The 72089-nt window shown below is 43.4% G+C and overlaps 1 protein-coding gene across 1 annotated transcript; it reads right to left on the bottom strand.

The window, feature by feature from the left end:
* Nucleotides 1-15048: 15048 nt before the first annotated feature.
* Nucleotides 15049-61241, bottom strand: LOC141099178 (transcription factor ETV7-like). The gene is made up of 8 exons (XM_073587320.1): nucleotides 61007-61241; nucleotides 57170-57299; nucleotides 54900-55064; nucleotides 48124-48249; nucleotides 45292-45408; nucleotides 44596-44738; nucleotides 38036-38136; nucleotides 15049-15455 (listed from the first exon to the last, which is right to left on the bottom strand). Exons 1-8 carry the CDS (start codon nucleotides 61046-61048, stop codon nucleotides 15356-15358), a joined length of 924 nt encoding a protein of 307 aa, XP_073443421.1. The 5' UTR covers nucleotides 61049-61241; the 3' UTR covers nucleotides 15049-15355.
* Between the last annotated feature and the right edge of the window lie 10848 nt (nucleotides 61242-72089).

The raw sequence follows: 72089 nt of genomic DNA, 5'->3' as shown, positions 1-72089 counted from the left end.
CCGACTGAAAAGCCACTGGTGAATGAGGAGATTCTGCCAGTGCAGCTTCAGTGACTAGCGGTGATGTCACTGAGTCTGCGCTCCCTCACAGCCTGACCCGCGCTAAACTCTGGAGTGTGGGAAAATGCCAGTTCAGAGCATGCTGATACAGTAGAACATTGTGGAAGAACAGGGATCCATGGTTTAACAGTCCTATCACTCTTTGTATTGTAGTCTGAAGGTCACTTTAGTAACAATGTATCATAAAATATGTATCTACCAATGGTACAGCAGGGTAGAGGTATCACTGGACTAATGGAGAGTTATCTTTGTATTTAAAATTTTAAATGTCTGTGACACTATCAGGGCTGTGGAGTCGGTAAGCCAAACCTGCAACTCCGACTCCGACTCCGACTCCTCAATTTCTCTTACACCGACTCCAACTCCGACTCCACGACTCCGACTCCGACTCCCACACATATTGCTTATATTTAAGTGAAAAATTTATTGTAGTACAATGTGAACCTCAGACATTTAATCATTTCTATGATCCCATAATCAAGATATTTAGATAGAACAGAATATATATTGGTGTACTACCCGGTTTTCATTCTTTTTGGTACAGATACGATATGGATAGACAGATATGGATAAATGGATAGATAGAGCAGATTTCTAATCTGCTTTTGCTATTGAAAACATTATCTATGAGCTCAAAAACCTTTCAGGTGATGCGGTTTTTTAAAAAGATGATCAGCTTTTGCAGCTGAAAAACGTATCCTCAAAAAACACAGGAAAAACGCTGTGTGTGAATGTAGCCTTAGATCAGGAATAGAACAGCCATTTATAGGACATTTCATAACTTTCCCAAATTCCTATGAAAAAATATTCAGCACATCCTGCATTGAATTACTGTACCCAATTTATTATATATTTTAGGAGTCGGAGTCGGTCCATTTTATACCGACTCCAACTCCGACTCCGACTCCACCAAAATGAGCACCGACTCCGACTCCACGACTCCGACTCCGACTCCACAGCCCTGGACACTATGATGAAATATAAATTTATCCTGGACAACCATTTTTGCCTACATTATGGAAAAAAAAAATGTTTTCCCACTTTAAGGGCTTGCTCACATGAGTGTATTATGTAGCCTAGTGGTTGCCCTAGCAACTTACGTCACTTCCGGGTCTCTGCCGATTGGTTCCGGTTTCCTTTTTAAACCTGTCACAATTACTTACGTCATGCCCCCTGACGAAGGCTCGCTGAAACGCCCGTCGGGGAGACGCCGGTGTGCTGCTGCTTTCATTCCCTCTTTGTTACTATCTCCCTCGTGGCTTGGTGATTCGAACCTGGTATGTACTGTGCTCTACATGTCTATATTTTTGGAGGTATTATATAGCCACTATGTTCAAGTGAATGCTACTTGGGTGATATAATAATTTAATATATTAAAAATTATTATAATATTTGAGGGAATTTCCAATGTGAACTATTTACATTTAAGTGGTGATTTGCCACTATTTGATGATAAAGAAGAACTCCTTTGTTATTTGAGGCAGCAAACCTGTGTCCCGTTTGTTTGTTTTTTGTTTGTAACTGCACATAGCACTTTGGCGTATATCACCTTGTACCTGCTGTTATATTTGTAATTAATAAAATATTTATACATTTTGACTACCTTCGACTTGATGATCGTTTTTTTCTGTTTAGTTGTTGTTCTTATGTATTTTAGCGATCAGTCCTATATTTTGTCTATTATTTGGGGTATCAGTATGTGATTCTGTGTTACATAATATCTTTATTAATGTGAATAATGATACCCTTTTGTCTGTGGAGTCATTCTCTCATCTAATCAATACTGTAGCGAGGTGAAGGGGCGTCATGTTACTGTGTGTGGAGGGTACTGTCAAGGGAATGACTGTAGGAGCATGGAAGTATCACTGTCATGGTGGGGCACTTTTGTTGGTATCATACTCTTTGGGGGCCATGAAAGGGGTATCTTAGTTCATAGAAACACTGAGGAGCTTCAATAGGAGCAAAATTACTTTGCAAGTGGTGCATAGTTATGAGTAGAGTTGAGCGAAACGGGTCGAAAAAATTCAAAAGTCGCTGACTTTTGGCAAAGTCGGGTTTCATGAAACGAAACCCGACCCTAGGATGAGGTCGGCCACGAGGTAGGCGACTTACGCGCCAAAGTCGCGTTTCAAAAGTTTGTTTTGCGCTCTTTTTCAGCCAATCAGGATCCACGGACACTGTGGGCAACGTGATGACCTAGGCACGGGTCACCACCATCTTTCAGAAGGGCATGCAAGTGATTGGCTTGCTTTGGTGGGCGTCACAGGGGGTATAAAAGGGCGTGCACGCCGACCGCCATCTTACTTCTGCCGATCTTAGTATAGGGAGAGGTTGCTGCTGATTCTGTAGGGAGAGCGTTAGGCAGGGAAGAAGACAAAAAAACTGCTTCTGCTGCTAGCGATTTGGCCTGCACAACACACAAGTCACTGTGTGTGCAGTGCAAGGGGAGGCTATATTGTGGTGTATCAGTGGTGTTGGTTGTTGGGCTGCCTTTTAAGGCTTCCTGACATGCTGGCATTGCTGTTTACCCACTGCTCCGCAAACTGCTTTTTTAAAAGCAATCCAATCTCCCTTATCCTCTAGTCACTTTTGTCACAGCTGTGCCATCGAGCGTGTCACATAGCGCTCAGATATCAGTGGGCCTCACACAATCCACAAGTGTCCAGTGTCCAAAAGTGTACGCAGAGATTCAAAATCTCCATTATCCTCTCGTCACTTTGGTCACAGGCAGCTGTGCCATCGAGCGTGTCACATAGCGCTCAGATATCAGTGGGCCTCACACAATCCACAAGTGTCCAGTGTCCAAAAGTGTACGCAGAGATTCAAAATCTCCATTATCCTCTCGTCACTTTGGTCACAGGCAGCTGTGCCATCGAGCGTGTCACATAGCGCTCAGATATCAGTGGGCCTCACACAATCCACAAGTGTCCAGTGTCCAAAAGTGTACGCAGAGATTCAAAATCTCCATTATCCTCTCGTCACTTTGGTCACAGGCAGCTGTGCCATCGAGCGTGTCACATAGCGCTCAGATATCAGTGGGCCTCACACAATCCACAAGTGTCCAGTGTCCAAAAGTGTACGCAGAGATTCAAAATCTCCATTATCCTCTCGTCACTTTGGTCACAGGCAGCTGTGCCATCGAGCGTGTCACATAGCGCTCAGATATCAGTGGGCCTCACACAATCCAAAAGTGTCCACTGTCCACAAGTGTGTGCAGAAATTCTAAATCTCCCCTGTCCTATAGACACCTTGTACCTTGTTTTACATTACTATATAGTTTGTTGGATTTTGTCTACATTTCTACCAAAAATGAGGAAGGCTGGTGGAAGAGGCCGTGGAATTGGGCGGGGGTTGGCAGCTGGTAATGATGGTGTTGGTGGTGGATCTGATGGTAGTGGCAAGAACAAAATAGGACCGAATGCAGGAGGTGCTGACCCTGCGTCATCGTCTGGCTACATAAGGCCTCGAACGCTTAGTTTTCTAGGAGTTGGCAAATCGCTTTTAAAGGCAGAGCATCAGGAAAAAGTTTTGTCTTACATTGCTGACTCAGCCTCCAGCTCTATCGCCTCCTCTTCTTCAGTTGTAAAAAGTAAAAGCACCGAGTCGTCATTGGAGGCTCATGTTCATGAACCACACCTTTCCTTGTGTCCTTCACCCCAACCAAGATTGAAGGATGACGCAGGCCATACTACTGATTACTCCATGGAGCTGTTTTCACATACCATGCCTGGATTATCAAGTGAAATGGTGAATTACCCAGGCCAAGATGAATCTGACATGGAGTGCACTGATGCACAGCCGCTGATGGATGATTCTGCTGGTACATTCACTCAGAGCACTACATTGTCCTCGCAGTGTACAGAGCCAGATTTTGACCCTGATGAGACTCAGGTGCCCCTTCCCGCACACTATACCACCATACACGGTGACACAGAGAAAGGTGCACATGACATAGAAGAGGAGGTGATGGATGACCCAGTTGTTGACCCAGATTGGCATCCATTGGGGGAAGAGGGTGCTGCTTCCAATAGCTCAGATGAGGAGCATCCACAGCAGACATCGACATCGCAACAGCTGTTATCTGGCAGGCCCGGAGCACTCCAAAGACAGGTTCCAAACATCAAAAGAGTTGCTGGACAGCTTGTCCAGAGGGTCAAAAGATCACAGCGTGCTAGGCCGCAAAATGTCTGCCAAAGTAGGAAGAGTGCAGTGTGGCACTTTTTTGAACAAAATCCTCACGATCAGGCCAAGGTTATCTGTAAGAAGTGCGCAAAGACCTTTAGCCGAGGGAAAAATCTGAAAAATTTGAATACCAGTTGCATGCTTAGACATTTAACCAGCATGCACTTGCAAGCGTGGACACAACACCAAACCTCAAGTGCCACATGTGCAACTGATCACAACGAAGGTAGTCAGCAACGCTACATTGTTTCCCCCACTGTAAGCCCACCGGTTAGCACAGCAGCAAATGTTGAGGTGTCGTTGCAAGGCCACAGCAGTCAGGGAATCCCACTGTTATATCAACGAAAGACTGATTCTAGGCCATCAGAAAGAACACCAACTCCATCACCATCATCAACCCTCTCTCAGTCCGCCCTGTCCACCGCTACTTCCAACATATGCAGCTCTCAAGTCCAGCTCACCCTCCCAGACACTATGAGTAGGTCAAGAAAGTACTCAGTCACTCATCCGCGTACACTGGGTTTGAACGCCCACATTGCCAAACTAATCTCGTTTGAGATGATGCCCTTTCGGTTGGTGGAAAGCACAGCTTTCCGCGAACTCATGGCCTATGCAGTACCACGCTATGACCTACCCAGTCGCCACTTCTTCTCTCGCAAAGCCATCCCAGCCCTCCACCATCATGTGAAAGACCGCATTGTCCATGCACTCAAGCAGTCAGTGAGCGGAAAGGTGCACCTCACAACTGATGCATGGTCCAGTCGGCATGGCCAGGGCCGTTACGTGTCCATCACTGCGCACTGGGTTAATGTGGTGGATGCAGGGTCCACAGGGGACAGCGGTGGTGGGACAGTGCTGCCTAGCCCACGGTATAGGAAACAGTTGGCTGTAGGCGTTCCACCCTCCTCCTCCTCCTCCTCCTCCTCCAGAAGCGAAAGCTCGTCCACAGAGCGCAGTCGTACGAGCACTGCATCTGCAGCTGCCACTGTTGCACACGATGTGTCCCCCTATCGAGCAGCTAGTGGAAAGCGTCAGCAGGCTGTGTTGCAGATGATGTGTTTGGGCGACAGACACACCGCCGAGGTGCTGGCCGAGTACTTGAAGCGACAAACTGAGTCATGGCTGGGCAGTGTACATCTTGAGGCAGGCAAGGTAGTTAGTGATAACGGCCGTAATTTTGTGGCAGCCATAGCCCTTTCAAAACTCAGCCACATACCTTGCTTGGCTCACACCTTGAACCTGGTGGTGCAGTGCTTCCTCAAAAATTATCCGGAGTTAACAGCCCTGCTCCAGAAGGTGCGAAGACTGTGCGCGCACATCCGCCGGTCGCCTGTACACTCCGTTCGTATGCAGAAGCTGCAGCGATTGCTCCACCTTCCCAACCACCGCCTCATTATCGACATTGCAACAAGGTGGAACTCCACCCTGCACATGGTGGAGCGGCTGTGCGAGCAGAGGCAGGCCATAATGCATTTGTGGGAGGATACACGGCCAGGCACTTTGAGAGCAGACATGGAGTTGACAGGCGTGCAGTGGTCGAAGCTGAAAGACCTTTGTAAAGTCCTTCAGTGTTTTGAGGAATGCACACGGCTGGTAAGCGCAGACGACGCCATCCTAAGCATGAGCATCCCACTTATGCGTCTGCTCATGCAAACTTTGACGCACCTTAAGGAGCAGGCGTCTGCAGCCAATGTTGATGAGGAGGAAGAGGAGGAGGGAATCCTTGATGACATTCAGCCATTGTCTGCTGAGGTGGAGGAAGAAGAGGAGGAGGAGGAGGAGGATGATGGGGATGATTACTTAGGGGAGGAGGATGCATCTCGTGGGGCAAGTGAAAATGTTGGCGTGGCAAGGTCTGGTACAGGGTTTGTGCGTGACTGGAGGGATGTGGATTTGCCAGAAAGTGCTCCTCCACCCAGCACTCGCAGTGCATCATTGACACCGGGAACATTGGCCCACATGTCAGATTATGCCTTGCGGATCCTAAAAAGGGACCCCCGCATTGCCAAAATGATGAACGATGACGACTACTGGTTGGCCAGCATCCTGGATCCACGCTATAAAGGCAAATTACAAAACATCATGCCACAGGAGAACCTTGACCTAATATTGGCTAATAAACAAGCAACTCTGGTAAATCGGTTGCTTGAGGCATTCCCAGCACACAGCAGCGGTGATGGTTCTCACACGAGCCGTACGGGCCGGGGGCAGCTTGGCAGAGGTGTTCGTGGTGCACACAGCAGAAGTGGCGTTGGAGACAGGGGTTTCATGACAATGTTGTGGACTGATTTTTCAAATACCGCTCACACAACTGGTAATACTGCATCGATGGAAAGTGACAGGAGACAGCAGTTGTCAACTATGGTTACAAACTACTTTTCCTCCCATATCGATGTTCTCCCACACAGGTCATTCCCCTTTGACTATTGGGCCACTAAACTGGACACCTGGCCTGAATTGGCCCAATATGCCTTACAGGAGCTCGCTTGCCCAGCTGCAAGTGTGCTATCGGAAAGAGTCTTCAGTGCAGCTGGATCAATCCTGACAGAAAAAAGGACCCGTCTGTCAACCCAAAATGTGGATGATCTAACCTTCATTAAAATGAACCACGCATGGGTTTCCAAGGATTTTGTCCCACCTTCCCCTGATGACACATAGGGTGACAGAAAAATGGCTTGCTTTGGTCCACCTCTTCCTGGTACTTCACCTATTTCGCCTTTTGCATCAGCTGAATGTCCAACATCAACATATGCCACTTTCTAAAACTCCCTAACTGTGCTGCCTCCCCCCCATGGCCGGGGTAACCACCTAGCGCACGACACCGTGCGAGTGCGATTGCCCTGGACAGGTGGGTAGGCCGACTCTTGGGCGCGGGCACTGGCACAGGGTCCCTCATAGTGCAATCAAGTGTCTCTGACGGTGGTGGTGCACACCCACCGTCAGACACACCGCTGTACTATGAGGGGCCCAGCGCCAGTACCGACGCCCACGAGTGGGCCCCCCTTGCTTGGGCAGGGCCCCAGTATTTGCAATCTTTACCTCTCCCTGCTCCTCCGCTGTGTAATCTGGGCCGTCAAATCCATACTGTGCCTGACACCGTCTGAGCCTGCCTCCTGAGACATATATTTTGAATGTGTACGCTATCCATACATGTTATCCAGGGATACGGTACCCTTTCTAACCTTTGTGCAATGACGTGCAATCCATACTGGGCCTAACACCGTCTGAGCCTGCCTCATGCTGTATAGACATATATTTTGAATGTGTACGCTATCCATACATGTTATCCAGGGATACGGTACCCTTTCTAACCTTTGTGCAATCACGTGCAATCCATACTGGGCCTAACACCGTCTGAGCCTGCCTCATGCTGTATAGACATATATTTTGAATGTGTACGCTATCCATACATGTTATCCAGGGATACGGTACCCTTTCTAACCTTTGTGCAATCACGTGCAATCCATACTGGGCCTAACACCGTCTGAGCCTGCCTCATGCTGTATAGACATATATTTTGAATGTGTACGCTATCCATACATGTTATCCAGGGATACGGTACCCTTTCTAACCTTTGTGCAATCACGTGCAATCCATACTGGGCCTAACACCGTCTGAGCCTGCCTCATGCTGTATAGACATATATTTTGAATGTGTACGCTATCCATACATGTTATCCTGGGATACGGTACCCTTTCTAACCTTTGTGCAATCACGTGCAATCCATACTGGGCCTAACACCGTCTGAGCCTGCCTCATGCTGTATAGACATATATTTTGAATGTGTACGCTATCCATACATGTTATCCAGGGATACGGTACCCTTTCTAACCTTTGTGCAATGACGTGCAATCCATACGGGGCCTAACACCGTCTGAGCCTGCCTCATGCTGTATAGACATATATTTTGAATGTGTACGCTATCCATACATGTTATCCAGGGATACGGTACCCTTTCTAACCTTTGTGCAATCACGTGCAATCCATACTGGGCGTGAGAACGGCTGGCGAGCTGTTAAGCAAGCTACAGCACCTGTCCAGACAAGTACAGGGATTCCCTAGCGAGGAGACTTATTTGATTGTTTTCAATGTTGGGACAGCAATTTTTGGGGAGCACTATACTCTGGAGAATGATAGATGGGGCCCACCATACACTGGAACATTCCAAAGGTGGACATCAGACACTGGAGCAGCATTTACAGGGCCCATTATACACTAGAGCATTAGAAATGGGGCCCATTATGTTTGGAGCATTATTTGGGCCCATAAGACAGTGGAGCTTCATCCATGGGGACCAACATATACTGTAGCATTATGTGGAGCTCATCATATACTGTTTCAAACATTATATGGGACCAATGATTCTGTATGGAGAAATAGATGGGCCTCGTCATGAGATGTAAAAAGTGAGGTATTTTTCATTGTACTATACCGCTATTTATCTGCCGTATCGGAGCATGATGAGTTGTGGTATGTGTTAAAGGGGCGCTCTTTCGCCCAGGGCACATGAAAACCTGCTGCCAGCCCTCCCCCCCCCACAACTTTAGCCAAATAACCCCCATTTTTCAGTGCGTAACTTATATTATGAAGTTAATTAAGGTTGACAAGCTTAAGTAAGAAGAATTGATGCTTTTGGCATTCAAATGGGCACTGTAGGTGTGTTTCCTGTCCTCCTCTCACTGCCGACTTTTATTCCCCATTGACTTACATTGGGTTTCGTGTTTCGGGACGACCCCGACTTTTCCCTATAATCGGACGATCTTGCTCGACCCGACTTTTGGAAAAGTCGGGTTTCACGAAACGAAACGCAACCCTAAAAAACCAAAAGTTGCTCAACTCTAGTTATGAGATATGCTTTTCTGTGACCCTGCTAATTTTTTTTTGGGGGGTGTGGTGGCCCAATTATGAATGGGGCAGAACCAATAAGGACTTCTGTTATTGGGTCCCATGATTTCTATGTACGCCCCTGCCTTATCCCCTGTATTTCTAACTATCATTTTTCGATTTTGTTACTGTGCACTATAAAAAATTGTGGTCATTTTAAAATTAAAGAATGCACACTAAAGACAAAGCAGCAGAGGTCCAGTTCTTTGACACTTATTATTATTATCATTATTATTATTACTATTTTATTTATTTCCTCTTTCATTCTTGGCAGATACAGTAGTATTCAATACTCTATGGCACACAACATAAGTATTCTGATTTAATATTATTATATGTGTACGTCTGGGTCTGCTTTAAGTTCAACGGCAATAAAATAATTCACATTTTGCCTCATACAATTTTATGTACATGAGCAAATTTGAAATTCGTATCACATCTCTCAGATATGAAATTACTCCTTATAAGTAGAGATGAGCAAATTTGTTCGGATTTTGTCTCCGAATCTGATTTTGACATATTCGTGCCATATTCGAACACTATTCGTGCAGAATGTATGTCTTATGATCGGTCCTGAACATATTCAGAAATTTCTACTCCCATTGACTCCAATGACGTTCGTCTGTGTTCGATGAATATTACAAAAACAATATTTGATTCCGATCGTATTCGGAACCGAATCCAAACAAATTCTCTTATCTCTACTTACAAGCTCTAAATTCAGTGCAAGAAGAAAACTAGAATTTCACTCACAAATAATTGACTATAAATCAATGTGTAATATTGTTAAACTTACTGCACCTCATTTTGAGCCACAGTGCACACATATACTTAGTAAGCCTCCAGTGCTCAGAACCTATGCAGAGGTAATTATAGCTTTAAGACCAAGTACAACAACATGATGGGAATGTGTCATCTGAAATTAACAAATTGACCTATTGTTTAGGTTTTTGGCAGATTATATATATATATATATATATATATATATATATATATATATATATATCCAACAATGTAGACCAGCTCACTCCTGTGAACCATCTGGAACCTCAGCTGACCTGGTTAACCCCGTTGTGCCCGGATCTGGATATAGGAGTCCATTGCATTTTAATGGATTTATGAATAAAAAGAAAAAAAAATTTTCACAGCATCCTGGATTGCTCACGTTATTGCTGGACTTTGCTTTGTCGTTGTTCATATATATATATATATATATATATATATATATATATATACTGTATATATATACAGTGGTGAAAAAAAGTATTTAGTCAACCACTAATTGTGCAAATTCTCCCACTTAAAAAGATGATAGAGGTCTGTAATTGACATCATAGGTAGACCACAACTATGAGAGACAAAATGAAAAAACAAGAAACCAGAAAATCACCTTGTCTGATTTGGCAAGATTTATTTTGCAAATTATGGTGGAAAATAAGTATTTAGTCACCTAAAAACATGCAACATTTCTGGCTCTCACAGACCTGTAGCATCTTCTTTGAGAGGCTCCTCTGTCCTCCACTCATTATCTGTAGTACTGTCTGAACTTGTTATCAGTATAAATGACACCTGTACACAACCTCAAACAGTCTCACTCCATACTCCACTATGGTGAAGACCAAAGACCTGTCGAAGGACACCAGAAGCAAAATTGTAGCCCTGCACCAGGCTGGGAAGACTAAATCTACAATAGGCAAGCAGCTTGGTGTGATGAAATCAACTGTGGGAGCAACAATAAGAAAATGAAAGACATACAAGTCCACTGATAATCTCCTTCGATCTGGGGCTCCATGCAAGATCTCACCCCGTGGGGTCAAAATGATCACAAAAATGGTGAGCAAAACTCCCAGAACCACAGGGGAGACCTAGTGAATGACATGCATAGAGCTGGGACCACCGTAACAAAGGCTACCATCAGTATGATCAGTAACACACTACGCCGCCAGGGACTCAGATCCTGCAGTGCCAGACGTGTGCCCTGCTTAAGCCAGTACATATCCGGGCCTGACTGAAGTTTGTAGAGAGCATTTGGATTATCTAGAAGAGTATTGGGAGAATATCATATGGTGTGATGAATCCAAAGTAGAACTGTTTGGTAGAAATGAAACTCGTAGTGTTTGGAGGAGACAGAAAGCTGAGTTGCATCCAAAGAACACCATACCTACTCTGAAGCATGAGGGTGGCAACATCATGCTTTGGGGCTGTTTCTCTGCAAAGGGACCAGGACGACTGAATCGCTTATATGAAAGAATGAATGGAGCAATGTATTTTGAGATTTTGAGTGCAAACCTCCTTCCATCAGCAAGGGCATTGAAGATGAAACGTGTATGGGTCTTTCAGCATGATCCCAAGCACACCGTCAGGGCAATGAAGGAGTAGCTTTGTAAGAAGCATTTGAAGGTCCTGGAGTGGCCTAGCCAGTCTCCAGATCTCAACCCCATAGAAAACCTTTGGAGGGGTTTGAAAGTCCATGTTGCCCAGTGACAAGCCCAAAACATCACTGCTCTAGAGATATCACCAACAGTGTGTGCCAACTTTGTGAATACTTACAGAAAACGCTTGACCTCTGTCATTGCCAACAAAGGATATATAACAAAATATTGAGATGAACTTTTGTTAATGACCAAATACTTATTTTCCGCCATAATTTGCAAAATAAATCTTGCCAAAGCAGACAAGGTGATTTTCTGGATTTGTTTTCTCATTTTGTCTCTCATAGTTGTGGTCTACCTATGATGTCAATTACAGACCTCTATCATCTTTTTAAGTGGGAGAATTTGCACAATTAGTGGTTGACTAAATACTCCCCCCCACACTGTAATAAATATATATATATAATATACAGTATTTATAATAAATTAAATATAATATATATTCATATTTTTAGTTTTTAATGCAGATTACAGTATGGAAAAAAAAACAATGCCACATTGTTTTTTTCCATATCGTGATCTGGATTAAAAACAAAAATTAGAAATTTTTCAATTTTCACGCTGGCCACTGTTGCTCTATTGAACACTGTTCTTTCAGAGAATTCACATTTATGGTGGCCACCACAAACTAAGGTTCCCATTTCACATAGCGACGCACCAGCGATCCCGACAACGATACGACCTGGTAAGGATCGCTGGTGCGTCGCTACATGATCGCTAGTAAGCTGCCAAACAGGCAGATCTACTCAACGATGCAGCAATCCGACGGCTATCCGTATAACGACCTCGGCGGTCGTTGGTACCTTGTCTCACAGCAGCTTTTCTGACAACTCACGCCTGTGTCCCTGAGTTCTGCGTCGCCAACGAGATTGCTCATCGGCATCAAACACAGAGATGCATGCTGGCCAGCAGGATGCCGACGATGAAAAAATGGCCCAGGACATTCGAGTACGATCAGCGATATCCAGCGGGGGGGGGGGGGCGGTCACCGCTATGTGTTACATGTAGCGAGATCGCTGGCAAGATCGCTGTGGCGTCACAAAATCGGTGACGCTTCAGCGATCTCGCTATGTGAGACGGGGCCTTAACTCCAAACAATCTTTTTTTATCAAAGCATCTAATGAGGTTCTGCTAAGGTGATTGTGAAGGGAGGGTGGCCCCTGTGTTATCAGCTGCATATAAAGGTGTTATCTGTCATTATAATTCTTGGAGATATGATAAGGAAAATGCTGCAAATACTTGATAAAAGAACAGGAAGTATGTGTATAAAATATTCGCAGTGGCCGGTGTGAAAATTGCAGGATTTTTTTTTTTATAAAAGACGATGATATGTAAAAAACTATTGATTTAATAAAAAAAAAATATTTAACCCAAAAACCTGATTTCATCAATAGTTATTTTCTGATAATAGATTCGCTTTACGGAGCCTGCTGTCACAACATGATGTCCATGGATTGTGTCAGTGATCTATAATACCAAGTAGTGTAATATATTAGTGTAGTCTTGACCTGGGCAAGATGCAGCCCGTGGACCACAACGGGCCCTCTGGCAGTCCCAGTCCGGACAGAGACAGCCGAAGGGCTGAAAACACTGGCCCATGGGCTGCATAATGCGGCTGCCCTCGCCCGTTCAGCTTCCCGATTTCACTTCTATCTGAATCCTCAGAAGGTATGCAGTAGTGAAGGTGGGAGCTGATGGCTCCTTCTTCCACCATTCAGCGTGTGCGACTGAGACAGCAGATGATGATGTCACTACTTCTCGTCTGCTGTGAGGAGCCTCAGTGCGCACAGCAAAGACTGTAGCAGAGCGTCGGGGGAACGGGAACAAGGTGAGTATGTATTTTTTTGTTTTGCTTAATATGTGTGAAAGTGTGTGTGCTCATACTGAATATAAAGGTGGGGGATCTGTATTTGGGCTCATACTGTATCTAGGGAAGGGGGTAATCTGTGTGGGCTCATGCTGTATATAGGGAGGCTATGTGGGGGCTCATGCTGTATATAGGGGCCTGTGTGTGAGCTCATACTGAATGTATGGGTATCAGGCTGTATATAGGGTCCTACATGTGGACTCATACTGTATATGGGTGTTCATACTGTATATAATGCCTGTGTGTGGGCTCATGATGGATATGGGGGGCTGTGTGTGGACACATACTGTATATAGGAGACTGTGGGGGCTCATACTGTATATAGTGGGTGCTGTGTGGGATCATACTGCATATAGGGGGTCTATGTGTGGGGACTCATGCTGTATATAGGCTCATACTGTATATATGAGGGCTGTGTATGATATCATACTGTATATATGGGGGGCTATGTGAGTGGGATCATTATGTATATAGGGGGGCTGTGTGGGGGCTCCTACGGTATATACAGTGGGTCAGTATACTTAATTCTACTCAACAATTGATTCAATTAATATTAGTATAAAATAGTGATTATAATATGGTAATATTAATATTGAAAACATACTGATCCCTACAGCTGTCAGGCTGCCCCAGGATCAAAAAGTGTATATGACTGAAGGAATTATTAAAAAAAACTCTGCTTTATTATAACCAACGTTAAAAAACAAATACATAAAAAAATAAGGGTACCTCAAACCCAATAATACACCAGAAGGTCAGCTATAGCAATCCAAAGATATACCGAATATATGTATATATGTATGTGATCAATTTATTAGTTACAATTTATATATACCCAACATACTATATAGTGCAATTGATTTGGTATTAAAGTGACACAGTGCATTAAATAGCCACCTTATTTCAACATTATTTTTGGCAATAAACCCAGTATCACAATGGCTTCAAACTTACACACACTTAAATATGCCACTAATTACATGCAGTTAGTTAGGCATATCTATATTGTAATGACACAGTGCATTCCCATTCTTAAATTCCCATAAACAAAACCGTGCAAACAACCATCAACCCCTACTTATCAAAAAAGCACCAAAATCCCTTGCCCCATACATATTACCTGTATCCCGGGCAGCAGTAACGCCAAGTGGCACACTGACACTTCTGGGTCCGAATTTAAGGCATTGGCCATTTACATACTTGGTTATTGGGCTATATAGCCACCGTGCTGATTGTTTTCTGTTAACATGGACATTTTTATATAGCGCCAAAATGAATGCACTGTGTCATTACAATATAGATATGCCTAACTAACTGCATGTAATTAGTGGCATATTTAAGTGTGTGTAACTTTGTAGCCATTATGATACTGGGTTTATTGCCAAAAATAATGTTGAAATAAGGTGGCTATTTAATGCACTGTGTCACTTTAATACCAAATCAATTGCACTGTATAGTATGTTGGGTATATATAAATTGTAACTAATAAATTGATTACATACATATATTCCTGTATTTCTTTGGATTGCTGTAGCTGGTGTATTATTGGGTTTGAGGTACCCTAATTTTATATGTATTTGTTTTTAACGTCGGTTATAATAAAGCAGAATTTTTTTAAATAATTTCTTCAGTCATGTACACTTCTTGATCCTGGGGCAGCCTGATAGCTGTAGGGATCAGTATGTTTACATGTTGCTTGAAGTGTTACCCATCCTGGTGGTAGGAAATGGGCTTGGGTAGTGTGCTTTCAATATTAATATTGAGCAGAAGTAATTTCAGCCTATTGGTTTGGCCCAAACAACAGTCACAGTCCCTCATGTGGCCCCTCGGGAAAATGTATTGCCCACTCCTGGCATAGTCTGATAGATTTAGAATATATTTTTTTATATACAATAAACTTCAGACATAAAGGCTCCTTTAGGACAATGTCTCAAGGTGAAATAGCAAGGACGTCCTCACAAGAGTCCTCTGTGTCTTGCAATTCCAGTATTTTCTCTGATGTAGGTCTCTCTCTGGGTGACCTCAGAAACCTAAAAAAAAGTTGTATATTTTAGAATTATTTGAGGTCTACATTTTCCTTAACATTTTTTTATACTTAAACATGTTCAAAGTTAAAATGTGGTGAAACAGCTGACCAATCCAAAGTGTAAAGTAATTAAAGGGAACCTGAAAGCTGATACATGCCGCCCATGGATCGGGCAGCATGTATCAGATGCTGGCTGCATGACTTCAGCCATATATATTTAACTCTGATACTACATTTCAGAGAAAAAGATAGTTTAATAGCCCCCTGGGAGACTAGACAGACGGGTGGGTCCCCAGCGCCTTCTCTCCTCGAGTGATAGGTCTCTCCCAATACAAGATCTTAGGGAGATACCCATTACTGTATTGGGTGGCTTGGATCAGCTGCCAGGTTTCCTTTAAGCTACAGATAATCGGATCATGATCAGGGACAGCCCTTTTAGGGGCTGGGCTATTCTCTACTATACTGATCATTTGCCGGTTTTCTATAGCTCTCTCCTGCTGGCTTTTCACTTCTTTTTAGAGCTGGCAAGGTAGCACACTGTCAGTGATGAGCCAGCAAGAGAGTGCTCAGCTGTCAACTTGCCGATGTGGGGGCGCACTGTCAGTGCGCAATGAAAGTATTGCAGTGGCTGAGAAACACATACAGTTTTTGTGGCAGTTCAAAACATGCATGTGTAATATCAATTTAAACAAAATGATACTCGCGCTGTGAATCAATGGAGAATAAATATATATATATATATATATATATATATATACAGTATATAAAAATCAAGAAAATAGGGCAGCACTACCAAAATAATATAGTAGGTGCAAAACCTATTCAGCAGTGTCCAAACAGCCAAATTAACAAAAGGAAAAAAAATAGGCAGCACTCAAATTAAATGTGAAAACAGTGGATACTTTACTGATCCTCAGGTGCCACCTGAGTATCAGTAAAGTATCCACTGTTTTCACATTTAATTTGAGTGCTGCCTATTTTTTTTCCTTTTATATATATATAGTTACCTGTAGTTACATTTATAGCACTTTATGGTTCCCCCAGTGTGTTTGTTTCTGTTTTTATTTATGTCTGCATAGTTATAAGGGTGTTTTTAATTAACTATTAGAACGCAATACCGACCATGTTCTTAGTCACTAGAGCCTAACCCGGACACTTCACTTTTTTTTTTTTTTTTAAACCTATGTTTTGTTCTGTCTTTTTTTGTAGTTTGATCCATCAATACTCAGTATCTTCTAGCAATTAATGCTCATGAGTTTATTGTCTTGATCCTACAGGTAACTATATATATATATATATATATCATAATATTAGTGTGCGCTTGGAACACTCATAAAGAAGAGGGAAATCTAAATTAGGTGGTTATAGAAAGAAAAAAAGAAAAGGTGTCTGAATTTTAAATACAACCTCTCCTTTGCTGAAAGAAAAACCATTGAATCTTTACAAAATAACAATAAAATTGTAATACGTCCAGCTGATAAGGGGGTGGTATTGTTTAATTGGATCAAGAGAATTATCTTAGAGAGGCTTTGAGATTATTGAGTGATACACAGACATATAAGAAATTGGAGAGAGATCCTACTGATAAATTCATAGGAGAACAAAAACTCCTTACAATGGTGGCATTTCAGCTGGGTATTTTAACCCCTTCCTGACATCAGAGGTACTATCCCATCCATGGGACCCGGGCCACTATGCCCATGGACGGGATAGTACGTCTACCGCGATCAGCGGCGCCCACGTGGTGAGCGCCGCTGATCGCGGCCGGGTGTCAGCTGATTATCACAGCTGACACCCGGCACAATGTGTCAGGGGCGGTCACGGACCGCCCCCGACACGTTAACCCCTTGCATACCGGGGGTTAAAGGGAAGCATCGGCAGGGAGGGGGCTCCCTCCGTGCTTCCCTGAGCCCCCCACGGCAGCGCAATGTGCAGCGCTGCTGCGGGGGGCTCCTTTCCTGCAGGCCCCCGAATCCAAGATGGCGACGGGGGCCTTCGGGGGCCTGCAGGAAGCTGGCTTCCTCAGTGCCTGCAAAGTGCAGGCATAAGGAAGCCTTCTGCACTGCCTGTGACAGATCGCTGATCTGTCACAGTGATCTGTGATGTGACAGATCAGCGATCTGTCACAGGACAGTGCTGTCCCACCTGGGACTATTTAATAAAGTTAAAAGAAAAAATAAAAAAAGTGTTAAAATAAATTTAAAAAAAAAAAATCGCCAAATAAATTAGAAAAAAAAAAAAAAATATTCCCCCAATAAATCCATTTTTTGGAAATAAAAAAACAAACAAACAATAAAAGTACACACATTAGGTATCGCCGCGTCCGTAACGACCTGCCCTATAAAACTGTCCCATTAGTTAACCCCTTTAGCGAACCCCTTAAAAAATAAAAATAAAAAACAAAGCAAAAAATAATGATTTATTATCATACCGCCAAACAAAAAGACGCATATAAATATCCATGGTACCGCTGAAAACGTCATCTTGTCCCGCAAAAAACAAGCCACTACACAGCATCATCAGCAAAAAAATAAAAAAGTTATAGCTCGCACAATAAAGCGATGCAAAAATAATTATTTTTTATATAAAATAGTTTTCATTGCATAAAACCGACAAAACATAAAAAAAACGACCTAAATGAGGTATCGCTGTAACCGTACTGACCCGAAGAATAAAACCGCTTTATCAATTTTATCGCACGCGGAACGGTGTAAACGCACCCTCCCAAAAGAAATTCATGAAACGCTGGTTTTTGTTCATTCTGCGTCCCAAAAATCGGAATAAAAAGCGAACAAAAAATGTCACGTGCCCGAAAATGGTACCAATAAAAACGTCAACTCGTCCCGCAAAAAATAAGACCTCACATGACTCGGTGGGTCAAAATACGGAAAAATTATAGCTCTCAATATGTGGTGATGCAAAAACTACTTTTACAATAATAAGCGTCTTTTAGCGTGCGACAGCTGCCAAATATAAAATCCGCCATAAATAGTAAATCAAACCCCCCGTTATCACCCCCTTAGTTAGGGAAAAATAATAAAATAAAAAAAATGTATTTATTTCCATTTTTCCATTAGGGTTAGGGTTAGGGCTAGGGTTAGGGTTAGGGCTAGGGTTAGGGCTGAGATTAGGGTTAGGGGTGTGTTGGGGTTCGGGTTGGAGTTAGAATTGGGGGTTTCCACTGTTTGGGAACATCAGGGGCTCTCCAAATGCAACATGGCGTCTGATCTCAATTCCAGCCAATTCTGAGTTGAAAAAGTCATATGGTGCTCCTTCCCTTCCAAGCTCTGCCATGTGCCCAAACAGTGTTTTACCCCCACATGTAGGGTATCAGCCTACTCAGGTCAAATTGCAAAACAATTTTTGGGGTCCAATTTCTCCTGTTACCCTTAGGAAAATAAAAAATTGGGGGCAAAAATATCATTTTTGTGGAAAAAAATGATTTTTTTTATTTTCACGTCCGAGCGTTATTAACTTCTGTGAAGCACTTGGGGGTTCAAAGTGCTCACCACACATCTAGATAAGTTTCGTGGGGGATCTAGTGTCCAAAATGGGGTCACTTGTGGGGAGTTTCAATAGTTTAGGTACATCAGGGGCTCTCCAAACGCACATGACACCCGCAGAACATTCCATCAAAGTCTGCATTCCAAAACGTCACTGCTTTCCTTCCGAACCCCGACGTGTGTCCATACAGTAGTTTTCTCCCACATATGGGATGTCAGCGTACTCATGACAAATTGGACAACAACTTTTGGGGTCCAATTTCTCCTGTTACCCTTGGGAAAATGAAAAAATTGGGGACTAATTGATCATGTTTGTGGAAAAAATATGATTTTTTTATTTTCATGCCCGGGCATTATAAACTTCTGTGAAGCCCTTGGGGGTTCAAAGTGCTCACCACACATCTAGATAAGTACCTTAGGGGGTCTCGTTTCCAAAATGGGGTCATTTGTGGGGGGTTTCCAGTGTTTAGGTAAATTAGGGGCTCTCCAAAGGCAACATGACACCCGCAGACCATTCCATCAAAGTCTGCATTCCAAAACGTCACTACTTCCCTTCCGAGCCCTGACATGTGTCCATACAGTAGTTTTTTCCCACATATGGGGTGTCAGCTTACTCAGGACAAATTGGACAACAACTTTTGGGGTTCAATTTCTCCTGTTACCCTTGGGAAAATAAAAAAATTGGGGACTAATTGATCATGTTTGTGGAAAAAATACGATTTTTTTATTTTCATGCCCTGGCATTATAAACTTCTGTGAAGCCTTTGGGGGTTCAAAGTGCTCACCTCACATCTAGATAAGTTCGTTAGGGGGTCTAGTTTTCAAAATGGGGTCATTTGTGGGGGTTTCCACTGTTTAGGTACATTAGGGGCTCTCCAAAGGCAACATGACACCCGCAGACCATTCCATCAAAGTCTGCATTCCAAAACGTCACTACTTCCCTTCCGAGCCCTGACGTGTGTCCATACAGTAGTTTTTTCCCCACATATGGGGTGTCAGCGTACTCAGGACAAATTGGACAACTTTTGGGGTTCAATTTTTCCTCTTACCCTTGGGAAAATGAAAAAATTGGGGACTAATTGATCATGTTTGTGGAAAAAATACGATTTTTTTATTTTCATGCCCTGGCATTATAAACTTCTGTGAAGCCTTTGGGGGTTCAAATTGCTCACCTCACATCTAGATAAGTTCCTTAGGGGGTCTATTTTTCAAAATGGGGTCATTTGTGGGGGGTTTCCACTGTTTAGGTACATCAGGGGTTTTCCAATCGCGACATGGTGTCCGATCTCAATTCCAGCCAAAAACGTCAAATGGCGCTGCTTCCCTTCCGAGCTCTGCCATGCGCCCAAATAGTGGTTTACCCCCACATGTGGGGTATCAGCGAACTCAGGAAAAATAGCACAATAACTTTTAGGGTCCTGATACCCTTGGAAAAATAAGAATTGAGGGTGAAAAGATCATTTTTGTGGAAAAAATATGATTTTTTAATTGTACTGCTTTATGTTATAAACTTCTGTGAAGCCCTTGGGGGTTCAAAGTTCTCACCACACATCTAGATAAGTTCCTTAGGGGGTCTAGTTTCCAAAATGGTGTCATTTGTGGGGGGTTTCCACTGTTTTGGTACATCAGGGGTTTTCCAATCGCGACATGGTGTCCGATCTCAATTCCAGCCAAAAACATCAAATGGCGCTGCTTCCCTTCCGAGCTCTGCCATGCGCACAATTAGTGGTTTACCCCCACATGTGGGGTATCAGCGTACTCAGGACAAATTGCACAATAACTTTTAGGGTCCTGTTACCCTTGGGAAAATAAAAATTGGGGTGAAAAGATCATTTTTGTGGAAAAAATATGATTTTTTAATTGTACCGCTGTACGTTATAAACTTCTGTAAAGCCCTTGTGGGTTCAAAGTTTTCACCACATATCTAGATAAGTTCCTTGGGGGGTCTAGTTTCCAAAATGGGGTCACTTGTAAGGGGTTTCCACTGTTTAGGTACATCAGGGACTCTCCAAACGTGACATGGCATCCGATCTGAATTCCAGCCAATTTTGCATTGAAAAAGTCTAACGGCGCTCCTTCCATTCTGAGCTCTGCCATGCGCCAAAACAGTCGTTTCCCCCCACATATCAGGTATCAGCGTACTCAGGACAAATTGCACAATAATTTTTGCAGTCCAATTTCTCCTGTTACCCTTGGTAAAATAAAAAAAATTGAACCTGAAGTATTTTTTTTGTGAATAAAAGTTAGATGTTCATTTTTTTTTTTAAATATTAAAAAAAATTCCTGTGATGCACCTAAAGGGTTAATAAACTTCTTGAATGTGGTTTTGAGCACCTTAAGGGGTGCAGTTTTTAGAATGGTGTCACTTTTGGGTATTTTCTATCATATAGACCCCTCAAAGCGGCTTCAAATGTGATGTGGTCCGTAAAAATAAAATGGTGTTGTAAAAATGAGAAATCGCTGGTCAACTTTTAACCCTTATAACTTCCTAACAAAAAAAAATGTTGGTTCCAAAATTGTGCTGCTGTAAAGTAAACATGTGGGAAATGTTAGTTATCAAGTTTTTTGTGTGCCGTATCTTTGTGATTTAAGGGCATAAAAATTCAAGGTTGGAAAATTGCGAAATTTTCAAAATTTTCGCCAAATTTCCGTTTTTCTCACAAATAACCGCAAGTTATTTGAATTAAATTTTACCACTATCATGAAGTACAATATGTCACGAGAAAACAGTGTCAGAATCACCGGCACCGGGATCCATGGAAGCGTTCCAGAGTTATGACCTCATAAAGGTACAGTGGTCAGAATTGTAAAAATTGGCCCGGTCATGAACGTGCAAACCACCCTTGGGGGTGAAGGGGTTAAACAAAAAAGAATTTGATTTTATCAACACCCTTTTTCCTAGGATCGCTATGTTTTATTACTTACCGAAAGTTCATAAAAGTTTGATTAATCCCCCCGGCCGCCCTATTATCTCGGGTATACAGTGCCTACCGGCTAACCTATCAAAGTATGTTGACTGCCACCTACAGAAATTAGTTCACCTACTGCCATCCTATCTTAGGGATAACACCCATGTATTGCAACTGCTGGGGGAGGTAGGATGGCAGGATCATTATATTTTAGGTTCAATAGACATCACTTCTCTGTATACGGTGATCCAACATGAAAAAGGCTGTTATGCCGCCACCTATTTTTTAAAGAAACATGGAACAGTTCCGGACATACAGGCTGAATTTTTACATGAATGTATGCAATTTATTTTAACCCACAACTATTTTAAATATTTGGCGGACTACTACATCCTGCAATGGGGGACCGTGATGGGTACCAGGTTCGCGCCAAGTTACGCCAATTTGTATGTGGGAAAATGGGAGGGCACATTTTACCCTTCCAGGGAGCTACGCGCGGGCCTGATACTTTGGAAACGTTTCATTGATGACTTTGTTTTTATTTGGTCTGGTGGCCAAGAATCATTAGAGTTGTTTTTAGCGGATATTAATAAAAATGAATATTTTTTAAACTTTACCTCTACCACCAGTACCAGCAGTATTAATTTTTTACATCTAAATATTTTTATTGAGGATAACTCCATTCAAACCCGTGTCTTCCATAAGCCTACAGATGCAAACAGCTACATCCCAATAGACAGCTGCCATTTACCTAATTGGCTATTAAATGTACCTAAGAGTCAGTACACCAGAATTCGCAGGAATTGCTCTAAATTTCAGAATTATGATTCCGAAGCATCTGCGCTAACTCATCAATTTCTGGAGAAAGGCTACAACAACTCACTTCTGGAGGAAGCAAATATAACAGCCAGAAATAAACCTAGTGCTACTCTGAGAAGGATAAACAATACTAATAAGAAAAATACTCCCTTTGAGGATTTTATCCCTATTATAACCGAATACAACTCAAACTGTCATATTTTGACTAGAATTGTCAACAAACATTGGGACATTTTGAAAGAGGATAAAATTATAGGATCCTCAATTCCACCAGGTCCAAAGTTCGTTTACAGAAAAGCCCGTAATATTGGTAGTATGATTGCCCCCACAGTGTTAAATAACCATATTAATGCACCTACTCCATCTTTTATAGGCAATTTAAAAGGTTTTTTTCCCTGCAAAAAATGCAGGGCTTGCCAACAAACTATGAGCCCTAAACAACAATGGGCTATGGGGAGCAATAATTCTAATAAATTGGAAATATCAGATTTTATTACTTGCAAAACGGAGAGTGTCATATATACCATCATATGTCCATGCCAGAAAGTATATGTAGGACGCACAAAAAGATCCCTGCAGATAAGGATTAAGGAACATATAAGAAATATAAAGAAAAAATTTCTGGGTCATCCCCTCTCTAAACATTTTGCAGAATGTCATGCAGGCTCTGTGAATAACCTTATCTTCACAGGAATTGAACATGTTAAGCCACAAGTGCGCAAAGACAACCATATAAAGCTAATGTCGCGTGCTTAGAGCTGCTGGATATTTGCATTGGACACCCTAATACCGAAGGGGTTAAATAGTGAAATTGAACTTTTTGGCTTCTATTAAGTTAATTGGGTTAAACTTGCTTAAGCGGCGGGACTGCTTAAATAATCCTCCTGTGGTGGGGGGGACCATCCCTGAGGAAGAAGACAGATATTCTTTGAAACATGTTGGAAAGTCCATTGGTCCCCGCCGCAACCACCAACAAGTGAAACCGACGTGGTCATGTTCTGACTCACATCACGAAGGTCCTGTATACCTGGAGCAGCTCACAGACGCCGGGAGCACGAGAGGTCGCTCACGTCTACTCCACAGCTGGAGGTACACTGACAGGAGGCTGCCACCGGCCCCCCTCTTTTTCCAAGAGCTTGAGCAAAAAGCGCTATTTTAACCTGCACCGCTTACTGGAGTGAGGACTTCGCATCGCATTATCTTTACAGGTACCGCTCTCTGACTTGTGCATTTAAGCCCCCGTTACACACTGCGATATCGCTAGCAATATCGCTGTAAAGTCACCGATTTTGTGACGTTGCAGCGATATTGCTAGCGATATCGCTACATGTGATACTTACCTCCGACTGGCTCCCCCGCTGGTTATCGCTGATCGCGCGTGAAGCTCCTGGACCATTCCTCGTCGGTCACTTCCTGCTGCGCTTCCTGTGGCGCTGACGAGCGACGCGCGGAGTGGGGCGGGAGGACGTAGGATCGCCGCGTCTGACAGGTAAGTAACGATCCCCGTCCCCAGCGATGTCGCTGGTGAGATCTGCCTGTGTGGCAGCTCACTAGCGACCACCTAGCGATGCACCAGCGATCCTGACCGCGTCATATCGCTGGTCGGGATCGCTGGTGAGTCGCTAGGTGTAACGGTACCCTTACTATTGTGGCTACTCTGCACAGTCGTTCACAGGCTGCAATTTGACTTTGACTTTTTTTTTAAGCTGCTATCAGGGAGAAGTACCCTGCACTATATAACCTATTCAGTGATATCAGGTTTTTACCCTCACTCATGCCATTTTAGTTTTTAATGATTGTTCAGGTTGGAACTAAGATTGCCACCAGCATCTATATACTCGTATATATATTTTTTCCCTTAAGCGCTTCTTCTGAGGTCTTACAATTGTCTATTTCTAATTGCTATTTTCTCGCTATTATCCAGCTACATAAAGAGCACTTATAAGAGGTTTTTTTTCTCTATAACCACCTAATTTAGATTTCCCTCTTTTTTATGAGTGTTCCAAGCGCACACTAATATTATGAGTTATTTTACCTTATTTCTATGACACCCTTGTGACAGGTGTCTTAGTGTTTGCTGCTGGAATTACACTCATATACAAGCGCCACTGAATCTCCATTTGTATTAACTATATATATATATATATATATATATATATATAAATATATATTTTTTATTATTATTCTCCATTGATTCACCGCGCGAGTATCATTTTGTTTAAATTGTTTATTTTCACCCTTGGTGGTGTGGGGGTTTCTTACTCGCTGCTGAATCAACCCTGCACACTAGCGCCGTTGGTATATTATATATTTTATCTTTCATGTGTAATATCAGCCTTATCAGCAGTTTTCATGCTCTTCTAAATAAAATTGTACATAATGTTACAAGGATACTTAAAGAACCATTCCCATTAAAGTTATTATCATCTTAACATATTGCGATCATGATATCATATAGCACTGTGTACTTACAATTGCTCATTTTATATTTCTACCCAGATAATTCTTCTCTTTTCTCTATGTAGAAGCCGAAAGTCTCTCTTTCTGTCATGTCGGACGCTGTTCACACCACAGCATCCGGCAGGCAGAGGTAGTTCCACCTCCAGCCACTATAGCCTCAGTGGCGCCGGCCTGATCTTCAGGCTCTCGGGGGTTAATCCTGCTGGAGACCAGGTTGGATGGTTAGTCACGCCCACGGTCTTTAAATAGTCATGCTGGCCTATGGGCGTCGCCGATTATAGCTTGTGTTTCATACCAAGTGGTTCCGGTCTGGAGTGGAGGTGTTCAAGAGAGAGAGATTCATATCTGGTGTCGTATGATCCGTCGTTATCCTTTCTCCTTCCCATATTTGTGTTTAGTTGTGCCCTGTTCACATTACTGTTTATTCCTGTGTGTGTGCGGCGCAGTGCAGTTTAAGTTCTCCCTGTCTGTCATTATTTGTGTGGGAGCTTTGGTGGTGACTTCTCACTGGGTGGAGGGTGGAGGGTTAAGTGCAGGGCTGAGCAGGAGATAAGGAAAGGTCGGAGGCTCAGGCATTTGCACCTTCAGCAAAAACCCTGGGTTGAGGGTCAGACAGGGTTTCCCCTAGTAAAGGGACACCACAGGGGCCCCGGGTATTTCAGCCTTAGTTGAACTAAGCCCCCGTGACATTATAATCGGCCCACATTTTTTCAGGAGTCCATGGATCCATTAGATTCCATAACCCGCCAGTTGGCGGCGCTGTCCATACAGGTCTCCGAGTTGAATGGGGCAGTTCAGCAGCAGGGCCTGGTAGTAGCAAAGGTGCAAACGGCATCTGCAGGTATCGGTGCAGAGCCGAAGTTTCCGCTGCCAGAACGATTTTCAGGCGATCGCAGCAAATTTGTCGTATTTCGGGAGGCCTGCAAATTATACTTCCGCATGCGGCCAATATCCTCAGGTAATGAGGCCCAGCGAGTAGGGCTGGTGTTGTCATTACTGAGTGGTGACCCCCAAGCATGGGCATTTTCCTTACCACCTGACTCTGCTACATTTCATTCGGTCGATAATGTTTTTTCTGCCCTCGGGCTCATTTACGATGACCCTGACCGACTGGCTCTAGCGGAATCTAAAATCCGCGCCCTCCGCCAGGGGGAGCGCTTGGCAGAAGACTATTGTTCGGAATTTCGCCGCTGGGCTGTAGACACACAGTGGAATGACCCAGCACTGCGGAGCCAGTTTATTCATGGGGTATCAGGGAGGGTGAAACAAGCCCTCCTGATGTATGAGACTCCGGCATCATTGGAGTCTGCCATGAGTTTGGTGATACGTATTGATTGCCGTTTTCGTCAGGGGGCACAGGAGACGCTACCTCTGGGGGAAAACAGAGGTGCAGGTGTGGTTGAAGTAGATGAGTCCCCTGAACCTATGCAGATTGCTGGCGTGGCACAGGTTCAGCCTCGCGCTCCGGGAGTCCGGAAGTCCGGAGCATGTTTCTACTGTGGTAAAGGAGGTCATTATGTTAACGTTTGCCCGGTACTACCTAAGAGGGTCACACCGGCGGAAAACTGTTAAGCTCAGAGGGTATGGAGGAGACCCAACTGAGCGTATGCATATCCTCCATGATGGTATCTCAATGTATGCTCCCTGCCAAGGTTATTGTCGCCAGCAGAGAGCTACCTATATCAGTGTTTGTGGATAGCGGTTCCGCCACCAATCTCATAGATGAGGAGTTTGCACACACCGCCGGGTTTAAGATTGAAAAACTTCCTCACCCCATACAGGTGGTGACCATTAATGCTGTTCCCCTCCCTCAAGGGGAGATTACTGAGTTTGTGGCAGAGGTGAAACTCCACATTGGGGTCCTACATTCTGAGTCGGTTACATGTAGGGTCGTCCGTAATCTCCCAGCTCAAATGGTCCTGGGTTTTCCATGGCTGTCCAGGCACAACCCGGTAATTGATTGGAAAACTCAGGACATAGTACAATGGAGTGGTTTCTGCCAAGACAATTGCTTGGCCACATGTGTGTCCGCCGTGACGCCCAGCCTGCCGGAGGCTTTGCAGGATTTCGCGGATGTTTTCTCTGAGAAGGGTTGCTCAGAACTGCCTCCACATAGAGCCTATGACTGTGCTATTAGGTTAAAACCCGGGGCCAAATTACCTAAGGCCAGGATGTTTAATATTTCTGGTCCTGAGAGACAAGCTCTGAAAGACTACATCGCGGAGAGTCTGAGCAAAGGTCACATCCGGCCTTCGTCCTCGCCTGTAGCCGCGGGGTTTTTCTTCATTAAGAAGAAAGATGGGGGGTTACGCCCGTGTCTGGATTTCCGAGAGTTAAACCAGATTACTATCCGTGATCCCTACCCAATGCCGTTGATCCCGGATTTGTTCAACCAGGTAGCGGGGGCAAAATGGTTTTCCAAGCTGGACCTCAGGGGGGCGTATAACCTCATAAGGGTCCGTCAGGGGGATGAGTGGAAGACGGCGTTTATCACTCCTGAGGGTCATTTTGAGAGTCTGGTTATGCCGTTTGGGTTGACCACCGCGCCTGCCGTTTTCCAACATTTTATTAATGATGTCTTTGCTCATGTCCTGGGGAGATTTGTGATTGTATACCTGGATGATATCCTCATTTATTCTAGCGATCGGGACACTCATTTGCAGCATGTTAGGCAGGTGTTACAGTTGCTCCGGGAGAACCAGCTCTATGCTAAGCTGGAAAAATGTTTATTTTTTGTCCAGGAGTTGCCCTTTTTGGGATATATTGTGTCCACAGCTGGTTTTAAAATGGACACCGCTAAGGTGCAAGCGGTGTTGCAATGGGAGAGGCCGGAGAGTCTGAAAGCACTCCAGCGGTTCCTTGGGTTTGTGAATTATTATAGGAAATTTATAAAACACTTTTCGACTGTCGCCAAACCGCTCACGGACATGACAAAAAAGGGTGCCGATCTGGCGAACTGGCCTGAGGTGGCTATACGTGCATTTGAGCGTCTGAAGAATAGTTTTGCTTCAGCCCCCATTCTGGTGCAACCAGACGTGTCTAAACCTTTTGTGGTAGAGGTTGATGCGTCGGAGGTGGGAGTGGGGGCAGTACTGTCTCAAGGCTCGTCCTTGAGCGAGATGCATCCATGCGCCTACTTCTCCAAGAAGTTGTCGCCGGCCGAACGGAATTATGATATCGGCAACAGGGAGTTGTTGGCCATCAAACTGGCTTTTGAGGAATGGCGACACTTCTTGGAGGGGGCGGCTCACCAGGTCACAGTTATCACCGACCATAAGAATCTGCTCTACCTGGAGTCGGCCAAGCGTCTGTCTCCTAGGCAGGCTCGCTGGGCATTGTTTTTTACTCGTTTCAATTTTCTTGTGACGTACCGTCCCGGGGCTAAAAACACCAAGGCGGATGCTTTGTCTAGGTGTTTTCCGGGGGGAGAACCTCGGGAAGAGCCGGTACCCATCCTCCAGAAAGGGGTAGTGGTCTCGGCTCTCACGACTGAGGTAGAGGCGGAGATTGCCGAGGCCCAAGAGGAGGTACCACCAGGACTTCCCGCCAACAAATCATTTGTACCCCTGCATCTTCGGCCTAAGGTGTTGAAGGAACACCACGATTCGGTACTGGCTGGTCACCCAGGGGTGAAGGGCACCTTAGAGCTGGTATCGCGTCGTTTCTGGTGGCCCAAAATCCGGCAGGACGTGGTCTCGTACGTGGCAGCTTGCATCACGTGCGCTAGGGCTAAGTCACCCCGAACCCGTCCTGCTGGCACGCTACAGCCTCTGGGGGTACCCAATAGGCCATGGACAGAAATCTCCATGGATTTTATCACTGACTTGCCAGCCTCGGCAGGGAACACGGTCATCCTGGTGGTGGTTGACCGTTTTTCAAAGATGGCGCATTTTGTGGCGTTGTCCTCTTTGCCCAATGCTAAGACGTTGGCTCAGGTATTTGTGAAGGAGGTGGTCAGACTCCACGGAGTACCGTCTGACATAGTATCTGATAGGGGTACGCAATTTGTGGCGAGGTTTTGGAAAGCTTTTTGCTCAAGGTTGGGGATCAAGTTGTCACATTCATCGGCGTTTCATCCACAGTCTAATGGACAAACTGAGCGCATGAACCAAAATCTAGAACAGTATTTACGATGCTTTGTGTCCGACAACCAGGAGGAGTGGTCTACTTTTCTTCCTCTGGCCGAATTCGCATTAAATAATCACCGCCAAGAGTCATCAGGAGAGTCTCCATTCTTTTGTGTGTACGGTCAACATCCTCAGTTTTGTACCTTACGTCAGGGTGACTCCGGGGGTGTCCAGGAGGAGGATCAGCTAGGAGCCCAATTGTCATCAGTCTGGAGGCGGGTGAAACAGCGTTTGTTGAGCATGAGTGCCAGGTACAAACGGGTGGCTGACAGTAGACGCGTGCCAGGTCCGGACCTGTGTGTGGGTGAATGGGTGTGGTTAGCTACGAAGAACATAAAACTCAAAATCCCTTCTTTAAAACTGGGTCCAAGGTTTATTGGGCCTTTTAGGATTTCTGCCATCATTAACCCAGTAGCTTATCGGTTGGAACTTCCCACGGTGTACAAGATACACAACGTGTTTCACAGGGCTTTATTGAAAAAGGTGGTAGGCTTGGTGGACACGACGCCGATGCCACCTCCAGTCATGGTGGATGGCGAGTTAGAGTTCGAGGTCGCCAAGGTAGTGGACTCTCGAGTAGTACGCCGTACTCTTCAGTATTTGGTGCACTGGCGGGGGTATGGTCCAGAGGAGAGGTCTTGGGTTCCAGCCTCAGACATACATGCGGATCGGCTGGTCAGTTCTTTTCACCGTCGTCATCCGGACAAGCCGGGTCCTATGAGTCTTGAGGGCCCTGGGGTCCCTCGTAGAAGACGGGGTACTGTCATGTCGGACGCTGTTCACACCACAGCATCCGGCAGGCAGAGGTAGTTCCACCTCCAGCCACTATAGCCTCAGTGGCGCCGGCCTGATCTTCAGGCTCTCGGGGGTTAATCCTGCTGGAGACCAGGTTGGATGGTTAGTCACGCCCACGGTCTTTAAATAGTCATGCTGGCCTATGGGCGTCGCCGATTATAGCTTGTGTTTCATACCAAGTGGTTCCGGTCTGGAGTGGAGGTGTTCAAGAGAGAGAGATTCATATCTGGTGTCGTATGATCCGTCGTTATCCTTTCTCCTTCCCATATTTGTGTTTAGTTGTGCCCTGTTCACATTACTGTTTATTCCTGTGTGTGTGCGGCGCAGTGCAGTTTAAGTTCTCCCTGTCTGTCATTATTTGTGTGGGAGCTTTGGTGGTGACTTCTCACTGGGTGGAGGGTGGAGGATTAAGTGCAGGGCTGAGCAGGAGATAAGGAAAGGTCGGAGGCTCAGGCATTTGCACCTTCAGCAAAAACCCTGGGTTGAGGGTCAGACAGGGTTTCCCCTAGTAAAGGGACACCACAGGGGCCCCGGGTATTTCAGCCTTAGTTGAACTAAGCCCCCGTGACACTTTCCTACACAAATCATTCACCTCTTCCACTCCTGACCAGCTGTCCCCTCCTCCCCTGAGCCAGGGACTTTTGCAGTGAGTTATGACTTGTGCAGAGATAATTTACCTCCAGTTTCTACATAAAGCTTTGGAGGATTCAGCTAGTTAGTTTTTAATCATGTGATGTCATAGATCTCATGGATTAGAGAAAGATTATCTGGGTAGAAAGGCAAAATGAACAATTGTAAGTACACAGTGCTATATAATATGAATACTGCAATGTATTAAGAGGATAAAAACTTTGAAATCAGGAGGAGTGCTTATTTAAGGAATCTTTTCTTGCTGTTTAACTAGAAGAACATATGACATATTAGTAGTGTTGAGCATTCCGATACCGCAAGTATCGGGTATCGGCCGATATTAGCTGTATCGGAATTCCGATACTGACTTCCGATACGTTTTTCATATCGGATACCGGAATCGGAAGTTCCCATAATGCTATGAGCCTGCTCGCTTTGATTCAGCCAATGGGAATCCTCAGAAGTGTGGGCACATCCTGTTAGGCATGTAGGCATGTTAACTATTGGAATGGCTGTGATTTGCTGCTGAAATGATGTCATGATGCACTATAAAAGCCGCCGCCGCCATTTCTGGTCACTCTGCTGTTAATTCAGTTAGGGACAGGCTGCTGTTGAAGACTGTGAGGGACAGTTAGAAATAGCGATTCTACCAAACATATTGTGCTTTAACCAGGCTACATAAACCACCACTGTAGCTTTCTTTTCCCTAGCAGTAGTGTTCACAGCTGTCTGCAAGGGCTGTGTGAGTGCAGCTCACGCTGTGGAGTGGGTCCTGCAGCCACGTCTGGTTGTAGGCCGCCCAGCGTGCCTCACTGCTGCCTCATACATATTTTTCTTTTTGAGCTGCTTATTTTTCAAAAATTCTATCTAGTGTGCTTCCATCCGTATCCATATACGTTGATTGCAAACACTAGTAGTAGACAGCGGAGCCTTTCTGCAGCCTTTCAGTGCTAGTGCCCACTTAGCTGCACTGTTCACGGCTGTCTGAGAGGTCTCTGACTGTGTGTGAGTGCAGCTCACGCTGAGTAGTGTGTCCTGCAGCTACGTCTGGTTGTAGGCCGCTCAGCGTGTCACTGCCTCACACATTTTTCTTTTATTGCAGCTCATTTTTTCTCCTATTAGTGTGCATCCATCCGTATCCATATACGGTGGTTGCAAACACACTAGGAGTAGACAGCGGAGCCTTTCTGCAGCCTTTCAGTGCTAGTGCCCACTTAGATGCACTGTTCACGGCTGTCTGAGAGGTCTCTGACTGTGTGTGAGTGCATCTCACGCTGAGTAGTGTGTCCTGCAGCTACGTCTTGTTGTAGGCCGCTCAGCGTGCGTCACTGCCTCACACATATTTTTCTTTAATTGCAGCTCATTTTTCTTCTCCTATTAGTGTGCATCAATCCCTATCCATCTACATTGGTTGGTTGCAAACACTATATAGGAGTAGATAGAGGAGCCTTTTTTCTTTCTTGTGCCCTTCATCTGCAGCCAGATTATTATTACCCAATTTTTTTGGAGCCTCATCTTTTGCATTGTAGGTTACCTGCCTGCATTGTAATAGCTCCAAAAAGTTGGTGATACTATCACTTTCAAATCTTTGGTCACATCCTTTTAGTTTTTTTTCTGAAAAAAAACAATAAAGTTCACCAAACACTACATTTGAAAGTTGTGTAGGCCACATTAGCTCCTATTAAAGTGTAGTCCACACGCACACTTCATAAAATTAGTGTTTCTTCTACCTGTAACCAGCTGTTCAGGAATAAGCACACTAAGCCCCCACTTTGTACTTTTCTGCCTATCTTTATCAGTCTAGCAAGATGAAGAAGGCAGAGAGTAAGGCACTTAGGCGTGGGCGTGGAGTTTCATCAGGGAGAGGACGTGGGGATTCTGTGCCTGCTGCGGGCACCAGTGAGTCAGCAGCCCCCAGTTTTAGCAGGCAACAGTGCTTTATGCGCAGCTTTGTAGGACCTCGCCGTACCCCACTGCTGCGGGAGGAACAAATTGACTTCAATGACTTCCACATCCTCTCAGGGCCAGAGCACCGAAGAGCAACCATCTGTCTCTTCACCACCTGCCAAAGTGCCCAGGCAGTCAGAGAGCCCTGGACAGCAGCCATCACAGTCTCTACTTCTGTTCTCTGAATCTGTTGGCTTGGAAAGAGGGGGCCAACCAAGCAGCATTCCAGAACGTGAAGAAGAGGGAGTATGCAGTGATGCGCAACTTCTTTGTCCCTCTGAATCTGAAGAGGCGGGTGGGCCAGTGCCTATAGTCAGCACACCTCAGTACGCATCAGATGATGACGAGACACAGGTGCCACTTTCTGGTGCGTACGGTGCTGGTGAGACAACCCAGGAGAAGCAGGTGTTTGAAGAGGGGAGTGTAGATGATGAGGTCCTGGACCCATCATGGCGTGAGGAACAGGAAGGTGGTGGGAGCAGCTCTGAGGAAGAGATTCCCCGAACGGCCAAAACCGGAGGGAGAGGGAGGGGGCAGACTTGGTTGCCTGTAGCCTCCACTTCGGCACCCATTAGGAGCATTCCTCTTTCAAAAGGCAAAACGGGCACTCCCAAGACTTGCAGAGCGTGGTCCTTTTTTGACACAGTTGGTAGATGACATTTTTGCTTTGTCAAATGCAAGCTGTGTCATCAGAGAGTCAAAAGAGGGAAAAATGTCAGCAACCTCAATACCACTAATATGTGGAAACATGTGCGGACGAAGCACGAGGTGGAGTTACACAGACACACTGAAGCAGCCACCTACCCACCAGGTGGAATTCAACGTTACATATGTTGGAGCGGTTGTGTGAGCAGCAGGCAGCAGTCATGGAGTACCAGCTGCATCAGGCGCAAACAAGTCGCACTTTGCGCCGGTCACACTTCAGCACCACTGAGTGGACCTCTATGAAGGACATCTGCCTCGTTTTGCGTGCCTTCGATGATTCCACGCGGATGGCGAGTGCAGATGATGCACTAGTCAGCATGACTGTTCTCCTTATCTGCCTGCTTCAAAAAAACACTGCAAGCACTAAGGGATGAGGTTTTGGAAGAGGTGGAGTCCCAAATGCCATCTGCTTCTGGACAGTCTGCGCTACGTGGTTCCTCACAAAGGCCTAGGCAGTGGACACTTTGTGAGGAGGATGAGGAGGAGTCGATGGAGGAGGAAGACATCTCTCCAGAGGAGGGAGGTACACAAAGCTCTAGTCAGTATGTACAGCGAGGGTGGGGTGATGCAGAGCAGGCAGAGATCACGCCTCAAGCAGGGGACAGCGGTTCTTTGGCAGTTGGGAGTCTGCAGCACATGGTTGATTTCATGCTGCAGTGCCTGAGAAATGACCGCCGCATCGCCCACATTCTCTACACGGCTGATTATTGGGTGTACACCCTCCTAGATCATCGCTACCGGGACAACTTACAAAGCCTCATACCAACGTTGAACAGGGAGCGTAAACTGCGGGAGTACCAAGGCACACTGGTGCAGTCCATCATGTTTTCCATTCCACCCGACAGCAGTGGTGCTAGTGCTTTACAAAGCAGCTCTGTGCGTCGAGGCAGTGGAGGAAACTCGGCACAAAGAGGCAGCAGAGGCAGCGCCTCAGCACAAGGCAAGACCACTATGGCCCAAATGTGGCAAAGTTTTGTATGTCCGCCACAATTGTCTACACCATCAAAAAACGGCTCCAGTCAGCAGGAGGCAACGTTTCTGTCAGATGGTGACAGACTACATGTCTTGCCCTGTCAGTGTACTCCCAGATGGCTCTTCCCCCTTCAAATTTTGGGTCTCTAAGCTGGATACATGGCCAGAGCTTAGCCAGTATGCATTGGAGGTGCTGGCTTGCCCTGCTGCCAGTGTATTATCGGAACGTGTCTTTAGTGCCGCAGGTGGTGTACTAACAGACCGTCGCACGCAACTATCTTCCTATAATGGTTACAATCAGTAGTAGTCTACAACCTCTATAAAACCAGCTGCAAGTTGGCCTCCGCCTGCTGCATGCCTCATCCTGGGCTCCAACAACACCAGTTGGTGTTCAGAAGTGCTGTCATCACAGAGAACAACACACTAGCTCCTGTGTTAGTGGGGTTCAGAAACGCCAGCTGTTCCCCTGCTGTTTAGACCGCAATGTCTCCTGCTGACTCCACATGCCCAAAACATCAGGCCTCAGCCTGCTCCATGCCTCAACCTGGGCTCCAACAACGCCAGTTGGTGTTCAGAAGTGTCGTCTTCCCAGAGAACAACACACTAGCTCCTGTGTTAGTGGGGTTCAGAAATGCCAGCTGTTCCCCTGCTGTGTAGACGGCAAAGTCTCCTGCTGCCTCCACATGCCAACAACATCAGGCCTCAGCCTGCTCCATGCCTCAACCTGGGCTCCAACAACGCCAGTTGGTGTTCAGAAGTGTCGTCTTCCCAGAGAACAACACACTAGCTCCTGTGTTATTGGGGTTCAGAAACGCCAGCTGTTCCCCTGCTGTGTAGACAGCAAAGTCTCCTGCTGCCTCCACATGCCAACAACATCAGGCCTCAGCCTGCTCCATGCCTCATCCTGGGCTCCAACAACGCCAGTTGGTGTTCAGAAGTGCCGTCTTCACAGAGAAAAACACACTAGCTCCTATGTTAGTGGGGTTCAGAAATGCCAGCTGTTCCCCTGCTGTGTAGACGGCAAAGTCTCCTGCTGCCTCCACATGCCAACAACATCAGGCCTCAGCCTGCTCCATGCCTCATCCTGGGCTCCAACAACGCCAGTTGGTGTTCAGAAGTGCCGTCTTCACAGAGAAAAACACACTAGCTCCTGTGTTAGTGGGGTTCAGAAATGCCAGCTGTTCCCCTGCTGTGTAGACACCAATGTCTCCTGCTCCATCCACATTCAAACTACTACTGATTTTTAACCGTGCTCCACTTAGGCCTCTGGCTCTACTGTCTCTAGTTTTTCCCCTGGCCTCCAACCCCGACAGTTGCTGCTCTGTAGTGGCGTCTGCACAATCCACACTTGTTCCTGAGTTACTGGGGCTCAGTCACGTCAGTTGATCCCCTGATGTGTGTCCGGCAATGTCTCCTGCTCTGTCCACATTCCCATTACTAGTAGTGTGAATGAGGACTAAGTAGGAAACCTTGCCAGACACACATCAGGGGATCAACTGACGTGACTGAGCCCCTGTAACCCAGGAACAAGTGTGGATTGTGCAGACGCCACTTCAGAGCAGCAAATTGTGGGGTTGGAGGCCAGGGGAAATACTAGAGACAGTAGAGCCAGAGGCCTAAGTGGAGCACGGTTACAATCAGTTGTAGTGTACAACCGATCTAAAACTTGCTCCAAGTAGGCCTCAGCCTGCTCCGTGATTGATCCTGGGCTCCAACATCGCCAGTTGCTGCTCAGAAGTGTCTTTGGCACGGGTACTCCCTCCTGCCCAGCCTGGTTCCAGCGCGCCTGCTTTTTCCGGGTAGTGTCAACGTCACTTTGCCACCAATACGTTGTCCTGTCGTGTTGCGGTCGGGTTAGCCGAGTCTATGGTGCCTGCAGTTTCGGTGCTTCCTATGTGGGCGGCGGGTTCTGGTAATAAAGGCTGGTTCCGTAGTGCCAATAGGACAAGCACCCCCTGTAGGACTGTGGGTTTCGGTAACTGCGGCTGGCTCACGGCCTTGCAACTTTGTTTTTTTCACGGGTACCTTCTGCTACCCATTCGGGTTCCAGCACAGTCAGCTGGTTCTCGGCAGTGCCTTTGGCCTAGGTGCCTCCTTCTTGGTATCCGAGTTCCAGCAACGTCTGCTGGTCCCTGGTAGTGCTTTGTAGCACAGGTACCTCCTGCTTAGTAACAGTGTTCCAGCACCGTCAGCTGGTCCACAGTTGTGCCATTGGCTCTTGTTCCTTTTGCTACCCATCCGGGTTCCAGCACCGTCAGCTGGTTCTCGGCAGTTCCTCAGCCTTCTTGTACCTTCTGCTACTTTTCCAAGTTCAAGCTTGTGGAAATGGGTTTTGATTCTCACTCTGGATCTCCCTGACAATGACCCTGAAGACGACGACCCTGAAGACCACACAGAAGAATACCTAGAAGATGACCAAGAGGACAAAGAACATGAAGACAACCACCAAGATGCAGAACAACAAGAGACAGAAGAACAAGAAGCAAAAAAACCAAAAGCAGAAGAACATTAAGCATACGACTAAAAATCTGAGTAAATGATATTATCTAATTTATAAGCAGAAGAAGACTAAGCAGTGTATGGGGGTGAGTCCGTTCCTCCTCGTGGTGCCCCTGGAAAAGGCCTGCTGCCGCAGGCCAAACTGAACGTGGACAAATCCTGCTGTAAATCTTTTGTGACAGGCTGAACGGAAGGTGTAATCTTCAAACTTTTATAGATTACAACTACAGGAATGCCTGACACAAATAAGAATATGATGAAGAAGAAGAATAGGAAGAAGATGAAGAGGTAGAATATGAAGAAGAATAATAGTTGAAGAAGAAGAATGTGAAGAATGTAAAAAAAAAAAAAATAGGAAGAAGGTGAAGAAGAAGAAGAAGATGAATAAGGTGAAGAAGAAGTTGATGAAAAAGATGCTGCTGAGGATGATGAAGGAGAAAGTGTGGGAGAAGTAAAAAAGAAGGTGAAGAGCATGGAAGTAGTGAAGCATACATATCTGACAAAATATTAAAGACTTTAACATAGTCAATATCTTTGTAACTACGAACGTCTTTAAAAAACAAATTACTGCTATTCCATTTGATTGGACTAAACCTCTATGGCTTTAATGTCTCCTCCACCTCCCACAATACATTCTACATTATTAGTTGTTTTTCTTCATGTAGAATTAACCTACAGGGGAAAAAAGGTTTTTTTTTTAATTCCGATATTTCTGTTCCATTGACTTGAATGGGACTTCCGGGATCGGAATCGGCGATACCCAATACTTTTTTTTAGATCGGCCGATCCATTCCCATCCGATATTTTTCAGTATCAGTTGGTATCGCTCAACACTACTTATTAGCAAATACACTATGCAAATGTTACAATGTTGCTTGGTGTCAAGTTCTCAAAAGATATATTTTACAACCTTATTACATACCCTATACGTCATGTATTGCCCAGTTTTTTTGCATACTGAGACTTAAAGGGGTTGTCCACAGGATAGGTGATAACTTGGTGATCAGTGGGGGTCAGACTACTTGGAGCCACATTAACCAGCAGATTGGGGAACTGCTTGACCGCAGCTCCATTCGTTCCCTGTGAACAAATATAGGTGCCAGCAGATGGACACTCACTTATCAGCAAATGAACCTGCGGAAAGGTGAGAACGTATTTTCACTGGACAGCCCCTTTAAGTCAAAGAGAAATAACCTCATTTGTCAAATTAGTATTTACCTGAAGGTTAGCTTCTTTCCAGACTCTTTCTTTAAAAGACTTATTTTGTAGTACTGTCTCAGGGCTCTTGACATCTTCTCATAGGTCATGTTTGGGCGATTCTGCACAAAACAGTAGAACCATTTATTCTTTCTATGGTTATGGTCTATTTTCGCTTCCTATGATAATATTCTCATGCTTGCATTTGCCATTTATTTAAACCACATTAGTAAAATAGAAATAAGGGCAGAGTCAGATGGCCGTATAAATCAGAGCGAAATAGGAACACAACGCACGGACTGGCCAGTGGCTCTCAGACCTGATTACAACAGCTGCATGTAATTCTATGCAGCTGTCACGCTCAGGTAAGGAGAGCTGCCGGTCAGTTCCTGCACTGCGTTCCTATCTCGTTCCGATATATCCGGCCTCTGTGTATCATGTTTGAAACCATGATAACCAGTCCGACACTAATAATGTAGAACATCTCATGATCACCTAAGAACAATCTACAGTACCTATCACTTCTTGGAAAACCTTATCTAATAATTAGAAAACTAAAATAAAAATATACATATTTTTTCTCATATATAATTAGCGAAGATGAAAAATTAAAAAATGTCCCCTTTTATTTAGTGATAAAATCATTGGCTTTTTAATGAGTGTGTATAGTAATGATATACTTGAGATTACAGATGCACGACTGTTGTGTGCAGAAAGTAACCAAGGTTTCCAAAAATGGCTGTACAAGGCTACTTACACAAGTGTATAAAAAAAATCGTCTGATTTTCATTCAGAAAAAAAACCGAATTTTTCACTTGTATTGTCATCCGCATGCAATCCATATGGCATCCATTTTTATATATCAGTAATTTTTCACATTTACAAAACCAAAAGATGTTCACTATGTTAATAATGGCAATGTGTCTACAGAAATCAGATGCTACACGAATGAGCAATAGGGGATCCAAATTTTTTTGTCACCCATAGTTTTGAATACGTGAGTGTCATCTGAAGAGACTAGTGCATGCTACAATTGTTTTCGTGTGGACATTCTGTCTATGTAAAAGAAAATGCTCATCTGAGCAATCCTATTGAGTAGCATTGGTCCACGTGCAATCAGTTTTTTCCACGGACAGCACTCGGATCAAAAATATGATTGTGTGCACGTAGCCTAACAGTGTGATCTTTAAACAGGGTTCTCAGGATTTTGCTTCTGCAGTAGTTGCACTGAATCAGACACAGCCACTGGCCCCAATCATGTGCCACTTTTGTGGATGTACCACTTTGCAGTGACCTCTCTGCATCTGTCAGTCATTGTAACTGCTATGATACAGTCTGGAATGTGTTGCATTCTCATTGGATTATTGCATGCTGCTGCAACAGACATTTCTATTGGTCTCCACTAGAGATGAGCGAACATCGTCGGCTCCTTCCTTATTCGGCAAGCTATAGCGCTTACCGAGAACCCGGATACCTGCAGCGCTCCCAACAACACATGCATGGAGAGCCTGTGGGTTGTGACTGTCACACAGCCACGACACATGCAGCTGCAGCGCCGAACAGCTGATCATCGGGAGCGATCCAGGTAGCCAGGTTCCCGAAGCAGCTTCTTCGGTAAGGGCTATAGCTTGCCGAATAAGGAGGGAGCCGACGATGTTCGCTGATCTCTAGGTCCCCACGACTGTAGTCCTCTCAGTCAAAAGTAGCAACGTCCAGAAGACTTTCCAAAACTTCTGATGGTGAGGGTAGGATGCTGTTCTGATGTCCTCTCTGCCACATTATCTCAGAGAATTCTTCTAACTGTTGTCTCTCGCATATGTTGTGGGGGCTCGATGTGACCTGCCTTTATCACAGCAGTGGTCTGCAGGTACTTCTGGCCGCAGGCTAGGTCAGTTACACGCTTCCAAGAAGTGATGGACAGTCTGGCTTTTGGTGATTTGGATAACTTTGCTCCACTCACCAAATAGTGTGGCTCTTTCGGATCACAAATGGATCCCTGTTAAATATATACTGCTCAAAATAATAAAGGGAACACTTAAACAACAAAATGTAACTCCAAGTCAGTCACACTTCTGTGAAATCAACACTGATTGTGATTCAATTTCTCCTGCTGTTGTGCCAATGGAATAAACAACAGGTAGAAATGATACGAAGATCACTAACATCCATGTGTCTGCTCAGTAAGAGTGCCTAGTGTTCCCTTTATTTTTTTGAGCAGTATATATTCACAGCAAGTGAACACATATTTAAGAAAAATTCATCGCAGCCAATATGCCGCCCACCCGCAGTCAAAACCACACGCACCTGTAACCAGCTAATGAAAGTACTGTGTAGGTGGGGTCTTGGCTTCCGAACACCATTATTTAACCCCAGTGAGAGCCAGAGACTGTAAGTGGCTGTCACTGGGATGCTGGCACCCATATTTCTAGGCAGGGAGCCAACTCTTTGTACCAGATCATTCCAACCATCACTATTTCCTGGCACTACCTCATAATATCACCTCAGTCTGCACATGGTCATATGACCCCATACACATTAGAACCCACATTAGGCCTCTCGAAAGTTCCATGACAAATGATGTTGGGGGAGGAAAGGATTCAGCAGATGGAATTTCAATGGCCAATCCTTTTTTTCAGCAGGAGATAAACTGCTGCTGGGGGAGAACGTAAGTCTAATAGAGGACACAGTAAGGGGGTGACTAGATAGAAAGCTGTTGACCAAACGGTTGATCATCCCACACTTTTCTAACCTTTGGGTTAACCCTTTTAGAGCAACTGTATCTGTCTCATCTAGCTTAGGTGCATACCATATCTGCAGTCCTACACATTGAATAAAATATCAACACTATTTGAAAAGTTCTAGCACCCACCTAAAGGCAGGGATATTTTCTGCATTAATCAAAACCATTTCACCATCTGTTAGTTTTCCTTTTAAGTAAATTTATGAGAAAAAAATGATGAATCAATTCTGTTGTATTATATCACCAAAAAGTAAGGGAATAAACAGGCCAAACTATCTGCCCCTCTTACCCCAAAATTCTGATGTGAAGTAGAGCTTCATTATAGTAATAATTTAGAAAATACTCAGTTTTTCTAATGATGATTTGTTTGAGGAAAAACTGCTATCATTAACTGAGTTTTTCTGGAAACTAATAGGTACTCTATAGGAATACACTTACACTATAGGAATCCACATGTAAAATGCTGACTATATGCTGAACTTATGATTGTGGCCTAACAGTTCAGAGGGCAGTCCTATTCTGTAACTGACAGCTTCATCAGTTTGCACACTCTCATGTGGAAGGCTGTAAATCACTCAATTTCAACTGAATTCTTAAGTTCAGGATAAGTTTAAATAAATAAAGATCAATTAATATTGAATATTTTTCAATGAACTATTTGACTGATACCCTGTAAAAGTCGCCCATCCTTAAAAGTAGGTGCGTTAGTTGGTGCTCATTATTGTTTTACACCTGTGCAACTGCTCTCAGTTAGGGATGAGGGGACCCCGGGAAGTTCGGGTTCTGGTACCCGACCCAAAACTTTATTCCAAAGTTCGATTTGGGTACCAGAACTGCACCTGAACTTGAGCACTCTTTCTCTTTCCTCTTCTCTCTCTCTCTCCCTCCTCTGCTTTCTCTCCTCTTCCCTCAGAATGTCAAACAGTTAGTGTCCAGTGCTAAGCGCCGAACACTTCCGTGAGAAGTCCGTGTTGGCATTTTCGTAGCACCCGACACTAAGGCTGCGTTCACATGTCGCGTTTTTTTCGCGGCGTTTTTAACCTGCGATTTTGCCGTGAACATATGAAAAAACAGCATCCCATGCATTCTTATGGGATTCCGTAATGCTGTGCTAATGCTGCGGATTTTCCCGCGGCGGAATCGCATCATGGAAAAATCCGCAGCATGCTCATTATTTTGTGGAATCTCGCCCACATAGGAATGCATTGTTCTGCTTACTTTCCACATGTGGCTGTGCCCACCATGCGAAAAGTAAGAAGAACATTTGCGGATGGTACCCACGGTCCGGAGGAGAGGAGACTGTCCTCCGGGCTGTGGGTACCATATCCCTGTAAAAAATAGAATTAAAATTAAAAAATCGGGGTATATTCACCTTCCGATGTCCCGCGCAGCGTCCCCAGGCTTCAGCGATACACGCGGCAGGTCCCGTTCCCAGTGATGCATTGCGATAATGACCTTTGCTGACGTCGCTGTCTCAAAGGTCATTGCCGCAATGCATGACTGGGAAAGGGACCTGCCGGAGCATCGCTGAGGCCTGGGGACATCGGAAGGTGAATATAACCCGATTTTTAATTTTTTTATTATTATTTTTAACCCCTTCACTCCCGGAGCTTTTTTCGATTTTTCGTTTTCGTTTTTTGCTCCCCTTCTTTCCAGAGCCATAACTTTTTTTATTTTTCTGTCAATATGGCCATGTGAGGGCTTACTTTTTGTGGGACGAGTTGTACTTTTAAACAACACCATTGGTTTTACCATGTTGTGTACTTGAAAACAGGAACAAATTCCAAGTGTGGTGAAATTGCAATAAAAGTGCAATTCCACACTTGTTTTTTGCTTGGATTTTTGCTAGGTTCACTAGATGCTAAATCTAACTTGCCATTATGATTCTCCAGGTCATTACGAGTTCATAGACTCCAAACATGTCTATGTGCTCTTTTATCTAAGTGGTGAAAAAAAATTCCAAAGTTTGCTAAAAAAATAAATTCCGCAATTTTCTGAGGCCAGTAGCGTCTCCATTTTTCGCGATCTGGGGTTGGGTGAGGGCTTATTTTTTGCGTGCCGGGCTGAAATTTTTAATGATAGCACTTTTGTGCAGATACGTTCTTTTGATTGCCCGTTATTGCATTTTAATGCAATGTTGCGGCGACCTAAAAAACGTAATTCTGGCGTTTTGAATTTTTTCTCGCTTCGCCGTTTAGCGATCGGGTTAATGCTTTTTTTTTTATCGATCTGGCGATTCTGAACTCGGCGATACCTAATATGTATATGTGGGATTTTTTTTAATTGTTTTATTTTGATTGGGGCGAAAGGGGGGTGATTTGAACTTTTAGGTTTTTATTATTTTTTTTATTTTTAACATTTTAACATTTTTTTTTAACTTTTGGCATGCTTCAATAGCCTCCATAGGAGGCTTGAAGCATGCAATACTCGATCGGCTCTGCTACATATGGGCGATGAGCAGATCGCCCATATGTAGCAAATTTACTCCTGTGCTCCTGTGCTTTCAGCGCCAACCACCGGGTGGCGCTGAAAGCCATCTGCCTGGAACAACCATAGAGGTCTCTATGAGACCTCTGGTTGTCCAGGCAACATGACGCCTACCCCCCGATCACGCGACGGGGGTCGGAGATGATGTCATTTCCGGCCCGGCGACCGGAAATGCTATGTAAATGCCCGCTGTCAGCTTTGACAGCAGGATTTAACTAGTTAATAGGCGTGGGCGGACGGCGATTCCACTCTCACCTATTGCGGGCACATGTTAGCTGTTCATAACGGCTGACATGTTGTGGCTTTGAGGTGGGCTCACCGCCGGAGCTCACCTCAAAGCGGGGGACCTTACCGATAACGTACTATTCCGTCATCGGTAAGGAAGGGGTTAACATTAGATCTTTTTACTACTGATGCTGCATAGGCAGCCTCAATAGTAAAAAGTTGGTCACACTCGTCAAACACTATGTTTGATGAGTGTCACCAACCTGTCAATCAGTTCTCCAAGCGATGCTACAGATCACCTGGAAAATGCTAGCATTCTGCAAGCTAATTACGCTAAAATCGCTAGTTTTTCTGCCGGAAAATCGCGGGAATTTAAAATGCGATTTTCCCGTGGAATGGAATTCCTGCGGTAACTTCCGCGGGAGTTCCACTACGTGTGAACTTAGCCTAACTGTTGGGTTCGCTCATCTCTACTCTCAGTTTAACATTACGGCTTGCTAGTGTCCTGTTGTGAACTGGTACTTTACCCCGGACTTGTATCAGTAATGCAATGTGTCGCCATGTAATGTACATTATAAGATTCTTCAGTGGTAAAAAATTAAACCCCAAAAAACTATGTTTTGTGTCAGAGTCCACAGGTTGCACAGGTACCCAAGTAAATCACCAGTTTTACCAGAATGTGGGTTTTATAGATAAACAGATGATCCATTGCGCTATTTTTCTGATTACTTAGGACCATTTTCATCAAAGTATATTTGTCAGACTCGAAGTTGCCCAATAATTTTGCCACTCTTGGTGTTTTGTTTTCATGCCACACCTAGGCTGGTGCCACAAAAGTGAGCAGAGATGTGGTGGGGCGAGGCGAAGCCTAACGGGCAAATTCATCATGATTTACTATGGTGGAGGGCATGAACTACGCCAGAAATGTAAATCAGTCCTTGGTAGGAGAAACATTTTTGGTGAAGGCACATGGCAGTTTTAAGATGTACATAATTGATTAAGACTGGTGTGCCATATATGCATGCCTTTATGAATTAGGGCCATAGTGTAATCCTGAGACCATTAAGTATGTGAATTTGGTAACAAGGTCTTGTAATCATAGTTCTTCATGCATTACTATAGAAAATACCTTGTGATTTCCCCAGAATGCAGCAAGCTTGTTTGGATCCACCACTCTGAAGACTTTCAGGTCTTTATCTTCCCACCTAATATATGATTCATAGCGCTTGTCATCAAGGAGCTTGTGCAAATAGTCCCACAGGAACCTGCAACCTGGATTTACATTGACAGACTACTGATTTATTTTGTGTAATAAGACATAATAAATATATATATACTGTATATTTAACTCAAATATTGGTTTGAGCATTGCCTTTAATACGTTTTGCAATAAAAGCACATGTGCTGTTTGGAAGGTCATCTCAAAGACGTCTTCCTACATTATCATTAATATGTATAAATACATTTTATATATATATATACACACACACATATATGTCTTGTTTTTATCGTCACTACACATATGTGAACTTACAGCGTACCTCCAACCAGGGAATTAAAAATGTCACTAACAGTCACCTTATCCGGTGATCTCTATTTGCCTCTCGCTGCCTTCTCTGTTCAGATTTTTGTTTTGTTCCATCAGCTTTGTTCCCCATGATAACTACTTAAAACAACCCTCCTCCTGGGGCCTCCGCAATGGCATGGGTAGAGCAATGGATGGTATAAGCCATGTTCTCCTATCTTACATCGCAGGAAAGGCGTGGTTTGATACATAACTGCTCTGAACAAAACCATTTTCTGCAGTCTCCATTTTCAGATTTACCTTTTATTTTTCCATCCAAATAGTCGATGTGCTCTGCAGAGCTTTCCCTGGTTTGGGTTCCTTGTGTCCTTTGGCATAGATTGAGTGGTACATCTTGGCCATTACTCTGTGTAGGGCCTGGAAGTAAAGTATCTGTAATTAAGAATTGTCTATATCAGCACACAAGTCAATATTTAACTATTTAACTTGTGCTACTGGGAGCAGCCTGCATATATTTACTCTTCAGGCTTGTCTCTTATCAAGCACATTTGTGATGTCATTGGTCAGAAAATGCAAAGCGAGCTGCCAGCAGTGGATTTTGATGATTTGCCCAAGTGCATTCATCAAACAACTATTAATAACCTCGTTGATAACTGCCAAGATGTGTAAATTCCTGGATTTTAACACATTGCTCTCATACTCAGTGCTAAATAAATTTAGATTTTTTTTTTAACCCTTTCACAACCTTATCATTTTTTTCATTTTCATTTTTTCCTCTCACCCCTTCTTCCAGGAGTGATAAATTTTTTAAATTTTTCTGCCTGTTTTTAGAGGATCGAGTTGTACTTTTGAATGACATCATTCATTTTATCATGTAATGCACTGGAAAGCGGGAAAAAATTCCAATTGCATTGAAATTGAAAAGAAAAGTGAATTCTACAATTGTTATTTTTTACTACCATGTTCACTACATGGTAAAACTGACCTGGTAATATGATTCTCCAAGTCAGTAAGACTATGCAGATACTAAACATGTAAGACGATAGCTTATGAGCAACATTGGTTATCCTTAAATAGAGTCATATTTACACCAGAAAAAGAAGGGTGAGACGATCCAAGAGTCCAAAAAAAGTAATGAAAAAATATCAACTTTTATTGTGCACAATATAGAGGGAATTTGCAACAACCGTGAAGCACACACACAAAAAGCATTAAAAAACTAAGGACATGCGAGATCCAGTAGGACAACTGGTAGGGCAGTATACGTATTTAAATACACAGAGGGGTACAAAATCAGCATTGGTGTACACTAAAGATATAGGAGCAATACAATTATACAGTATATCAAAGTGCAAAAAGATCAATCAAATTTGTACCTTCAAGTTACAAAATCCTTACCATCCAGTGCATGTAAACACCCATCAATAGAGACCATATAACTAGCATAAGATATATAATAGCAAAGTGCAATAGTGCAAGGATCATACCCTATTCATATGGCCAGGACTGATTAAAAACACAGTATATCAAGGTAAAGCCTATTCAATAGGGATCATATGTTCAGCCTATAATGTGTAGTAGCAAAATACAATAATGCAAGGAGTATATCCCATAAATATAGCCAAGGCTGGTTAGGCACACATCATCAGGGTAATACCTTTCAGGTCGCACCTGCAGAGGCCTAGAGGGTTCTCCGGATGGCACCTTCGTCAGGGGCATGGTACATTTAAAACTGCCGCACTATATGTACAAGTGCGCACCGGAAGTAGCGGACCGGAAATGACGCATCCGTCACCTCAAGCACATTTGGGATGTCATTGTTCAACAAATGCAAAGTGAGCTGCCACCAGTGGATCTTGATGATTTGCCCAAGAGCATTCATCAAACAACCATTAATAACCTCATTGATAACTGCCAAGATGTGTAAGCTCCTGGATTTTAACACATTGCTCTCATACTCAATGCTAAATAAATTTAGATTTTTTTTAACCCTTTCACAACCTAGTAACTTTTTAATTTTCATTTTTTCCTCCCTCCACTTCTTCCAAGAGAGATAACTTTTTTTTTTATTTTTCTGCCTGTTTTTTGAGGATTGAGTTGTGCTTTTGAATGACATCATTCATTTTATCATGTAATGCACTGGAAAGCGGGAAAAAATTCCAGTTGCGTTGAAATTGAAAAGAAAAGTGTAATTCCACAATTGTTTTTATGTTTTTATTACCATGTTCACTACATGGTAAAACTGACCTGGTAATATGATTCTCCAGGTCAGTAAGACTATGCAGATACTAAACATATGTTTAATGGGTGAAAAAAAATTGTTAGCAAAAAATTTTTTCTGAGACCCATAACATTTTCATTTTTCAGGATTTGGGGTTGAGTTATGGCTTATTTATTGTGCCCTGAGCTGACATTTTTATTGATACCATTTTGGGGAAAATATGGTAATTTTATTACCTCTTATCGTATTTTATTGCAGTGTTCTGGTGGCCCAAAAAAACGTAATTCTGATTTTCTTTTTTTCTCAGTTCGCCATTTACAGATTGGTTTAATTTATTTGATATTTTGATAGATCGGACATTTATAAACGCAGTGACACCCAATGTGTATTTTTTTCATTTTTTTAATTGTTTTATCTTAATGGGGCAAAAGTGGGAGGATTTGAACTTTTGTGTGTTTTTTTTTTCCCATATTCAATTTTTTTTTTCAACAACTGGGTACGTGATCACCGACACTGAGCACAATGGGAGGCCATTCTAATCAAAAGAACAATACGGGGTAAATAACATACACATTTTAAAATTATTCAAATTGCATAGAATTTAAATGATTTAATATGAAACTTCGCTATTCGACAGCGGCAACACATACAGGTGCTGCCTAACAAACAGGCAATCCCTGCATGTGTTGTGGCTGTCAAACATTGGAGAGACATGCAGGCACAGAGACTTGCACATAGTTTTCGAGCACGCCAAAGACACTCGGTTAGCACACGAGCATGCTCGCTCATCACTAAATGTCATGTATATCTTGTCTGAGATGGTTGGGAAGTCATGTATATGGTTAGGTTAAGAAGTTAGTATCTATGGTATAAAAAGTACATAAGAGCATACAGAGTAATGAATTTCTCACTTGTACTTATGCAGATCTGTCGTTGAAGACGGTGATTTTTTCTTTCACACTGGCTAAAGAATGATTGCTTTACTAAGCCTTGCCTGTGATTCTTAATGCACTGTAGTAATTCATACAACACGTCACCTATAAAATGGAGAGGTACATTATTAGTTTTCATATTGGTGGGATGTAGAGTTGAGCGACTTTGGTCAGATCGGGTTTCGTGAAACCCAACTGAAACAAAATTTGAGTCGGATGAAACTGGTCCGACTAGGGCAAAAAAAAGTCGCAGTTTCGTCCGAAAACCGACCCCAATGCAAGTCAATGGGGAATAAAAGTCGGCATTGAGCGGATAACATTCATCCACTCAATGCCGACTTTTATTCCCCATTGACTTGCATTAGGGTTGGGTTTCTGACAAAACTTCGACTTTTTTTGCCCTAGTCGGACCAGTTTCATCCGACTCAAATTTTGTTTCATTCGGGTTTCACGAAACCCGATCCAACCAAAGTCGCTCAACTCTAGTGGGATGAACTACATCTCTGCAGGCAATACTGTCCAAAGTACATGCTTGGATGCGTGACACAGACACAGCCAGACAAAGGATTTCTAAAATTCAGATTTGGGGTAAGTTGGATGAACAATTTTGACATTGTGTCACTTGTTGCTCAGAATGAAGTCACCATGGAAAAAACCTAATCTGCTGTAATAGACATTAGATGGTCTTTTTATTATCTGAAAGTCTTTGCAGCTTTTTTAGCTTTCCCAACCATAATGTGATCATGTTGTTGTCTTTTGTAGTTGTGGCTCTGATTCCACTATGGCACCAGCCATTTGGTGCTGCGGAATATCCTGTAACTTTTGTATCTACGGTACTGGGGCTACATGATCAGCACACGATCAGTCCTCATGTGGGGTACTTTAGGATTTACACTATTGCTACTTACCTCTCCTAAATCTAGTGCCAGCTCACTCTGCTCCTCAGCGCTTAGGGTTGTCATCACATCATGTGAACACCTCTGATGTCAGGCTATGTTCACAAGTTGCGTTTTTGCAGCGATTTTTAAATGCGCTTTTTTTCTGCAAATTTTCAGCTGCATTTCACAGTACCAGCAAAGTCTATGAGTTTTCAGAAATCTCATGCACACACCTTGGTTTTTTTTCCTGACCGTTTTGTCAAAGAGCTATGTTTTTGCAAAATGCAGCAGGTCACTTCTTTCAGCAATGGGTAGTGCAAAAAAATGATGCAAAAAATGCAGGTATCAGGTTTTGTTGCATTTTTGGGTGTAAAACCCTGATGAAGTTAAATCAGATTTTTTTTGTGCACTAAACTTTATTAGCATGCACAAGAGGCAAATGTTCTCCTGCAAAGCCACGGTAAAAAACGTACCACAAATGCAGCAAAAAAGAAGCAAACACTCAGCTAAACCTGCTTTTTTGATGTTGCTTCTTTAATGCCAAGAGAGCAGGTTTTGCCTAAGGAAAAACAATGCTGCAAAAACGCAACATGTGAGCATAGCCTTACAGTCTAGCTAAGGGCTCATACTCACTTGCGTGAGACTCGCAAGATTCTCGTGCGAGTCTCTCGCATGAAAACCTGGCACTGCCACCGACACTCGGACCGGAGCGTGTGGCTGCTTAGAAATACATGTAACCTCATGCTCAAGTCCGAGTGTCGGCGGCAGTGCCAGGTTTTCATGCGAGAGACTCGCACGAGAATCGTGCGAGTCTCTCTCAAGTGAATATGAGCCCTAAGGCTGCAGCTCACCGCATGAGTACTCAGTTAGTTGGCCTTACCCAGTGCTGGTAAGGCTGTGAACCTAGTGACTCTGGTCACCTCTGCCTTGGATTTGTGTCAAACCCAGTTCTGCTACATCATTGTGTACACTGCTATGTTGCTTGTCAGGTGCCAAACTCAACTGTGCTAAGTCAGCATGTTCAAAACAAAAAATGGTGGGGGGAACAAGAGGCGCAATAGTGCCCTATCACTAGTGACACTTGAAGTATGAGCGGTATAATACAGTTCCACTCACCTATTCCAGTTGTGTAACCCACAACTGGCTTGAGAGCATATCACAGAATCAGCTGCTGCAGGACCTCCACCAACCACTCGCACGTGGAAAAACCTTAAGAAAGTTGTGGGAAGCAGGGTGTGTTGCAGTCCGCGCTGCCGAGATTCACAAATCACCTGGGATACAAGATGTTGTAGCAGTGTACTCCTTTATTTCCTCCTACGCGTTTCGGCGCCCTTCCTGGCAGGGCTGTGGAGTCGGTAAGCCACAGTTGCGACTCCGACTCCTGGATTTTATCAGGCTCCGACTCCGGCTCCGGCTCCGACTCCGACTCCTTCATAAATGGCCAATTCATAACAACAAATTTACTGTTGTAAAATATTAAACATCGTGCTTATTCAGTTTCTCACCATCATATAAGTAATCAGACCACTTAGAGCAAAAACTACATTTATTAGAATACAATTAGAATATAGCAAATAACTTTTATAAACTTTTATAAACTGTAAGTAAATATGCAATAAACACTTTTATGCGTTAATAAGAAGAAATCTATAAATTTGTCCTCAGAAAAAGTATTGCCTCTGTCAGATCCTCCTTCATGGATGCCCTCATATCTGATCTAATTATTTTGAGAGCAGAGAACAACCTCTCTACACTAACTTGTGTTGGTGGCAAAGCAGTAACCACTCGGGCAACATCTCTGACAATGTCAGGATACAGAGGAATCGCTTGTTGCACTGTTATTTTTGATGAACGGTCAAATTTCTCAATTTCTTTTAGTGCACATGAAAAATTCTGCTGAAATGTACTGGCTGTGTTCCTTGATGGGGTTGACTCTTCTATGCGGGAACGCTTTGCACGGTCCTTGTGATCCAAATATTTTTCGAAATTAAATTCTTCATCAGTTGATGATGAGAGTGAAGATGTGGCAGGACGACCAAATTCTTCTTGTTCCTCCTGACTGTTCTGCAACCCTTTCATCCTTACTGCTATTTCAAACAGAGCTTCTTTTCCTTTACTTAGCTGTTGATCATCTAGAAGAATCCGATGCATTGGGTCTACATAAACAGCTGCCAAAAGAATGTTATTTTGTAATAGTAGCTCCTCTCTCCGTTTCATTGATGTAGCAATGCCACTTGCAATTAACCCTCCTCTTTGGGACAGGCGAAACATCAGGTTCTTCCACTCCTTTAAGAAAATACCTGGAGTTAAGTCCTCTGCTTGTAATTTTTTAGTCACTGTAAATGGGTGCTCTAGCAATTTTTCCAGCTCAGTCACCTGATTCCACTGACTTTCATTTAGCATCAGTTGAGGGTTAGCCATGTCTACAAGAAAGGTTTTCAGTTCAACCAAGCGCTGAATCATTAAGTAAGTACTGCCCCATCGTGTGGCTTGATCAATAATTGCCCCTTTTCCAGCACGTCTCTTCAAAATTGAGTCAACTTTAGGGGTTCTGGCAACAGTAGCCAATTTTCTCACCTTGCCAATCAGTGCAGCAGCATGTCCTTCTTGCAGACTGTCTTATAGCCAGCTGTAGCGTATGCACAACACAGCGCATGTGATGAATGAGAGAACATATTGACACAGTTTCAACAAGATCATCTAAACTATCATGTTGCTGTTCATCTGAAGCAACTTCAGTTTGCTCCTCAGTTACAATACTGTGTTCCTCTATTTCAAACATTTCTGTGTCTGTGGACCCAGAATGTTCTTCTAGCTGCTGGTCACCATCATTACTCTCATTCATTAGCTTAATAGTACTTATCATATTTGAAACATTGTCAGTTATGACAGAAAGAACTTGCTCTTTTTTAAGTTCATAGTCTTGCAGAACCTTTTCCACCAAGACCTGGAGAAACTCACTGGTGTGATGAGCTTTGGTGTCTTTTACTGCCAATGTCTTGGTAACTATTTCATTTTTGTCACCAACAAATCGGACATTGATGGCAAAATAGTTCACTCTGTGATGTGTGCAGGCATCCATTTTAAGAAACAGAAAGCGTCCCTTGAGAGTTTTTTTTAAGTTCTTCCTTTTGTTTAAAAGCTTCTTCGATTACTAATTTTCTAATACTCTCTCTCTCCAGAGAAACACCAAGCTTGCGGGCCATTTCCCCATTCAGACACATAAAAGCTGGTCGTGAAAATAATGAAATAGGCACACTATCCTTTACAACAAGCTCTATGATCTGTTTTTTAAATGTATCTACTGTCATTGTCACAGTAACTTTGTCACTGACAAAATATCTTGCAACTGATGGCTGCAAAGTTCTCTGCTCCTTTGTTTGGCTGGAAGAGCTGGGCACTGGTTCATTGGTTTGGATGCAGTCTTTCTCATCCACTGCTTTCAGTACTTCTGGATGAAAGCGCTGTAAATGTCTCTTTAGATTAGAAGCTCTGGTAGGAGCATTTTTATCTTTGCCTGAATATGCACTCATCTTGGCTTCACAGCATTTGTTTTCGTCTGGATCATTTGTCATACACTGACAGACATAATGTTTTCTATCTTGAGTGATGGTGAAATGTTCAAATACAGCTGATTTAATGTGATGCTTCTTTGACATTCTCAGGTTTTTAATTCTGCATTCACAATCCAAATGACAATTGTTTTTCCTAAAAACAATTGTACAAAATTATTGCCAGGTCGTACAACTGATATAGTGGTCAGTAATACTGTTATTATTCCTCATGTACTCACAGTTAACTGATGCAAAGTTTGTTGAAAGGATAATACTTCTTACAGTCTTCCTCTTCTGAGTAGCAGGCAGCTGTGAGATGCTTGGAAGACGCACACCTAGTATGATCTAGTCTAGAGGAGGAGCTTTACTACTAAGAATTTGCAACACATTTTCACTTTCAGTTTCATACATTGTAAGTAGGGGGGTTGGGGCAGCATGAGGTTAACCAAGTATAAGATTAGATAAGGGCAGTGGAGAACAGTGACACACAAGAAGTAAGAAATGTCTCTATCTCCAGCAGAACTGCTTATCACTGTTGTTCATAGTTTGATAGAACATATATATTTGAGTAACATTTATAAAATTCATATGAAAGTTCAATTATGAAATATTAATACTTTTTTTTAAAGCTGGAGTCGGAGTCGGTACATTTCTACCGACTCCGACTCCAACCAAAACTAACTCCGACACCGACTCCACAGCCCTGCTTCCTGGCACCTTCCTCAGGGATATTACATCAGCCATAGGAGCAGGGAATTTATAGCCCCTTACATTAGCAATTATGGGTGTGTTCTGTTTACATGTGATGTCATAATGGTCATCACTGGGGGAGGGGCCAGCATTTTTGGCGGAATTTCACATAAATAGCATGATAAAACAAGAAAATGGTCCAAAACACTTGCTAAAATGTACATAAAAATCTTACAAACAGAATGATGTAAAAATTTCCATGAAAAATGCAGCAGAAACGTTGCTAAAATATCCAGACTATCACTGCAGAAAAAATGTTTTATAAACCCATTGTCACCCGACTTTCAGGGTAGTAGAACCCATGTATTTGCTGGTTTCAGTGTTTTCTCTTGTGACTAATGTTGAGCGCCACCGTCTCACTGGTATCAGTGCCGTTGGATCGAAGGTTCTATAAACTGCTTTTTCATGACACTATCCTGTTCAGGGTTCTACTACCCTGAAAGTTGGGTGACAATGGGTTTATAAAACATTTTTTCTGCAGTGATAGTCTGGATATTTTAGCAACGTTTCTGCTGCATTTTTCATGGAAATTTTTACATCATTCTGTTTGTAAGATTTTTATGTACATTTTAGCAAGTGTTTTGGACCATTTTCTTGTTTTATCATGCTATTTATGTGAAATTCCGCCAAAAATGCTGGCCCCTCCCCCAGTGATGACCATTATGACATCACATGTAAACAGAACACACCCATAATTGCTAATGTAAGGGGCTATAAATTCCCTGCTCCTATGGCTGATGTAATATCCCTGAGAAAGGTGCCAGGAAGGGCGCCGAAACGTGTAGGAGGAAATAAAGGAGTACACTGCTACAACATCTTGTATCCCAGGTGATTTGTGAATCTCGGCAGCGCGGACTGCAACACACCCTGCTTCCCACAACTTTCTGAAAGTCAGCATGTTAACACTGCTGCAAAGCTGTCAGCTTTGCTCTTGAGTGCAGCTATATTGCTGAGTTAATCCCTCCATACTGTGGCCAGATCTGCATGGAACTCTGCGACAAACCTAGCTCTGCCAAATGGCTAAGTCACTGTCATATTGATACAGCTGAAACCCAAAAAATATGGCATGAATAAAGAATTCAGACTGGTGAGACAGATTTCCATGGGTTGGAACCAATTGTTTTTAGCACCATATGCATTATTCCTAACGTTGCTATAGCTTCTTGGCTCATTATTAATACTCATCTTAAAACACTAACTGTTCTATAAGGTCTGAATGTTTCACACCATGATAGCCGCTTTTAGTCCTGGTATCATATATATGCTCAATGTGTAAAATTTACTTCTTTGGTGTTAAAGACACGCCAACTTTTTTTACAATACTTTTTCTACTTTTTCAATATTTGCGCCAGCTTCATTAGTGCCACCAAACGTTAGTGCTAGTGGAATTGAAATCAATTTCTCCTACTTGGGTAGAATATACTTTAATATTGAAATACCCCATAACAGCAATTCACTAGCTACTGAAAAATGTGCATTTTATATAAAACCATACAAAATAAATGATGGATTAGAAAAAAAGAATGTATTTATAAGGCAAGGGTAAAGCACACACCAGTGGACAATGCAGTACCTGAACTCGGAGAACGGGCTTTAAAATCGAGTTTTGTAAGAATACACAGAGCTCTTCCATTCATTATAAACTTGCTGTCATCTGCTTTCTTTAATGAGTATTCTTCCTCTGTCCATCGTAGCCACTGAATAACATCATCCTTGCTCCAAAGGAAAGGATGTATTCCTGAAATCCATAATGTGAAAATGATGAGCATTCCAAAAACAAGGAGAGCAATTGCCCAAGTAAGTGTCAAATATGCCTTCTCTCCAAGTGGTGGCTCCTACTATAGAAAAACTCACCAGCCATGCTGAACGCTCTGTATGTTGTCAGTTAAAGATCAGTTATAAGGTACATGGACTTCACAGTGCTGCACCTCTAGAAACTAGAGGTGCATCTGGCAAGTAAACATCCCTCAAGGCCTAGTTATAGAGTTGGGAATCTTCTCTGCTTAAAGTAGTTTACAGCCTCCCATAACTTAGGATTTCTAAGGCTTGCAAAAAGTTGACCTTGAATACATTTGCAACATGCCTAAGAGTGGTGACATTGGCGCAAATGTCTAAGAGTGGTGACATTGGCGCAATTGTGTTACCAGCACTTGACTACTAAGAAGGCATCAGTTCAACTGTCGTCAATAATAAAGATTTAAAGGGTTTGTCCGATTTGTTCTACAACAATAAGAATGGATGAATAAGATCACGGAAATGGAGAACATTGCATTGAGAAACCCTAACAGGACATGGATAAGCAATATTTCCTGAATCCAATTAGTCAGAACTGTATTTATATAAAAAAAATAGACAAATTACATATTGTAATGGTTTTACACCAGAAAAACTCAGGAAACTCAGAAATCTAGTAACACATTACATCCTGTGGGAAGCTGAGATCATATTAAACTAATAAAGTGGGCACAGCAGACACTATTGGTGGGATGCTACAAAAACCCTACAGAAACTGTCTAGCAAAATTATATGAAGAAAGTAGTAGGGAAGAAAATAAACATTTTTAATTTTTTTTATTTTTCTGTCTACGTTGATTTCTGTACTTAATGCTCTGTAATAAAAATGATCAATTCTTACAATGGGGGTGCACATATTTTCTTCCCTACTATTTTCTTCTTATATATTTTGCAAACATGAGATCAAATATAACAAATACTTGGTGGTCATCTGGCTCTCACCATTCCCATCCTCCCTGTCTGGACTTGCCTGTACATTGTCTCTTTGTCTTCTCCTTGCTGTGTCTGTGCTTGTCACTTCTTCGAATATTTGGAATGCCTGATTTGAGCTCTGTAATATCTTATGCATTGGCAGACAAAGACAGAAAAGGCCCCTGTGCAAGAAGAATATATGGGCCCTTTGCTGTCTAATAGCTCCTCAAAATGCATAATTCCACCTGGTTTAGAAGTAGAAGTGGGCCCCTTACCTCTTGGGCCCATGTCTGGCTGCACAAATTACACTAATGATATGTCCGCCTTTGTCGAGTTTCGAGGATTGCTTATTAATTATTGATGTTTAGATTCTAAAATTATAAATGGAAAGCAATCTCTTTCAGTAAGCGGATTCACGCAAATTTTAAAGAAATATTTTCCAACATGTTTCTCGAGCCGATTAGGGGTTGTACCTCCTGATTGTACTTCTCTGTTTAGCTGCTGTTTCCCAGGCTTAGATACTACTATGTTTTTAGATATGTCGTGACTCGTGATGGAGAGATGTGACAAGTCATATATCTGATTGCTATTCTTTGAAATATTCGATAAACTTATTGCGAACTAAAAAACCCATGTTAGTACTATCTACACTGCCATTATAATATATCCTGTTTCAGGCTCCTTTTTATGTGCCACCACACTTTGGACCCGATTCATCGTTTGCATTTTTTTAAGTCACTTTTACTATTTTGCCTTGAGGTATTCCCTGACGTTTATTGCACCAAATTCATCAAAATTCACATGAGGTTCATGAATTTCGAGCAAAGTTGAAAAAGGGCTTCTTTCATGTCATTAACCATTTTTGCAATTTTTTTGAGCATAAAGTTGCATGTTGTTCAAAACATGATAAAAGATGTGACTTTTTGAAAAACATGCATCAAACCACACCAGAGGGGGCCTAGAGTGGAGTTGTGCCAAATTTTGCAACTTTTCAAAAATTTGCACTTGATGAATCAGGCTAACACATTTGAACTCTGCTCTCAAAGTAGGAAAAAGAAAAAACAAGAGAAAATATAAAATAGACTTGTAAAGGCAATAATCAATTAAACTTTTCTGAATTATTCATTGTTCTACTTACTGAGACTTCCTGGAACTTTGCATATCACTTCTTCAGTAAAGGAACAGTGTAAGTGACAATGGTCTAGGTCATCCTGGCTAAGGTGAGGAGACAATGTAATGGTTGGTGGAGTGATTGTTTGTATTCTTTCCTGCAATCACAATATATAATGACTGAAGTTACATAACAGTCTTAGTAATAGCCCTCAGAGCAAATTTTGGACCAGATCCCCCAAATCCCGAATTCTTCACCTCTACCCCATCCTGAATCCTGCAAACATCAGCTGGATCAGGCAGCCAGCATACTTTAACCCTGAAATATTAAACACTTTTCTGTGAACATATGTTGCCACAAAGACAAAAAGTTTAAAATAAATCTGTTTTACAAAATTAAAATAAAATGGCAAATTATTAACATTATGTATGTGAATAACCAAGGGTTAATACTGCATAGCCACATTAAACCACACCAGCAAATAACAGTAAGGCTATGTGCCCACATTAGCGTTTTTAAACGCTCAAGAAACTGATCCCCTTCCCAGAAACCGCGTGTCTTTTTTCCGCACGTTTCTTGCGTGTTTTTTGCACAAAAGACGCGCATTTTTGACGCGTTTTTTTGACGCGCGTTTTCTGGGAACATTGGGGATGGCTAAAAATGCTCAGCAATGCGGAAATTAATGAGCATGCTGCGTTTTTAGACGCTAAGCGATTCCTGAGCGTTTAAAAACGCATGCATTGGCACAAAAAGTCAAAAACGCATGCAATTTAATGTGAAGCTTCTTTTAAGCGTTTCTGCAGCGTCTGAGCTGGCACAAACGCTGCGGAAACGCTTAAAAAAAGCAACGTGGGCACACAGCCTTATACACAACAGTCATACACAAATGCATACTACAGTATAAAAACTGTAGAAATAGGGAGGGATAGGAGATGATGCAAATTGGGGAATTAATCAAGATGAAAAATAAAAAGACAAAACAAACAGCAGAGGTATACGGATAGAACCAAGGTCAGCAATAGCAAACAATTGGCAATGAGAGGCAGAGACCTAGGGTTTAACTCCATGACCAGAGCTCAAGTAGTGGAGAGGAAGAAGAGGTCTCAGGGGCATGGATAGTGAGAGATCCATCTGTGGGGCCCGTTTCCACCGGCGTGGTTGGTGGAGGGACCAGGTCGCAGTTAGGGGACCGGCCCCAAAACTAGTGGAGAAACTAAGGACTCAGCTAGGAAACCAGAGGTGGTAGGCATTGCAGGTGCTACAGCCACATCCATACATATTCGCTGAAAAGGCAGACATATAGGATCCAGGGGCCTGACCAATGTCGCCCGGCAAGATCTTAGTCTGCTGGCTCGGGACACTGTGCATGAAGACGCAGGGCAGGAGAGGCAGTAGCCAGCATTGTGAGACAGCCAGGAAAGGAATATCTAAGGGAGCCCTGGCAACGTGCACCCCAAGCTTCCTGAGAGCTGTCTGGACCCCTGACCCTGAGGACACAGCAATCCCGGCTGGGGATTGCACCATCTAAACTGTGAGTAAAACTTGTGAAGACTGCACATTGCTGTGTCCTACAATTTATTACTGCATTACTTGCCCTGCACAACAACCACGATCATCACCATCCCTTACACCATAATCTGCCCTGGGGAATAGCTCTGCCTGTGGAGAGCTGAACCAACTCTGCTGCATTAACATCTACCCCAGTGGACTGAATCTGCAGCGTCGGCCAACACCTCACTTGCCGAGTACCATAGGTGGCGTCACAAACTAATTCCCTTTTAAATCATCACCTATAAACTTTATTCAACATTTTCATTGGACACCCAGGGCCATGGACTGGGTCACCGCTGTCATGACACTTCTCCTATAATAACTGCCCAGTACCAAGTACTCCATGGCCCTGGCGGGCACTCCACCTGCATGTAGAAGAATTGATAATCTTTCAGTGACCAGCACTCACGTGACGGGGGTTACCAATGGACAGGTTTCCGGCACGATGGCCGAAAGCATGAGTTAAAAGTTACTGTCAGAGTTTGACAGAGGCATTTAAACTGGTAAATAGCTGCGGGTGGATCACGATTCCACCCGTGGCTGTTCTATGCACTTGTAAGCTGTTCAAAACAGCTGACATTTCACAGGAAAGATGTGGGCTCACCGCTGGAGCTCACATCAAAGGAGGGAGTCCGATATCAGCGTAAATTTACACCCGATGTCGGAAAGGGGTTAATATAGTGAGAGCTCTGCTCAATACTCAGACAATTAATGAGAAGTCTTTGTTAAGAATTAACCCCAAACTCCATGCTTGGATGGCACCACAAGTCCCAGAATATCCAATGAGTGCTGCTGGAGGAAATAGCTCAAAAGTAGGGTCTTATCCAAAATTTAATTAGTTGATACAATTAAATTGTACTCACCAGATGTAGCTAAAATAAAGCTTTGAGAGGATTCGTTGCAGCAGATCTACAGGTCCAGTAGAGAGACCTGACGTTAAATAGAAGAAATGGGAGAAAGCTTGGTTTTGATCTGCACTGCTGAATTACTGAAAGTCTGAACGTATTAGTAAATGTGCTTTTTATTCAACGCGTTTCACAGTTCTAAGACTCCATCAGAATAACACCACAAATTTTTTGTGATGTGTCCTGATGAAGGAGTCTAAAGGGCCTTTCTCACATAGCGAGATCGCTAGTGATATTGCTAAAGCGTCACCGATTTGGTGACGCAACAGCGATCTCGCTTTGTGTGACACGTACCTGCGACCGCCCCCCCCCCGCTAGATATCACTGATCGTGCTCGAATATCCCAGGCCATTATCTGATTGCTGGTGTCCCGCTGGCCGGCATGCATCACTGTGTTCGGCGCCGACTAGCGACGTTGCAGAACTCATGGACGCAGGTGGAAGTCGCCAGAATCGCTGGGGTGTGACAGGTAACAGAGACCCCCGACGGATCGCTGTATCGCTGCTGCATCGCTGGAGAGATCTGCCTGTTTGGCAGCTCACTAGCGACTATTTAGCGATGCACCAGCGATCCTGACGGGTCGTATCGTTGTCTGGATTGCAGGTGCATCACTAAATGTAACGGGACCTTTAGAACTCTGAAACGCGCTGAATAAAAACCACATTTACTAATTATGTTCAGACTTTCAGTAATTCAGCAGCGCAGAACAAAACCACGCTTTCTCCCATTTTTTCTATTTAGGTCCCGGAATATGAAACAGAGCAGCTACATTGCTACCATGCATTGCCCGCAATGAAGGCACACGTAACACACCTTTGCCCTCTTTGTTTTTTGAATTTGTAGTTGTGCCGCAGTATGCCTTCATTGCAATGTGTATACAGTAGTAAACAATCTCTGCCTTCTCTATAGGAAGTCCGTCCATCCGTCTCTAACAGTGTGAGTCCCAATTTTTGAAGCTCCATGATTTTTGTGCAGCTGTTGACTCCTTGCAGAGCCATATGTATATTGTCCGGAAGATGGGGAGTCGGCAAGTAGTTAAACTTTGTATGGCTATGTAATAAACTAGGTTCCAAGTCTAACTCAGCGGTCAGGTCACTAATAATTAGGTATCTTCATTGCATTTGGCCAGCTATATTCAGCAAGAAGAGCTGTACGACACATAAAATAGACTGACAAGTGCTTCGATAAACTATGTTTCAGATTAGGTCTTCTGACGCAGAATAATGCAAGCAATGTTATTTATTACGTATTTTATAGGTTGTCAATATGTTCTGTCCAGCTCATTTACTCTACCCAGGGAATCGAACTAACCAGAGTATTATGGAGAGGGAGCCTACGATCTATTGATTCCAAACAAAATCCCACCAAAATTTATACCATTAGATTTAAGTACCGAAGAGTCACATACCTGATGGTCAGATGTGGTTTGGTAGGTGCCCAACATGGACATATCCACGTTAGAGGAAATGAAACTTCTAAAATGTGATGGAATTGATTCTTGAGGTTTTTTACAGTGCTATCAATTGGTAGTAAAGTTAAGATCACCAACTTCTCAGATGTCCGTTCTCAGTCTACAATGAATCTTCGCTGGCAGAGGCCAATGTTAACTTTCTGAATATAAAGGGCTGTGTCATTTCTGTACCGAGCTTACAAAATGAAAGTAGGTGATTCCCTATTCTGGTATAGAAGACTGCTTTCAGAAAGTGAAAGTAAGATTGAGATATACAAGCAAGGAAATAAGAGAGGAACCATGAATATATATTGTGAAAAAAAGGAGAATCATGGCCCTATGAGAAAATAGATTAGATTTTCCTTATAGAAGATCAGTCCATAAGTGCTACAGTGTTTCACAGTAATACAATGTAGAACACTAACCCCTTCCTGACAAGGCGATTTCTCATTTTTGCACTTTCGTTTTCTCTATGCTTCTTATTAAGAGCCATAACTTTTTTATTTTTCCATCGACATTCATTTGAGGACTTATTTTTGGGGGACAAGTTGTAGTTTTGAATTTATTTTACCATAAAATTTAACGAAAAATGGGGGGAAAATTCCAAACTGAGTACAAATGTAGAAAAAAAAACCTCAATTCTGACTTTGCTTTTGAGGTTTCAATTTTACGGCATCATTCACTATGAGGACGCAGATCTGGGGATTTATTCTGATATAATATAGGCTAAACTGGATGGACAAATGTGTTTTTTCAAGAAAAATAGAAGACAGGAGCGCCAGCCATGCGCTGTGTTTTTTCGGCCTTGCTAACTATGTTACCAAGTTACTATGTTACTATGACTCTTCAGGTCAGTATGATTATGGCAATATCTAAATTGTAGGGTTTTTTTGTTGTATATACACTGCTCAAAAAATAAAGGGAACACTCAAATAACACATCCTAGATCTGAATAAATGAAATATTCTCATTGAATACTTTGTTCTGTACAAAGACAAAGTAGAATGTGCTGACCACAAAATCACACAAAAATCATCAATGGAAATCAAATTTATTAACCAATGGAGGCCTGGATACGGAGTCAAACACAAAATTAACCCCTTTAACGACCAGGGGTATTTTTGGTTTTGCATTTTCATTTTTCCCCTCCCCTTCTTTCCAGAGCCATAACTATTTTATTTTTCCGTCTATATGGCCATGTGAGGGCTTTTTTTTTTGTGGGACAAGTTGTACTTTTAAATGACTCCATGTTGTGCACTCGAAAACGGGAAAAAAATTCCAAATGCGGTGAAATTGCCAAAAAAGTGCAATCCCACACTTGTTTTTTGCTTGGCTTTTTTGCTAGGCTCACTAGATGTTAAATCTGACCTGACACTATGATTCTCCAGGTCATTACGCGTTCATAAACACCAAACATGTCTATGTCCTCTTTTATCTAAGTAGTGAAAAAAAATTCCAAAGTTTGCTAAAAAAAAATAAAAAAAAAAAAATAAAATAAAATTGCGCAATTTTCCGAGACTCGTAGCGTCTCCATTTTTCATGATCTGGGGTCGGGTGTGGGCTTATTTTATCCGTGCCGGGCTGACGTTTTTAATGATACCACTTTTGTGCAGATACATTCTTTTTATCGGCCGTTATTGCATTTTAATGCAATGTCTTGGCGACCAAAAAATGTAATTCTGGCGTTTTGAATTTTTTTCTTGCTACGCTGTTTAGCAATCGGGTTAATGCTTTTTTTTATTCATAGATCGGGCAATTCTGAACACGGCGATACCTAATATGTGTATGTGGGATTTTTTTTTTACTGTTTTATTTTGATTGGGGCGAAAGGGGGGTGATTTGAACTTTTAGGTTTTTTTAATTTTTTTTATTTTTAAACATTTTCTTTTTTTTTTACTTTTGGCATGCTTCAATAGCCTCCATAGGAGGCTAGAAGCAAGCGCAACCCGATCGGCTCTGCTACATATGGGCGATGAGCAGATTGCCCATATGTAGCAAATTTACTGCTGTGCTTTCAGCGCCGACCACCGGGTGGCGCTGAAAGCCATATGCCTGGAACAACCATAGAGGTCTCATAGAGACCTCTGGTTGTCCAGGCAACATGACGCCGACCCCCGATGACGTGACGGGGGTCGGCGATGACGCCATTTCCGGCCCGGCGGCCGGAAATGCTATTTAAATGCCCGCTGTCAGCTTTGACAGCGGGATTTAACTAGTTAATAGCCGCGGGTGGACGGCGATTCCGCTCGCGCCTATTGCGGGCACATGTCAGCTGTTCATAACAGCTGACATGTCCCGACTTTGATGCGGGCTCAGCGCCGGAGCCCTCATCAAAGCAGGGGAGATGTGTGATGACGGACTGTGTCTGTCATTGGACATTAAGGGGTTAAAATGGAATGTAATGTCCTTAAAACAAGTAAAAATGTTGCTCAGTAGTGTGTGTGACCTCCATGTGCCTGTATGACCTCCCTGTGCCTGTATGATATCCCTACTGTACAATGCCTGGGCATGCTCCTGATGAGGCGGCGGATGGTCTCCTGAGGGATCTCCTCCCAGACCTGGACTAAAGCATCCTCCAACTCCTGGACAGTCTGTGGTGCAACGTAACGTTGGTGGATGGAGCGAGACATGATGTCCCAGATGTGCTCAATCGGATTCAGGTCTGGGGAACGGGCGGGACAGTCCATAGCTTCAATGCCTTCATCTTGCAGGAACTGCTGACACACTCCAGCCACATGAGGTCTCGCATTGTCCTGCATTAGGAGGAACCCAGGGCCAACCGCACCAGCATATGGTCTCACAAGGGGTCTGAGGATCTCATCTCGGTACCTAATGGCAGTCAGGCTACCTTTGGTGATCTCATGGAGGGCTGTGGGGCCCTCTAAAGAAATATCACCCCACACCATTACTGACCCACTGCCAAACTGGTCATGCTGAAGGATGTTGCAGGCAGCAGATCGCTCTCTACAGCATCTCCAGACTCTGTCATGTCTGTCACATGTGCTCAGTGTGAACCTGCTTTCATCTGTGAAGAGCACAGGGCGCCAGTGGCGAATTTGCCAATCCTGGTGTTCTGTGGCAAATGCCAAGCGTCGTGCATGCACGGTGTTGGGCTGTGAGCACAACCCCCATCTGTGGACATCGGGCACTCAGACCATCCTCATGGAGTTGGTTTATAACCGTTTGTGCAGACACATGCACATTTGTTGCTTTTGGAGGTCTTTTTGCAGGGCTCTGGCAGTGCTCCTCCTGTTCCACCTTGCACAAAGACTGAGGTAGCAGTCCTGCTGCTGGGTTGTTGTCCTCCTACGGCCCCCTCCACATCTTCTCGTGTACTAGCCTGTCTCCTGGTAGAACTTGCAGCCTCTGGACACTACCCTGACAGACACAGCTAACCTTCTTGCCACAGCTCGCATTGATGTGCCATCCTGGATGAGCTGCACTACCTGAGCCACTTGTGTGGGTTGTCGAGTCCGTCTCATGCTACCAGGTGTGAGAAAGCACAACCAACATTTAAAAGTGACCAAAACATCAGCCAGAAAGCATTGGTACTGAGATGTGGTCTGTGGTCCAAACCTGCAGAACCACTCCTTTGAGTGTGTCTTGATAATTGCCAATAATTTCCAACTGTTGTCTATTCCATTTGCACAACAGCATGTGAAATGGATTGTCAATTAGTGTTGCTTCCTAAGTGGACAGTTTGATCTCACAGAAGTTTGATTTGAGTTATATTCTGTTGTTTAAGTGTTCCTTTTATTTTTTTGAGCAGTGTATATATATATATATATATATATACATATATACATACACATACACACACAGTTAGGTCCATGTATATTTGGACAGAGACAACATTTTTCTAATTTTGGTTCTAGACATTACCACAATGAATTTTAACCAAAACAATTCAGATGCAGTTGAAGTTCAGACTTTCAGCTTTCATTTGAGGGTATCCGCATTAAAATTGGATGAAGAATTTAGGAGTTTCAGCTCCTTAATATGTGCCACCCTGTTTTTTAAAGGGACCAAAAGTAATTGGACAGATTAAATAATTGTAAATAAAATGTTCATTTCTAGTACTTGGTTGAAAACCCTTTGTTGGCAATGACTGCCTGAAGTCTTGAACTCATGGACATCACCAGACGCTGTGTTTCCTCCTTTTTGATGCTCTGCCAGGCCTTCACTGCTGTGGTTTTCAGTTGCTGTTTGTTTGTGGGCCTTTCTGTCTGAAGTTTAGTCTTTAACAAGTGAAATGCATGCTCAGTTGGGTTGAGATCAGGTGACTGACTTGGCCATTCAAGAATATTACATTTCTTTGCTTTAATAAACTCCTGGGTTGCTTTGGCTTTATGTTTTGGGTCATTGTCCATCTGTAGTATGAAACGACAACCAATCAGTTTGGCTGCATTTGGCTGGATCTGAGCACACAGTATGGCTCTGAATACCTCAGAATTCATTCAGCTGCTTCTGTCCTGTGTCACATCATCAATAAACACTAGTGACCCAGTGCCACTGGCAGCCATGCATGCCCAAGCCATCACACTGCCTCCGCCGTGTTTTACAGAAGATGTGGTATGCTTTGGATTATGAGCTGTTCTTTGGCCTTCGCCATACTTTTCTCTTTCCATCATTCTGGTAGAGGTTGATCTTGGTTTCATCTGTCCAAAGAATGTTCTTCCAGAACTGTGCTGGCTTTTTTAGATGTTTTTTAGCAAAGTCCAGTCTAGCCTTTTAATTCTTGATGCTTATGAGTGGCTTGCACCGTGCAGTGAACCCTCTGTATTTACTTTCATGCAGTCTTCTCTTTATGGTATATTTTGATATTGATACGCCTACCTCCTGGAGAGTGTTGTTCACTTGGTTGGCTGTTGTGAAGGGGTTTCTCTTCACCATGGAGATTATTCTGCAATCATCCACCACTGTTGTCTTCCATGGGCGCCCAGGTCTTTTTGCATTGATGAGCTCACCAGTGCTTTCTTTCTTTCTCAGGATGTACCAAACTGTAGATTTTGCCACTTCTAATGTTGTAGCAATTTCTCGGATGGGTTTTTTCTGTTTTTGCAGCTTAAGGATGGCTTGTTTCACCTGCATGGAGAGCTCCTTTAACCGAATGTTTCCTTCACAGCAAAACCATCCAAATGCAAGCACCACACCTCAAATCAACTCCAGGCCTTTTATCTGCTTAATTGAGAATGATATAACGAAGGGAATGCCCACACCTGTCCATGAAATAGCCTTGGAGTCAATTGTCCAATTACTTTTGGTCCCTTTAAAAACAGGGTGGCACATGTTAAGGAGCTTAAACTCCTAAACCATTCATCCAATTTTAATGTGGTTACCCTCAAATGAAAGCTGAAAGTCTGAACTTCAACTGCATCTGAATTGTTTAATTTAAAATTCATTGTGGTAATGTCTAGAACCAAAATTAGAAAAATGTTGTCTCTGTCCAAATATATATGGACCTAACTGTATATATATGGCAATCTATCAACAAACTTTGCGGCTGTAGCCTCACTCTCAGTCATTAGCATAAGTTGCTAATAGCAAAGGAGAAGGTGCACAGCCTAATACATAGGGATTCGCTCATTCCTATCAGCAAAGCATCAAACTTTGATTAAGATTGTGTTTGCTATTTAGGCCTCTACAGATTAAAGGGTGTTTTACACTAAGCAATATCGCTAGCAATATCGCTAAAACGTCACTGGTTTTGTGACATTATAGCGATATTGCTAGCGATATCGCTATGTGTGATACTTACCAACGACCGGCTCCCCCGCTGTCCATCGCTGATCGCGCGATAATGTCCGGCTCCATTTCTCGTCGTCTGCTTCCTGCTGGGCTTCCTGCTGTGACGTCCAGCGATGCGTGGACGCGGGTGGTAGGACGTCTTCATCGCTGTGTGTGAATGGTGAGTATCATGCGCTGCGTCGCTGCTGCATCGCTGTGAGATCTTTCTGTATGAAAGCTCACTAGCGATCATTTAGCGATGCACCAGCGATCCTGACCGGGTCGGATCGCTGGTTGGATCGCTGGTGCATCGCTAAATGTAAAAGGGCCTTTAGCCACAGTTGTCAGAAAAAAATGACGTCTTTAAATTGCAGTGTTAGAGGAATGTGGTTAATTGGACAGCAAGCAGTATTACCAGTTCTAAGCTGCCATGGAGTCGGCATGTGTTGGTCAGGTTTTATTTCCTGCGCTGTAGGGAATCGTAACCAACATGTACCAGTGCTGCCATTGCAGCCAATGAAAGATTTCAGTTCTGAGAAAAAGCTAGAATCCAGGCAAGGCAACAATATCACATGATCAGTAAGGTAAAGAGTCTGTTTTGTCAATGGAAGAGTCTCAAGAAGAATATTAAGGGTATGTGCACACATAGTTTTTTGTCTCTGCCGATTTTGTAGAGAAAACCGCAGGGCAAAGTCCTGAGATTTATCTGCGGTTTTGCCTGCGGTTTTACACCTCATAATGGATGAGGTGTAAAACTGCAGCGTTTCTGCACCACACAATTGACATGCTGCGTTTTGAAAACCGCAGCAAAACCACGCGGAAAAAAACGCAGCATGTGTACTGCTTTTTTTTAATTTCCATAGGAAATAAAGGTACTGTACAACATAGCAGAATCTGCTGCGCTTCTGCAGAGCCAAAACCGCTGCGGAAACGCAGCAGAAACCGCAAAGTGTGCACATACCCTAAACGGCGAACCAAAACACAAGAATCTAAGTAGAAGGATTTCATTAACAAACTTGATGATTTGTTGGATGTCGCCTATGCTGATGCCATAAAACTTATAAAATTTCAGGAAGACCTTGACTTCTTACTTTCTCAAAGAGAAAAAGGTTGTGGTGGAAGCATTGCACCATTAGACAGAAAGCTGGCCATGGTGGAGGAAATAAGACTTAAGAGAGAAGTAAAGGCAGAGAAACAAAGAAAAAAAGATAACTGAGCAAGTTCAAGTTCAACAGCATCCGCTGAACTTTGCAGTAGTAGTAACAGCTGCAGCAACAACAGCACTTCCAAAAACTATAGTGATGAGGACGAAGGGCATTTTAGTCCCAAGAAACGTAAGTCGATAAAATCTGTCAACATTAGGACTCCGGAAATTTCTGCAGCTCTAGACAGAACTAATGCTAGTGATAGAAAAGCGATCTACCTGCTTGCTGCTGCATTGGCCATGATACAGACAGTCTCATGTTGAATAGAGAATCTATCAGACAGACTCGTCGCCAGCATTGAGAGCTTGCACTTGCAGCAAATGCTATTAAACGTTTCATCAATAGCAGTGGTCCACTGACTGTACACTGGGATGGGAAAAGAATTGCAAGCCAGACCCACAATGACACTGCTGAGCGACTGGCAGTACTAGTGTCAGGAGGAACTGAAGTTGTTTTCTGTCCCAGAGATGCCTAACAGCATAGGAGCAGCACAAGCTAAAGCCATATTTGAGGTTCTGCAGGATTGGCAGCACTTGAATAAAGTGAAATTTATATCATTCAACACGAGCAGTAATAGCACTGGTACAAAGGCTGGTACGTGCGTCCTCTTGCAACAGGAACTGCAGAAAGAACTACTGAGTTTGCCGTGTAGGCATCACATTCACAAGCTCATTATTGCAAGGGCGTTTGATAAATTGTGGCCTGCATCACCTGGTTCAAACATACAGTTCAAGAGAATTTCGGCTGCCTGGAATCAACTGGATAAAACCAAGTTTTCGGCTGTAATGGAAGATGACAGTTTCAACTGAGCTAGGTCCACTTAACCCCTTTCTGACATTAGACGTAATAATCTGTCCATGTTCCCTGGGCCTATTTGCCCACGTACAGATTATTACGTCTGCATGAATGTCCGCACTCACCGTTGATTCTGACAGCTGACACCCGGCTTTAAGTGCTCCCGACACTTTAACCCCAGAAAAGCTGTGATCGAACAGTGACCAGATGTAGTCCTGACGATATTGGGGTCACAAGACTGCAAGCTGCAATAACATAGTAACATAGGAAGGCGGAAAAAAGACATTTGTCCATCCAGTTCAGCCTATATTCCGTCAGAATAAATCCCCAGATCTATGTCCTTCTAAAGAACCTAATAACTGTAAGATGCAATATTGTTACGCTCCAGGAAGACATCCAGGCCTCTCTTGAACCCCTCGACTGAATTCACCATCACCACCTCCTCAAGCAAGGAATTTCAGATTCTCACTGCCCTAACAGTAGAGAATCCTCTCCTATGTTGGTGTAAAAACATTCTCTCCTCCAGGCGCAGAGAATGTCCCCTTGTGACCATCACCTTCCTTGGTCTAAACAGATCCTCAGAGATATTTGTATTGTATTTATACTTATTCATGGTTATTGGATCACCCCTCCGTCTTTTTTCTAGACTAAATTATCCTAAGTTTGCTAATCTCTCTGAGTATTGTAGTTCCCCCATCCCCTTTATTAATTTTGTTGCCCTCCATTGTACCTGCTCTAGTTCCATACTATCCTTCCTGAGCACCGGTGCCCAAAACTGTACACAGTACTCCATGTGCGGTCTAAATAGGGATTTGTACAGAAGCAGTATAATGCTCTCATCATGTGTATCCAGACCTCTTTTAATGCACCCCATGATCCTGTCTGCCTTGGTAGCTGCTGCCTGGCACTGGCTGCTCCAGGAAAGTTTATCATTAACTTGGATCCCCAAGTCCTTCTCCATGTAAGATTTACCCAGTGGTTTCCCGTTCAGTGTGTAATGGGGCTATTGATTCCTTCTTCCCATGTGTATAACCTTACATTTATCATTGATAAATCGCATCTGCCACCTTTCAGCCCAAGTTTGCAACTTATCCAGATCCATCTTTAGCAGAATACTATCTTCGCTTGTATTGACTGCTTTACATAGTTTTGTATTATCTGCAAATATTAATATTACCACATCGTTAATAAATATGTTGAAGAGAATAGGTCCCAACACCGACCCCTGCGGTACCCCACTGGTCACAGCGATCCAGTAGAGAATAAGCCATTTATAACCACCCTCTGCTTCATATCATTAAGCCAGTTACTTACCTATTTACACACATTTTCTCCCAGACCCAGTATTCTCATTTTATGTACCAACCTCTTGTGTGGCACGGTTTCAAACGCTTTGGAAAAATCAAGATATACCACGTCCAATGACTCACCTTGATCCAGTCTATAGCTTACTTCTTCATAAAAACTGATTAGATTGGTTTGACAGGAGCGATTCCTCATAAACCCATGCTGATATGGAGTTAAACAGTTATTCTCATTGAGATAATCCAGAATAACATTTCTCAGAAACCCTTCAAATATTTTACCAACAATAGAGATTAGACTTAATGGCCTATAATGTCCAGGTTCACTTTTAGAGCCCTTTTTGAATATTGGTACCACATTTGCTATGCGTCCTGTGGAACAGACACCGTCGCTATAGAGTCCCTAAATATAAGAAATAATGGCTTGTCTATTACATTACTTAGTTCTCTTAGTACTCGTGGGTGTATGCCATCCGGACCCGTAGATTAATCTATCTTATTTCGCCGGTTTTGCACCTCTACATCTCTATCAGTGGAAAAATAAAAAAGTTATAGCTCTCACAATAAAGCAATGCAAAAATAATCATTTTTTCTATAAAGAAGCTTTTATTGTATAAAAGCACCAAAACTTAAAAAAAAAAACATAAATGAGTATGAGTTATCACTGTAATCGTACTGACCGAAAGAATAAAACTGCTTTATCAATTTTACCACACATGGAACGTCTCCCCCCCCCCCACCAAAAAAAAAAGAAGAAATTCCTGAATTGCTGGGTTTTGCTCATTCTATTTTTGCTAATTTTGTTCATTCGGAATAGAAAGCGATCAAAAGTTATCGTGTGCCAGAAGATGGTGCCAATAAAATTGTTAACTTGTCCCGCAAAAAACAAGACCTAACATGACTTTGTGGGCCAAAATATGGAAAAATTATAGCTCTCAAAATGTGGTGATGCATAAACTATTTTTTGCAATAAAAAGAATCTTTTACAGTATCACAGCAGCCAAACATAAAAACCCGATATAAATCTGGTATCACTGTAATCGCACAGACTCAAAGAATAAAGTCGCCTAATCACTTATACCAGATGAGGAACGGCATAAACAATATATAAAACCAATTCTTCACATGCTATTATTTTTTTCATTCTGCCTCCCAAAGATCACAGTAAGGCTCAGCACACATTTATCCTGCGCTCTGTGCTGAGCGTTTACGGAGCGCCCCCACCAGGGCCTAGCGGGGTACTCGGTACCGGGCCCGTTGATCTCATTGGGAGTTGTCATGGAAGCTGTGACCTGGTCCGTGGCCCTGGGGCTCCATGGCAAAAAGGGGATGAATGAACAATGAAATAAAGTTTATGAATAGTTCGTGACGCCACCTGTGGTGTTCGGCAAGTGAGGTGTTAGGCCGACGCTGCATGCAGATCCTCTGGGACTGGTGGTGGGTTGCAGTCAAGATGGTGAAGCTCCCCGCAGGTGGAGCGGCTGTAGTCTCAGGGCAGTGTAGATGTAGCAATGGAGGAGAGGCACAGGCAGTGTAGATGCCGGTGCCCAGATGTAGTAGTGCGGGGTGTAGTGATGCGGGAATAAGTGGAGGACACCAGGGCATGTAGTTCCAAAGCTTTACTCACAGTCTGCAGCTCACACATATGCCTGCCTCTGTGCTGTGTCCTCCGGGTCCTGGGCTCTGTCAACATCCAGGCAAGATAGGATGCACCCTTCCAACACTCCGCCAACATGTACCTTTCTGAACGTCTCCTCTATAGCGCCTTTAAGTGAAGTACTCCTAGTACTGAGTTACACTGGAGTGCCTCCTGACAGATGTTCCCAAGAACTATACTTGTACGGCAGAAAGCTGTAGCCTGCTTCGGGGACTACTTACTCCTGAGTCCCGGCTCACTATCCAAGTTGCTGTTGTGCCCCCAAGTCTTAGATGAGAGTAGTGCATTTACAGCCCACTACTCCACCGGTGTCTGCTGCAGAACCATTAGTGTCCATACAACCTCGGGGACCG

The sequence above is a fragment of the Dendrobates tinctorius genome, unplaced genomic scaffold (assembly GCF_039654945.1).
Source record: "Dendrobates tinctorius isolate UK_male_01 unplaced genomic scaffold, ASM3965494v1 ptg000098l, whole genome shotgun sequence".
Taxonomy (NCBI): domain Eukaryota; kingdom Metazoa; phylum Chordata; class Amphibia; order Anura; family Dendrobatidae; genus Dendrobates; species Dendrobates tinctorius.
The sequence above is the reverse complement of the archived record's forward strand: the minus strand, read 5'-3'. Positions and strand labels throughout refer to the sequence as shown.

Bases quoted from the DNA above. Each gene is read 5' to 3' on its own strand.
- LOC141099178 (XM_073587320.1), bottom strand. From the start codon at position 61,048: ATGTCCATGTTGGGCACCTACCAAACCACATCTGACCATCAG. The intron at 45,409-48,123 runs GTGAGAAATTCA...CTTTACTTCCAG, and splicing joins ACAGATCTGCATAAGTACAA to GCCCTACACAGAGTAATGGC. The intron at 44,739-45,291 runs GTAAATCTGAAA...ATGTAAATCCAG, and splicing joins TTTGGATGGAAAAATAAAAG to GTTGCAGGTTCCTGTGGGAC.